The sequence below is a fragment of the Cygnus atratus genome, chromosome 10 (genome assembly GCF_013377495.2).
Source record: "Cygnus atratus isolate AKBS03 ecotype Queensland, Australia chromosome 10, CAtr_DNAZoo_HiC_assembly, whole genome shotgun sequence".
NCBI classification, from domain to species: Eukaryota; Metazoa; Chordata; class Aves; order Anseriformes; family Anatidae; genus Cygnus; species Cygnus atratus.
Window position 1 is genome coordinate 17,808,586 of NC_066371.1, and position 52,284 is coordinate 17,860,869.

General features: G+C 38.1%; 1 protein-coding gene across 5 annotated transcripts; it reads right to left on the minus strand.

Annotated features, from left to right (window-relative positions):
• Window positions 1-1,650: 1,650 nt before the first annotated feature.
• On the minus strand, window positions 1,651-25,780 carry TAMM41 (TAM41 mitochondrial translocator assembly and maintenance homolog). 5 transcript variants are annotated; one of them, XM_035558374.2, is made up of 8 exons: window positions 25,544-25,780; window positions 24,232-24,411; window positions 21,914-22,006; window positions 16,399-16,549; window positions 14,218-14,363; window positions 11,840-12,005; window positions 9,839-9,909; window positions 1,651-1,776 (listed from the first exon to the last, which is right to left on the minus strand). In XM_035558374.2, exons 1-8 carry the CDS (start codon window positions 25,679-25,681, stop codon window positions 1,699-1,701), a joined length of 1,023 nt encoding a protein of 340 aa, XP_035414267.1. In that variant the 5' UTR covers window positions 25,682-25,780; the 3' UTR covers window positions 1,651-1,698. The 5 variants fall into 5 exon arrangements, with proteins under 5 accessions (XP_035414267.1, XP_050568690.1, XP_050568692.1 ...); XM_050712733.1 differs by lacking the exons at window positions 14,218-14,363; window positions 16,399-16,549 and adding an exon at window positions 23,125-23,187 and having other exon boundaries at window positions 9,847-9,909; XM_050712734.1 differs by lacking the exons at window positions 1,651-1,776; window positions 14,218-14,363; window positions 16,399-16,549 and adding exons at window positions 6,388-7,650; window positions 23,125-23,187 and having other exon boundaries at window positions 9,847-9,909.
• Window positions 25,781-52,284: the final 26,504 nt, after the last annotated feature.

Below are 52,284 nucleotides of genomic sequence, written 5' to 3' on the forward strand. Positions count from 1 at the left end.
TTTAAGTCACTTCTGGAGAACAGAGCACCATCAGGACAGTCAGACTCCTAATATCAGAAAATGGACATGTGAGGGGATTTGTCTAACAAATTCTAGATCCACCATCAGCTAACAAGCAGTGAAATGTTACAAATCGGTCTATGACTTTAGAAAGTTACTATTTAACATCAGTATTCTTTTCCAAGAAAGTAAAATCAGACAAATTTATTTCCTGACTATATTCAACTTTTGCCATTTGAAAATAATCGATATTTAAAAGTTCCCCTGTGATTGAAGTAAGCCTTAGTGAGTCACATTAAATAAAATATTGTATTTTTTTTTTCTATCTTCTTTCTTAAAATTATGCTTTGAACTGATCCCTGGAAACTGCAGCCAATTTCATTCCAATAATGTTTTTTAAAGTGAGATCATTAAATCAAAGTGTAGCTTGAGAAATGGCCCTACGGACCACATGATACACAAGAAAAAGCACATGCTAGTCAGGAAAGATATATTTCCATTTTTAACCCCTTTTTTGTTTTGTTTTGTTTTTGTTTTTTAAATTGTTGATACTTTCACAAGTGAAATGAAATGTTCTCTCAAGTTCCATTAAGCAAAACATCTAAAATCAGCAAATCCACCTGAGCCAGTGCCAAAAGCATTCTACTTTCAACAGATGCTCCAATTTATTTCATCACAAATGAATACTGTCATAAATTTCCATTCTTTAATGGCATCATGTAACACATTATGGGATAGTCCAACTTCTTTAGCATAGCTTATTTAATTAAGCAAGGGTGAACGAGTTTTATCTTTATAGACATTATTTTCAGGAAAAAAATATCAATGAATCAAACGTTTTTGTTTCTAAAATTCCAGTTCTTAAAGCACTTGGATAAAACCTTCTGCCTAACAATCCATTTCATAAATCTGTACAAGTAAATGCTGAACATCAATGACAGTATGACTTTCCTTACAACCATGACACCTTGGACAACACTTAGCTATGACTTAGGCAGTTATCATTTGAGTCTCACGAAAGGAACATAAAAATTTTACAAAATGAACTGATACCTGACAAGTTTCTCATTTCAAACACACTTTCCCAGACTGAAAATCACTGTCAATTTTTTTTTTGATTCAGAATGTCTCAGATTTGAGAAAAATTTACTTGTCATGAAGTCTAACCTGCAGATGCACCCACTTAGCATCTTCAGAAGAATTCTAAGGATGAACTTGCCAGTGGAGAAATAAATAATGTATTTCAAGAGAACAGTTTAATATTCAATTAAAATTCTATGGACTCTCCAGTTCTGTAAGTCTCTAAGAAAACTAAAATTGCGGAAGAGAATATTTAGAAAGAGCCTTGGGGGTATTTTCAAAAATAAAGCTAGCATTACATAGAAAATAAGTGACTTTGGTCTTTAATTCATACGTACAATAGATCCTTTAAATTCAAGGTTTCTGAAAATTCTTTGAAAATCTGATTTACACGTACAGAAAAACTCATTTCAGTATTTACATAGTAATTCCTTTGCCCTACTTCCATCAAACCTTCCCCAGTAACAAAAATTTCTATGGCAGTAGTAAAAATGGACACGGAATTATTAGAACTGACTTCTTAAATGCACTTTCACCTTCTTAAGTAGGCAAAGCAACACCAGAAAAATATTTGGAGAAAAAGTACCATTTATTTACCCACACACAGTGTGTCAAGACTCAAGATGTCTTCTTTAACCATCCCTTTGTCATTTTATACAATTTCTTCACACTGTAAGTTACAGATTTTTTTTGCCCCTAGAAGAAAAAAAAAACACAATTACCAGAAGTCGTCAAAATTTTGGAAGACCAACTCAAATAACAGATTGCTTCTCCATGAAGTAAAATGTTTTCCTGGAAGAATGACAATAACCTAATATGTCATGTAGACATGCAATAACCTTGTCACGGTCATAACACAGTAAATAATGACACAAAACCACTTTAAATAGCATCAAAGCGAGCAAAAGAGAATAGGATAATTCTGAAGACCTGACAACACTGCACACAAACACCTACAGAGAACAGCAAATATATAGCATCTGTAGGAATGCATGATGCAACTCCTAACTATTACAGATGGAAACTTGTAACATACATCACTGTTCTTAAAACGCTACATATACAAAACCTTTTACACCACCTGTGTCTGCTGTAGATGCTCACCAAACCAACACAATGTCCTTTTCAAGCCCTTCCTAATCTACTACTGGCATGCCCAGCTGCATAGGAACATATTCTGGCCTGGCAATGGACCCCAGCAACCTGGTAGCCTGTATTATGCAGCAGGGGACACAACCAGAACTCTTTAGAGGACTCCAGGCTGTTATGCATTCAGGTTAATGAGCAGGCCACATCTGTATGACAAATTTAGTCACTGAAGCAAGTCCGCTCCAGAGGCTGAAGCCCACCAGATCGTGCAGATTACCCAAACCTGCGCAGCCAAAGTTTTACTGGAGGGACAATGGGAAAGAAGAGAAAGAGAGGTAGACCGGAATATAGCCAGGACAAAAGAAGAGTTTGCTCAAGCAAGACAAGCAAACTATACACAACTTGTAGACAACAAGTTTTATGCTTCCAAATCCCAACTTCTTCTAAGCAGATTTTAGTTAGCCTTGCCTGATGCTGTGCTCCAAGCTTAAGAGGCACTTGGTTGCCTTGTTGTAAAGTTGTGAAGTGTAACTGCACTGTAGGAATTTTGAAGCATCACAGTGATGCCCATTTTGATTTAACGTAATCTAACACTGCACACTACCAGAAGTTTCCCCAAGGCAGTTTCAACCCCTAAGGAGAAACAGACCCACAGCATTGCTATTGAAAAGCTTGCAAATTAGAAGTGAAAAAGAGTATCAGTTTTTCATAGGAAACGTGCCGCTGACTCTTAGGGTAGAAATCTATTTTGGTTTCAACAGGTTGTAAAGTACATTATAACCTCCTTGAGTATTTTGTTATTGCCTCATCCTAACTAATGGCAGCTACCATTTCATAACTGAGGGAACAAGTGCGTCTGCAAGAGATCAAAACTTCTCAACTTGCACAACGAGATGACATCTGTGCCCTTAGGTAAAAAGAAGTAACACTGAAATGATGATGGGTATGGAAAACCAGGTTAATAAGGCATGTACCGTACCCAGGTAAACTGAAGTCTGGTAAAATGAAAGAAGCAAAAATAACACTGAGATGATGACAGATGGCCACGATTTGGCAACACTGCCAGTGTCAGAAGTACACTATAGACACCAGTATGAATACCTTCTCACGGGGATGTTATCTGGAATAATTTTGCTTCAGAGTTACCTGCCTAGTGCTGGCTTATAATAACCTCATGTTAAGCTGGAGTAGCTGTGATATTCTGGCATCATCCCGCAGCAGCCCACAAGTAGAGCACTGTGGTAAATACCCTGCCATCACCATTACACCAGGCCTACAATGCAGGCAGGCATTTCTCCATTTTCACAGAGATACAGAAGGATTTTGCAGCAGCCATTGCCTCCAAGCTTTTACAAGTTTTAGACAGAAGGGATTGAGGATGACTCCCACACAATTTGTAAAGCACATCCTTAGTTAGACAGTTCCTGAATTTCTATCAGATACGAGCCTTCTCCTACAGACCTACTGTAAACAAAAAAAAAAAAAGACAACATTTTGCTAGGTTTAGTCATCTGGTATTTGGAAACTTAAGATATTGTTCATCTTGGCATTTCAGCAGGGTTCTGAGATCCTAGCCAGTGGAGTTACTTATCTTCCCTCCTTCCAGATTTTGCCATCCTTTTTTAAATTTAAAAATACCCTCCAAAAACCCCCACCACCATACAGTGACTTTCCAGATTACAACCAAGTGTAATCACACCCTTAAAAATTCAAAACTGAAAATGGAAGTTTTTAATGCTGCACTTTGGCCTTGATGCTTATATGCACAGATGGAAAGCCCATTCCCAGTACACTCTACTTACTAGTTTTTCTTACATTTATTAAGCAGCACACTGGTTACCTGAAAAGATTAACTAAAGCCCACAGAAGTAGCGTAGCAAAAATCCCACAGTATGACACACCAGAACACAAGGAAAGATCTTCTGGAACAAATTAGACTCAGGTTTAGCTATCGCATTGCACTGTTGATGGAATAATTGATATGACAATGTTTGAATTTAAAGAGACCTTAGAAAGTAAACCAAATAAAGATAAACAATCTTAAGTGAAAGATGCTTTCATTATTAGTAGTCTAGAGTCACAAAAATCAAATAAGCATGCAGTAATGTGGAAAAGCACATGCTATACTTATGAACAACTGTTTAAAAAACCTTTCATAACAAATCATAACATATATGTTGTATTTAATCATTTGTACTTGTGTATCTAGTTGCAATTTAAATAAACTCAACTTTAGCTTTTGCAGGGCATCCTTCATAGATATATTTTCAACTTACACGATCATGTGCATCCCATATGTAAGGTTAAACTTTCCTATATTTAATAGTTTGTTTTTTTTTTTTTTTTTTTTACTAAAAACAAGCACACTAATGAAGTCACGATGTTATCCTTTTGCAGCATCTCAAATAACAAGTAAATAATCGTGTAAGTTCCAGAGCACCTCTCACATCTGCATTCAAATTACATGCAGTATACAAATTCCAGCCGCAGAACAAGGCCAGACCGAGCTTAGGCATAGCACATAAATGAAGTAAATGGTTCCCATCTCAAAAGTTTAAACTATGTAACTGCATAGCTTTGACAGTTACTGTCCAATCTCCTAGGTACTGTACTTCTAGGATACAGCCCCTCGAATACTGCAGTTGCAGTGCCAGAATCAATGTTCTGCCATTCCAATGAAGTCAGTGTACTTGTGGAAGCACAATATATATAGCATGTGGCAAAGCAACAGTAACACAGCTGCTACAGCCCTGCAGGACTGTAATTAACTGCGCTGGCACTGCAGCCTGCGAGTCAGCTTGTTCTATCAGCTTGCCAACCTACTCTGCCTCTTGCAGCAGCTCAACATTAAGAGATTTTTCTCCATATTTTCCCCCTGCAGGGAGAACTCTGTCGAACTCCACCCACTACAGCCTTGAACCTAGCATCTTATGTAATAAGATGCTTACATTTCTGCCCCAGCACATCATGCTACAAAGCAAAATACAGGTTTATACATACAGCTGGTTTCTTAAAGCAGCCCTCAGGGTGATGAGTCACATCTGTAGTAAAAGTTAATGGTTGTAATTATGGCTCAGTCTCAGAATCCGAAGCAGTTGGACCACATGAAAATGTCTTTCTACTTTAGCTATGAATCTATGGCTTGGTGGTTCCAACTCCCCTTTAGATTTTTCCACTATATGATAGAGAACAAAGACCCAATGCACATGGAATCAAGACCACAAAACTTCAGTGTAAACATCAGTTGTATCTGTTTTTGCTTAAAAGTCCCATGTTCCTTTCATTGGAAGTGTTAGTAATTTGGCTATAATATAACACTATCTTCCAGGTCCCCCAAAGTTTCCCCCTAGATATATCTGGATGCAGTATTCTTTATTTCCTTTACTGCTGAAGAGCTGTCATGCTATACAGTGGATGCAAATATTCATATATTGTTAGTATATAATGCACAGACGTGCAAATGCTTTACACATTTACAGTGAATTACAGTTTAATGCAGTATTTGTTTTGTTCAGGCAGCTGAAGAAGATAGAAATTACTACAAATCTATGGAGTATTTTATATAAGACTGCTCCTTACAATTTAAAGAAAATACTTCCATGAAGACACAGTATACTAACATCCCAACTGTAAGGAAACAAATGTTATTCAGAGCAGCTAAAAGCATTTGTATTAATTTAAAAGATGAACAATTACTTCAACTGATGACACATTCCTAATATTTTGTTTTTCAGACACTTTCAAGGCTTACAATGTTCCTCTAGTAAGATATAAGAAATTTAAGCTAAAGTATCAACATCTCCTTCAGAGCAAAACAGAAGAACTTCAGAGTCGGTTCCCAAAGACCGTGCAGACTCTGGGTATGTGGGAAAATAAATCAAACGATTGTGCCATCTCTAATAGGAAACAGAGAGGCATGCTTACCACAGACTCAAAAAAGAAATATACAGGCACACTTTCAAAAACTAAATAGGGCATTTAACAACAAACAAAAACACAGAGCTTGAGCTCAACTTTAAAACCAAATTGGCAGAGAAAGATGAAAAAAGTTCTCCTAAATGGATTGAAATTCTTTATTTTGCCTGTGCTCTTTGCCAACAACATTAATACACAGCATGCCATCTCAGCAACAACTATTCCCAATTTAACATTTAATTTAGGCACATGCTTTACATTGGACTACTATGTTACAGACCAGGAAGTAGGCATTTCACATTTTTTGCTGTTTTTAAGATAAAAGAATCAGTTAAGGAGATAATTTTGTGTCCCTCTAAACATTTCAAAAAAAAAAATGGCCACAGATTGAAAATTAGTTCTTTCACATGCATACATAGGACAAAAGTACTTATATAGTTACCAGGAACAGAAAGAAAAAAATAGGCAGAGCTTATTTAATGGAAGCACTGATTTCACGATCCTTTCATAATTCTCTTGCATCTTAGCTAGTATTCTTAACATAAGCATTACAAAAGAACAGAGCAGATGAATAAAAAAATGAAGAACCACATTACTTCTCATGAAGTCTCTACGAGGCAGTGTAAAAATAGTTCTCAGGGGAACAGAACATTAGACAAGATTTGGTTAAAGAATGAAGAAAGAAATGCAGCATCCCTAGAGATTAAATGTAATAGCTGAACACCTTCCTATGATACACACTTCTTCCATGAGTCAAAGAAATACTTTCTACATAGAAGCCACACTGTTTTGTCTGTGTACAGTGTGTACCTACATGAGTGGTAGCTGATAGAAGCCCCAACAAAGGGCGAAGCAACGTGAACAGCATTAACGCCTGCCCCCTAGCGACAAGTGTTTTAAATTAAGAAACCGCGACTGAGAGATCTTCATTTGAAGATACAGCAAGACTTCAGACAGACTCAATCATGAAAGTCTGGAGAGAAATATTAAAAAAACAAAACAAAACACCCCAAAGCAAAAGGCTTCCACCTCTAGGCTAACTAAGCCCAAACAAATGGAAACCTGAATTCCTGGGAAAAATCACTGAAGATGATAAAAACCTTCAGTATGAAAAAATGACATCACAAACTTGGTCAGTTACATTTTATTTCTTCATTAACATGCACTAAAATTTAGAGTTTTATTTACATAACTACTACTTCTGTGATTCTGTCCATCTTCAGTATATGAAACTGATGAGGTTCTGGTAAGGCCGCCCTGCAGGCTGCTCGGGAAAGTAGCAGAAAGGAAGAAATACCCGTTTCGGGTGCAGCTGCACCCATTACAGACGCTTCTGATTGATGCTAACCAGGGGAGCAGGACACCCCTTCTCCAGCCAGGGTGGTCTGCACAGCAGTGCTCAGGAAGGCTACCTCTACATTCATTAAACAACGTTCAGGAGCTAGGAAATGCCAGATTTGAAGAAGGACCAGTTTTAACTCGTCTCCCTCAGCATATAGTCTTCGAGTAACCTGAAGAGATTAATCCTGAATTCAGTTCCTCAGTTTCAGCCAGGTTCTGGCAGAACTGCATAAATACAGTTAAAACAAACAAAATCATGCTAAGAGTAATAAAATAAAGCTCCACCAAACCTCTTTCAAATTTGTCTTGTGTTCAAAGCAAAGGATCAAGCTTTGCTTGACCTGAATCAAACTGCAAAGATGCATTTTAAGCAATAAAAGCACTGGCAGAAAACACATGTTTTTTATTTACATTTATTCTATGTAACTAGCTGGTTAGAAGACAACTAAATTTTATTCTGAAGCGAAAAAAAAAACACGCCACTACATAAAGCAAAAAGCAGTTAAGACAAAAGTGAAGAGGAAGCGTTTCAGGTGCACAAAACAGAAAATATGGTAAAAAAATGACAAACCCTCTTAAAAACATACATTAGGACCTCCCAGAAGTCCTAGTAACAATAAAGGCTGCAAGTGATTTACTGAATGACACACAAAAGGAGCTAACAGTTCCCAGAGGTGATTTTCTGTCTATCAAGATTTACACAGATGAAGAGCATAAACAATTTGACAAATCTTAACCACTTGTATTCACGTTCTTGCAGTTACATATGAACAGCTCTGCTCCATGACTCAGCCAGGCTGCTGGCTTTCACAAGCACTGAATTCACACATGGTGACACCATCTTTCATGCCCCTCCCCTCCAATTATTTTGCTCTACAAAATCTAATCTCCATGGATTCAGAAACAGACTGGTTACAAGCTGATATTTCTAAAAGTGGCATGTTGCAACACAAGTCTTAACCATTAGCAGGTAATTTTGACAACAAATCCTAAAAATAATGCTTCACTTATTTGGTTGGAAAACTTGCATTAAAGTCGTACATGCTGTATGTCTAGCTCATACAACAAAAGTTTGCTTTTGCAAATGGAGTTATGTCCTTCTGCTCCTCCAACTACTAAACAAAGCTGGGCAATAATTTTGTTATACTTCTTTTCTGTAATAGAACTGGACTATTAACAGATGCATATAAGAAGTACAACTGTTCCTGCTTACTTTACTCAGCAAACCACTAATGGTCCTGAACACTGCAACCTGTGTTTTCTTACAAGGAGATATCGAGTGCAACCAACTTTGGAAGTGAACAGCAGCTGTAGAAATCTGGATAAAGATCACTTAGTAGGAATGTATAAAAGATGCTTTTAAAACTAGTAATGACATTGCTTGTATATAATTGCTTTGTGGAAAATATAGGACAGGTATGAATGAGTTCAGACTAGGATATGAGCAACTTCATGCAAGCAACAAGATTTTTTCATTTTGCAGGAATTAAAAGGAGATCATGAGTTTGTCTGTTTTTAAGGTAATGAAGACTCAGGTCCTAAGTCTTTTCTTTTAAATTGAGGTGCAGTTCATTCAGCTTCTTAAATGTAAAAAACAGAGCATCTTAAAACTGGATTTATTCCAGAACTCAGAAAGACAGGATGAAGCTTCAGCTATGTAATTGGCAGTAACTTTTGTTCAGTTAGGAGGATTTTCGTAGCTGAAAAACATCCCTCATTTTCCCATGCTTCTACAAAGCAAGTCCTTTTTTGCCTTCTACATCTTCTCTCACACTGACTTTTAACACTCAACTCTCCTTCTAAAGTAATTCATTCTGAACTATGAGAGTTACAGTAATATCCAATACTCACGAAGTATATATGTTTAGTTTGGAATACAGAAGGTATCTGAACACGCACATCTTCTGAGCTCGGACAGAAGCTTCAGATTCTGTCAAAGTTTTCTCACTGTAAACTCATCCCCTCCTTTATTTTATAATGAGCTAACCTGATAGTCTACATAACATCAGTACAATGTATTGATCATTTAGGGATCCAACCACATGTAGAAAGCCAGAGGGAATTATGAAATCTTTTTTTTTTTTTTTTTAAATACAAGTAGAGCAGAAGCAGTGCACATCAGCTAAATATAAAAGGAAAATGAAGTCAAAGGTTTTTGTTGTTTTGGTTTGTGCTTTTTTAATTATTTTTTATTGTCGTTGAAGTCATGTAGACTCCAATTCCTTTTGACATTTTACAATTTCTCAGTAGTTATATAAAGTAGAAATATCTATTTCTTATTTCCATAAACTTCCAATATTGTCATTAGACACCCAAAAAGTTTATGCTTTAAACTCTCTAGCAAGGTAATCTTGGGGCCCTAAAAATTTTAGTTTGTAAAATCAGAAAGCCTACATGGACAGAAGTCACACACATACTTACCGGCTGTTAGTATGGTTTTAGCACTTTGCACTATACTGGAAGATCTCACAATTCCTGAAATGCCTGCAGATAGAAGAGCATACAGATGTTATCCATCTTAGAAGTTCTGTGTATGATGCAATTCATTCATCTACCATTCACACTATTTCTCTAAAATGATCAGTCACAAAGGATTCATAATTACGTTCCAGAATTATGTTCCATCTAAGCACTGTCTGGATCAGAACAAATTACACTCATTGTTTACGTCAGTATGAAATTGTCAAGTAGATATGTTTATATTGTACAGCATCTGACTAGCTTTTTAAATGATTGACTTTTGTAGCCGACACTCGTTTGCCACTTCACACTGCAGCACATTCTGTTTCCATTGTCCAGAGGTCTTTAGGTGTAAATGGAATAGTGCATAAAATGATACTTGCAAAAAAATAAACAAAAGCTTTAAGAATTTATATTTGCACTAATGCATAAAAGCCTACTGATATGTGCAGAACAAAAGTACTGTATATTACTAAACACTTAACAATGAAGGAAGTTAGCAGTCCCAAAGTTAGTCTTCCAAACTGAAAGTTATTTTTCTGCATTAACCAGACCATAGAACGCAATATTATTTCTAAAACCTTCTTTCAAATGCACTTCTGTAAAAAGCAAAACCTAGGGATACCCATGAACAGGTAAGAGGAATACAATATTCCACATGCATAAATTTTATTTATTTATTTTTGGGACGGGGGAACAAGTCATGCTGAGCTAGTAAAACATCTAGGGAAAACGTAATTCAACTTGAGTACTCAGCTTAGTCTTGTAGGATTACCAAATGGTTTTCTCTGCTCTTTATCCAAATTCCTGAATGAGAAAATTCCTTTGGCAACAAAACTGAAAGAGAGGTTTTGATTTGTCCTTCTGAGAGTATAAACTGCTTGGCTTGAGAAGACTAGATCTATCTAATGTTTTGACATCGAAGTGCTGCATTCCTCTCCACAAACCACAGTATCAGCCATGCCTGTAATATCCTACATAAGTACAACTAGCAGAGTAAGTAGCTCAGGGTGGACAACAGTTGTAAAACTCACAACCAGCTCCCAGATTCAGCTATTATCACACTACTGTTGCAGTACGTCCACAGTAGCACAAAAGCTGAGAGACTGACATAAAAGAAGCTGGACATCCTAGATGGCCAGGTGCAATGCATCCTAGACTGTCAATGGAGAAGAGAGCTGAGAGTCTTTCACCTCTCCCTCCCATCGCCCCCCGCCCCCCCCAAAAGAGAAATCAGTGCAAGAGCTCCCTCTGCAGTTAGCTCCTGTCTTCTGGCTCTCAGGCATCTACGCATCTTTTGCTATGCTCAAAGAGCTTGCAAAATCGCTGCCTGGGTCTAAGATGTATCAAAGTACGAAGGACTGTTCAAGTACTAAACATTTTCATTTATCTGCAGAATAACAGAACAGCGATGTCTGCAGCATAAGCTTTAACTTGCTTGTACAACAACCTTGTCTCAGAGAAGCTACCTGTGATGATGAGAAGCACCTCAATCTTTTTCCTCAAAGCTTCAGTTCTCTGCCAGAGCACCATATATCTGGATGAACTATGATAACTGGAAAGGGTAATGCCAGCAAGCTAGAAAATACAGCACCACATTGTATGACTGGGAGAATATACAGCTTAATATTTAAATGAAGCTATGCCAGCCAATGAAATCCTGAAGCATCCCACATAGTTAGATTATCTAAGGAGGTCAGAGACTATTTCTTTCAAGACCCAAAATAAAACTCTTAGCATTTCTACCGACATAGAAAGATATTTTCCATTATTTCAGGGACCTTGCTTGCAATCAAACAGTAGAACACGCTTTTATAAACTTATTACAAGATTAACCTCTTGTTGTCTTATTCCTTCTCACTAAAACATCCTTCTGAACTAGAAGAACATATACCATAAATCTTTATATTTATCATGTCTTAAAGGGGATTACAGACAGCGATCTAAGGCCTACCTTGATGCACCACTAATCCACAATCAGGGTCATGGGCAACTTGCAGTAAAATTTCTTCCACGTCTCTGTTTTTTCCAGGAGGGTCTACCAGAGAAGTTATCTTTTGTTGCAGATTCTTTGGCAAAGCCATGAGTTGTGTGAATTGACCTTCCGGGCTTTTATCAATCTGAATGTTATTAAAAAATAAGACAGTAAAAACAAAAATTCAGCATTACCAAAGCAATTTCTATTCAAAGAAGTCATGAAAGTCTTCTGGCTATCTTTGGCCTGTGATAAATACCTCAGAGAACTCTATGAATTTCACATGTAAAAGTTATTGACAATGCTAATGAAAACTCTCCATGTGCTGGCAAACGCAGTGTCCCAGTTCTAAACCTGAAGAATAACTCAATGGAAAGATGTTAACTTCTATCCAAGGGAAGCCTAAAGTATAAACAGAATCTTACTGCCCCGCAAGGAACTTCTCATTGAAACTGTACCATTTCTGCTCTATCCAATTTCCTCTGGAACACAAGAACATGAAAATGAGAGAAAATGTTCCCAAAAGACCACTTAGCTCTGTTTCTTCTGCTGAATATAATCAAACCAAACACACACACAGTTTACTTTGAAAAACATTTTCTCTTCTTTAAACACAAACCACATCTGGTTTGAATAATTTGAAGGAAACATTCATTTCACATTTTCCAATCTAAATCAGAAATTCAATGACCCTTTTTTTGAATACAATGATACCAACATGCAGGCCTGTACACATTGATACAAAACGTAAGCACAAATATTGAAAAATGTTTAACAGAAAAGGGCTCTCCAAAATGGGGGGAAAACATAAGAATCTGAGTACTCCCACACATCTTTTTACACATTTCTTGGAGGCATTGGTCAGGAGTTTAGTTGTCCTGTACTCCCTCTAGTCAATGGGAAGAAAATGATATCCAGATGAATCACCCACTGACCACAGAGGGAGTCAACAATGCACAGGCTTTTAACATTATGTGGGAGGAATCCATGCCTGAAACAGAACTATAAGAACTAGTGTCTGACTTCAATTGTTTCTAAAGAATCTTTCAAAAAAGATTTTTCTCTGTAATTCTGAAGATGTGTCCTTGGAGAGGGTGGTTTCTATTTTCTGTTAAGCAGCATTCCAGATAGAAGTTATCCATTTCAGTATGAGGAATAATGGCAAATAACCACCACAAAACATGAAGAATCAAGTATTAATCTCAATACAACAGTACAAGGATGATGCGTTTAATCCACAGCCTCAATGACTAGTATGGAATTCCAAGCAGATTTATTATCTAACAATATATTTCTAGTATGATACCAGATTTTGTTCCAAGCTAATGTAACAGGGAATAGTATTCTAACTAGCCATTTTCTTGGAGGAAGCAGCATTGGTTCTTTTCAAAATTCATTTAAATATTTCTGTTAAAGCGTTCAGAAGTACATTGTTAAGAAAACATGGAGACAGCTGCAGCATAATATGGATTTGCCTCTGCAGTACTCCAAAGAGCTGCAGTAAAAATGTTTACTGTACTCAAACTTGCTTGTATCTCTAACAGCTTCCTTCAGTTTCTAACAGACACATCCTAAAAGGAGGCACTAGTGAGATACTTACCAAGGTGACCCTGACGACAGAGAACTCATGTCCATGAGACAAGTCATGCTATTTGTAAATTAATGTTGAAGTGTATACCACAGTTGAATAGTAGCACAGAGATGTGCATACTACGTGAGAAAAACTGCTAACAGCCCCCCCAGCTGTGGCATCCCACCCCTAATTGCCATGTTTCACTTATACCTTAAGCCACAAGGATGGAATTCAAGACAGTGGTCATTCTGGATGCCTGTTTTCTGACTATTAGGAAGAGATTTTTTTGAGTATGGGTATTTAAAGATAATGCCAGAATTTCAGTTCGTTTTATTCAACTGATATTCATAACTAGCACAAGAGGGGTTTTTTTGTTTGTTTGTTTTTTTAAATACACTTTTTGACTGCAGAAAGTTGCACCTCTAAGTTACGGTCTGATCTTTTTAACACAAACCATATGTTTATTCATCACTTCCTAGACTGCTGTCTCCATATGGTAATCATTAGACTACACATTTTCAACTGCTCTTCTCTTGTTCCCTTGCTAGTGCTTTAGTCCTGTGGCTATGCTCAGAGAAAATGAACAGTAGTTACTACATATGCAGAGACTAGTATTTACAAGTTTCCCGACTGCAGAATTAACTCAACAATAGAAACATAATAGCAGGTATAGTGACTACAACTGCCTGCCTTAGTGTGGCATAATTCTTGCCTTCTGTCAATGTGATAAAGCATTTCCCGTTGTTTGTTTGTTTTTTAAAATGTTTTTAAGAAAACCACTTGCCTCTAGCCTTCCCAGATGGTGCTTATACACCACTTGAGGGCAGTCCTGCAATATGTTACTGTACAGCTTCTGAAAATAGGGAACATTAGGTTTCACAATGTTCTGCACTTTCGACCTGTCCTCTCCTATGATCATTCTGAAGTCACCTAGTCAAGAAAAGAAAAACATTAATTAGGGCAAAACTGAAAACCCAAATAAGGAAAATACAACAGAAACGAACACAGTACAAAGCTGTCATCTAAAACTCTTTATTCTTCAGTCCTACCAGTGCCTACCTAATCCATAAGGTTCATCTTCTAACAGCCAAAAAATACTATCCAAATAACTTCAAGCACAGAGAAGAAGCTTCAGAACTGTGATGTGGCCTCTGATATGCTATAACATCATCAACCCACGCGTCCACATTTGCACTTACATAACAAAAAATTCCAACTTCCAAGTTTAGCCTCAAAAGCAGCAGAAACACAATTACATCCTTTCCAATCATTCATCAATTTTAATGGGTTACTAAATGGTATTAGAGTAACCAGCCCCAACACTTGGTATCCAAAACCAAATAACCTTCATTTTTCCAATTCTGAAAGAAAATAATCTGCATTACCTCTGCATTTCAAGGGCAACACTTGAAATACAGCTAGTAGCAGTCATGGTCAGATTACAACGTCCCTTTTTCTCTTAACCAACTGCTTTGTTAGCAGATTGGAAAAGCAACTCCTTTCAACACCACTGCTACTCTACTCACCTTTACACTTCCTTTTAAGATATACTTTGTGACACTTTCTAATAAGAAGTTCCAATGTCAGTGAAAAGACAACCTGTATGAGTGTTTACCTACCTCTGCTATGTATTATACCCTGGTAGCTTCTAAAATTACAAACTAGGAGTTAGAAGCTCAGTGCTGTCCAAATCAACAAACAAAATCATGAATCAATTCATTTTCACACTTCCCACAGTTAGGAGATAAATGCTGTTGCAAGGTGGCAACTTGCTAGCATGACTTAATTTCAATTTATGCCAACCAGCAAAACTAACAAAAACTTCCCAGAGTACTTCTAGGCACTGTCTCACCGCTTTCAAAATGCACAAAAAAAAATATTTCCCAAATTAAAGCACAAACAACTCTTTTCAGCAGTTATGTACTGCAAGGAGACTGATTAGAGTGACTCAAAAATCAGTGTTGTCTACTAGAATCCCGCCTGAGAAGTTTAAGACTTACCAAAATGGCAGCAGAATAAAATATCTATAAACATGTCATTGACAGCTCTTTTCTTGAGCATACCTGCCTGGCAGTGTTACTGCTTTAGCTGTATTCACCCAGCAGAATCAATTTCAACATCTCATAGCATGCTAACCGATCTCCCAATTTTCTGGTTAATAGCATTGTTTCAAAGGATATCCATAAAATATCATGGTCACTGGTGCCCACTAAGAACCTAATGACATTCCTGGACAGGTTTCAGGTGAGGCAGGTAGCAAACTCCTGGGGTGAGCAACCCTTCACTGTCACTCAAACAGACAATGCTTCAGAAAAAAATGCTATGGAAAATCTGAGCAAATTGCAATCTAAACCAACAAGGGAAATACTATGTAAAGAATAGTAACACTCCTCAGTGGAACTAACCTGCAGTTTGTAAATGCAATGCATGTTTTTGGTTGGTTGGTTGGTTGAAAAAAAGGAATGCAAGGCCAAGCTTGCATTTCTATATGAGCAAAAAAAGTGCTGTGTAAAATACAGTTCCAAGCAAACTTGTTCATAATGATTTCAATAAAGATGTCAATATTTAAAGAGTAATACTTAATTTTCAGTTTTATTTTAATGATAATTTTCATACAATTAATTGTGGTATTGAAGACTCATTTGGAACAAGGGTTTTGGTTTGTTTTTTATATATCACTTCATTTCACCATAACCAATCATCCATACCTAGGTGCTTGTAAATCAAGAACAGTTTTGCTTACGTACCTCTACCTACTCCTCAATGAATACGCACAGCCTTTCCAAACTGTTATGTACCCAGCAGTAAAATATAGCTATTGGAGCATGCAAAAGTGTAGGTCCAAAGCAAACGAACATCTGACTTACTACATATTAGACCCACTACTACTTGCACACGGTACATGTGGTACAACAGCTCCAACTACAGCTTTTCTCCTCAGAGACTTTAGACACCATATACTAACCAGAATAGGAGAGTCCTGCAATCTGCATATAGAGGTCTTCTTCAGAGAAACTTTCTGGTAACATGAGAAAGGCTGCTGTGACTGCACTCTTCAGATTGCTAACAAGAGCAGCTTGCAGCTTGCCATTCTCATTCTGTGTCAGTATTTTCACCTGAAAAAATCAGAGTAATTGGAAGCAAGACTTCAGGAAAGTGCTACTGAAGACGGAGCTAGAAATGTTACTCAATCCAACATGAAAAATAATAAATTTGAATTAGATCCTATTATTATTGTATAGAAAAGATCTATCATCTGTGTCAGACTGTGTCATCTTCTGTTTACACAGCGGGACAGAGGATCTTTCTAACAGCCTGCTACAAAAGGCTGTTTTTACAAACACTTTAAGAACTGTTATAAGCAACAGCCATCAACTATTCTCTGAAGAGCTATTCACCTTTTTCATACTCATGAATTTAGGATTAATCAAAACTGTAAGTGTAAATGAATCAAAAATATTTCACATCGTATTATGCAATAGGAAAAAAGACCAGTCACACTGAAAGGGAATGGTATACCAGAAAAACAGCAAAGTTTTCCTATTCACCTTCCCTATACCTTTTTTTCCAATAGAGGACTCCTTGCTGGTGCTCTACCATATGGTTGAAGCAGCTTCTTAGACATTAGCTCTCCTCCTAGGAGACGTAGGGTTTTATTTTGCACTTTGTATGAGGAGAACGTCAATGCAATGGGAACTTCACATACATGTGAAAGGATCACTGAAGTTGCTTGATTCCAAGTGCCACAAAGACATGTTTATCTTTAGGAAACATTCAAACTGTTCAAGACCAACTACAGAATCCAGTAATCTAAGATATGGAAATATACTGTAATAAGAAGCAGATCTTCAGTCAGAAGTCAGCTTAGAAAAATATTACTATAGAACATTAGACATATAAAGTCAGCCCAGTTTATAAGGTGACTGACTGTGCCCTTTGAAAAATGACTCCCCCAAGAATATCTTCCTGTTGTAAGTTTCTGTCATTTTTAAGGGTTCTGGTTGGGCAATACTGTCTTTCTTATAAAGGGCAGCTTATTAATATTTGTTTACTCTAGAATATATGAAAATGCAAATCCACTGGCAGTTATGAACAAATGTACCCAACTCGTTTTTTCTCCTCCAGAAGCCCACATGCAAATGATTTGCAGTAATCCTTGAAATTCTGCCCACAAAATATAACCTGAAAAGGCTAAGGTATCATTTCAAGTAAATATTTTCCTTTGGAAGTGTAAATATTAACAGATTTAAAAAAAAAAATGAATCCAGATTCAATAAGAAAAAAGAAAAAAAGTAGGAATCTGATACAGCTGCCACACAAAATTCTTCTTATTGAATGGACATCAACAAAGCAACGCCTGGGATGGCTGGTAGTATGTTCAGAACTTTATTTCTCCCTATGGCAAAGTCTTTGAAAGTGTAAAACTAGAACAGTATCTCACTTCGCTATGGTGGTGAATTCAACAGTATAGAGGTTGCTCATCTCAACCTTTCTGAACTAATGCATGGTTTTGCCTAACATTAAGTCTATACAGTAGTCTGGAATTGGTCCGGGGTGATTTTTAAAAGATAAGTGTTTTCTCTTCTTTGGTTTTCATTTAAAGACTTCATTGTACAAACAAACATTTAAGAATTCCTCCTAATTGCCTTGTATTTCCTAGCATTAAAATGAAGGACAATGATAAAACACATTAAACTACTGTAAATTCATCTCCTAGGGAGCCTTGAATAAATTTGATTTCCTTGAGAAACAGGGAAGTTTACTGAATGCATACTGACTTTTTCAGATACGATCCAATAAACAATTGGATCTGGTCATGAGATTGGCTGGTCACAAGGACAAACTAATATTTAAAATCTCCAACTAATTCACTTATATCCACTTTCACAGATCATTGCTACAACAAAGCAATAAAGACAAGCAGAAAAGGGAAGCCTGTGGTGCTAGTCCTCCTTGTGGAAGACCACAGGCTGGCTTTAGTGAAAAGAGTAATCTCCTTCGCTAAAAATACTCCTTAACATATATCAGATATTTTTTTTTTCCTACGGGAAACAATATGCAAGGCTTCGATATTTAAATGCATAAAGCACTGCCATAGCAATACTATTTAGGAACAAATTTCAAACAGACCAGAGAGCTAGAAAACACCCAGGAAAATACAGTGCAATTATCAGCCAGAATGGATGATGATTCTTGGGGGTAAATTTCTAAGAACCCCAAAGTTAAGGAAAACTGTTTCACAATACAGAGAAATTAAGATCAGAACTATTCACGCCACATGAGAGGGAAAGAGCCCCATTTATTCTGGTTTTACACTACACATGAAATTCACTTACCTAACACTACAATTAAGACTTTTAAATTATTAAATATTTTCAGTGAGGGATATATTCAATTTGATAGATAAGCATTATCCCCACTTCACCAACACAACAGCTTTAAGAAAGAAGTGTTCTATTTTCACTGCTAGGAAATTCATACCTAAGAAACTGTGAGCATTTGCACAGAAAGATACATACAAACAAAATACAAAAAGAAAATCTCATCATAGAATGAAAGGTTTCAAAAGTACTATTCCAATTTGCCATTTAGCCACACCTACACTCTGCTAAACATCACAGTAAGAGGATTTTTTCAATTGTTTTTTGAAGAATGTTTTAAAGTATTTGAACAATGGGGAAATTCTGCAAACAACTGCTCTGTTACTCCTTTGTGGGAATTTTTGCAACACAAAAAACTTAAAATCTCCCAACACCCCTCTAAGTAGTACAAAATACTTCTATATACTATCCATACTCTGCCCTCACCTCACTTCAATTTATTAAACACTTCTCTTAATAGCTTCAGAAGGATAACAGTAAAATACAACTGCTTAATCACTATGTTTAACAAAAATTCAGTAACACTTCAGGTGCTTTTAAAAATCTTCCTCTGAAAACACAGTTATGTTTCACTTGTGCTTGTTTGTTTTACTTTTTAGTTACATCAGCATTTTTTTCAGGAAACCTGTCAGTTATGAAGAAATTACAACCAAGTTTATTCAAATTTTCAATACAGTTAAATGGGAATTTAGTATATCAGTGTCATAAATTTAATTTAGCACGAAAAGCCAACAAACTTTTAACACAAACAAAGAAGCTGGGGAAGAAAAGTTAGCATTTCTAAATGGCAACTCCAAACTCCATCTATTCAGCCAAACATTCTGCAAAGACCACTTGGTCAAGGCAATCAGTCTACAACAGAAACAAAACCTCCAGTAAAAATGACACCAAGATTTCTAAGACAGAGAAAATGTTTTATCTCATGTGGTAGAACAGCTTGGCTAGCTTTTACTCACAGAGCGACAGATTTGTAATGGAACACCAGAAAGGCACTGAGCTCTTTCTCGTCTACATGACTGAGAAGAAAATTCCCAAACTGTTAAACAAAATTAATCTGGCCTCAGTCAAGTGTGTCCAGAACTAGCACAAATGGCATGTAAGAGATTATAGCATACACAAAAACAAACCCAACCCTATCTCCTCTCCAGAAGAGGCTTATTGTACATTTTTAAGGAGGAAGAAAAGCTTTCTACCACTATCACTTACAACATGTTTATCAAAACGATCAAATCAGATGCAAAAACAGAAAGATCAGACATTTGAAACCTGTAAAACAGATTTAAATAATTTTTTTGGGAATGTCTGCAAACACACTATAACATTGTAAAATCCTATTTAGTGATATTACAGATCCTACAGGAAGAGACGGTTTAAACACCCACCATGTAATCTTTCAATCAAATTCTATTTTAAATCCTACAGCCTTTATTCAGTGCAAATTCCTATGAGCTTTATGAAAATAACTTGCACCAATTTCTTATTTTATCTATTAAACACATATGCATGAAGATATATCTGTCTCTTGTTAGCAACCAAGCAAAATACCAAATTATACTTATTGTGCAAGTATGTACTCCTACTGAATTTAATCAGAAGATATAAAGCCCATTTTATATGTACTAAGATGAGAAACCCCAAAATAAATCAAAGCAGCAGCAAGTGTAGTTACGCTGAAAATAAACAATCAGTATTCATAGTTGAAGTGAAACTCCTTCAGTTATTTTTCCTCAATGTGTTTAATTTTATTCTTTATAAATGTAACAGCTGTTCAACGTATTTAGTTTTATTCCATATAAAGATAACAGCTGTTCTAATCTGCACAATGCCACAATAAGTCACTGGAGATGAGGAAAAGTCAGTTGCGCTCTGACAACCTATTTAAAGTTGCATCCTAAGTTATTCATTAAGAGCATAATTAACTTCTGCTCTATGACTTGCACAGAGTCGTGTCATCCCCCATTTCCCATCCCTCTCCCCCCCCAAGAAAATTTAACTTTGCACTGCTGCCATCTGCTGAAAGCACACTGAATCAGACACCCTCGGCAAAGACAACAATGTTCTTTACATGTTTCGGTTAACTATAGATATTTAACAAGAGAATGATCTAGATGGTAGCTGCACAGCAAAGCAGCTTTCACCTTTAAATACTTCTATTATTTAACTCAACTCTAAGTTTCCAGATGACGCTAACCTGGGAGGAGCTCCTGACTACATCAAGGATAGTGATGCCTTGCAGAGAGACCTTGACTAATTAGAGAGCTGGGCAATCACTCTTGGGGCACCACAGTATAAGAAAGGGAATGAAAGTATTATTCGGTGTCCAAAGGAGGGCAGCAAAGATGGTGAAGGCTCTAGAGGGAGTCTTCTCATGAGCGGAGCAAAGCAGGCCAAGGGGAGGCCTCATGGCGGCCTGCAGCCCCCTCACGAGGGGAGAGGAGGGGCAGGCGCTGAGCTCTGCTCTCTGGGGACAGTGACAGGACCCGAGGGAACGGCCTGGGGCTGGGACAGGGGAGGGTCAGGCTGGGTGACAGGGAAAGGTTCTGCACCCAGAGGGTGGTCAGGCACTAGCACAGGCTCCGCAGGGCAGCAGTCGTGGCCTCAAGCCTGCTGGAGTTCAAGCAGTGTTTGGACAACGCTCTCAGACACATGGTCCAATTTTGGGGTGGTCCTGTGCAGAGCCAGGAGTTGGACTCAATGATCCTTGTGGTCCCTTCCAAATCAGGATATTCTATGATCCTATGAACTGCATTAAATTTTGGTGTCTCCTGTTATTTTTTTATTATTGTTAAATGTAGTATTTAAATTTTTAAGGGACTCTGAGTTAGCATAGTCCAGTTCCTCAAGATTTACTACAGGCAGAAAACTATTGTTAATATATCTAACTTCATTTTTTTCCTTGTAACACAGAGTATTAGTAAGGTCTATATTTCACTTCCTTTCTGAGAGATTATCCATCTAGTATGACTAGACCCCTAAATCAGGGCAGACAATTTCTTCAGTATTGACTCATAGATCACGAACAGTTAAAGTTAAAACTACAACTGATAATTTTGCATCCCTGTAATTTCCTGCATTTCAAGAGAGATAACTAATAGTTACCGGCTTTTGTAGGCGTCCAGCAACATAGAGGGTTCTCCAGTGAAGTAAATCATCAATCAGGGCATCGGTGCTAATTACACCATATTTTATCATCTGGAAAAAAAAAAAAAAAAAGGCAAAATAAAGGTTTTTGAACAATCATATAGCTGTACTGTTTTCATTACAGGAAACTTACTATTTTCTATAACTGTCATTAATTCTAAGGAACATACAACTCCAATAAAATATTGCACGCATAAAATTAAAAACATTTTACTGTCTACATCTTGTTTCTTAGTCAGCTTTTGCTCCCAAGTATTTGCAAATTTTTCTCTAATACACATTTACCATAAAAGCATCTCTTTGATAAAAACTTAGAGAACTGCTCTTAGATAATAGCATCATACAAAGAAGAGCCACTTAAGTGGCATAGCTCCACAGTAAGCTTGGTTTGGGACTTTTTTTGTATTTTTTTGCTTAAAAAAAAAAAAAAAAAAAGGAAAGGATAATTGGAAGAAAGCAAGAACACAATACAAGAAGGAGGAGCAATGCAACTACTTACTAGGAAAAAAAAAAGTCAAATAGCAACACTGATAGCAGTATTGCCTAAAACAAGAAAGATAAAGGAGTTCCAAAAGCAAACTAGAATTTTTAAGTAAAATAAGTTTTAAAGAAAATCCACACATGGACATCTACCAAAACACAGGCAGTAAAAAAAAAAAAGTCACATTTGCATGCAGTCTTCTGGAAAAAAAAAAGTGTAATGGAAGACACACAGGGCCCTCTAAAATCCTGTCTGGAAAGGAAGTTACAATAAAATCATTCCCGGATCAATCCCTGAAGGAAAATGTTCTTCAAATCCCACAGTAACCTAGTCTAGATAGAGATCGACCTGAAGAAATTTGAACATTAAAATGCATCTGTTCTTTAAAAGATTTTTTTTGAAGTTACAATTAGTTTTGCACCAGCAAAATGATGCAGTAGTTAGAATACTCCACAGTATTTTTCAAGACACATAATGAAGAAAAAAAAAAAAGAATTTGTCAGCGATTTGAAATAAATTATAAAAACATTTATGGATACCGTTATTGGGTGAAGAGGAGAAGTATCAGGAAGCTTTTATTATTATTATTATTATTTTTTTTTTTTTAGAAACTCTTTGATGCTAGAAAACAATTTGTGATTTTTTAGTTTACATTACGGAAGAAGAAAGATGAACTCTTAACAGTTACCAGTTTGCACATCCTGAGTTTCCAAAGATTATCATCAAAGCAAGGCAGCCAACTCCAGAAATTCTGGATAACAAAGGACCACAGACTGTGATATAACTAGTCATTACAACATTAGACAGGCATATAAAGAGCCAGAAAGGACCAAATTTCATCACAAAGGTAACTGATCCCTAAAATAAAATCCAAAACCCCTTTTAACATAAAGAGAACAAAGTTTAAACTCCAAATTCTTGCCTCATCCAGATACCTTTAAACAAAATAGCAAGTATACAGTAATTTTTTTAAACTAGCTCCCCAGCCTCATATGAAGAGTTCTGACACATACCCAGTGTTACTGCTATTTTGTGCTCTGAGAAACTTCAGTTTGTACAAACAGCATTTTTCCCACAACTGTTCTTCATGTAATTTCCAATTTTCTTAACAGAACTTGCTTCTGTTATGTCCAGTTTATTACCACATGGCAAAAATTACTCTAAATCAGCACCAATAAACACAGATACACACTTCCTTCCCCTGCCTCCTATCTGCACTCCTCCTTCCAAATACAGTCTACACATAATTGTGGTGTAGGACTTGCTGGACAAGTACTACTTGTCTAGAATTATTAATTATACCCAAACACCACAGGTAAAGATGTTTGCCATTAAACAACACAGATGTCAATTACAACTTGCTATGTTAAACATCTGCGGTTTTTTGTTTTATGTCAAACAAACAGAAAGGCTCTAGTTTGCTATTACTAGGTGGTCAACTGCTGAATTGAAGTCTGTGTCCCCACCCCACCCCCCAACACAGAACAGTGATGTACTACTATATGGCCACTGGCGAAACTGCAAGTGATAAGGAATGTAAATTCAATGTTCTGAAGTGCTTTAGTTGTGAATTTCAAACATTACCCATGTTTGTCAAGTGCTACAACAGCTGCTCTGCTTGCTTTTTAATTAGTATGATATTCGTGAAACAGTTTGAGACCTAAATATTGAAAATACCACCAGTTAAGCATCAGTTGCAATCTATCAGATGCGCTTACTGCACGGAAATCTGCTTTAAGCTAATCATTTCAATATTTCACACACAAACATTTAACTTATTAAAACTCATACTTACCCTACCATTACATGGCACTAAAGTATTGTAGTAAATCCCTGCTCCATAGCTCTGTATATTACTTATCTGTTTTGGCCCAAAAACTTTTAGGAAGGAATAATGACTCTTGTTCTTTAATAAGTTCATCATATGCCAGGTCACAGAATCATCAACTGCAAATACGAAGTCCAGCATATTGTTCTATGGATACAGAGAAAAGTACTGGTTTTCATATCACGAAGCAAACAATGTTAATCACATTAATCCAATACCTGCATAATAAGCTAGCTACCAACTAATAATTGGTCACATAATTAAAAACAAGATTGAACGCACAAGGCTTAACGTTGGATACAACTTGAAGGTTACAATGGAGCTGTATGTTTTTCAGGTCACTCTACCAGTGATGGTCCAAAATTTTCCTTGCCCTCCCAGTTGTACCGCCTTCCGTAACACAGGGGAACGCATGACAAGGTCTCGGTAGCCCTAGTTCCCAGCTTGGCCTAATAGCTTAAACTGCTAATGAAGAGAATTTTTGCTAATACACAAGGCCACAAACTGGGAGATGAGGGCAGACAGAAGTCAAGAAACTGCACTTCTACTATACTCACTTGCTTTTATCAGCAAAGCAATCCACACGCTAAAGACTTGTAACATTCAGCGCTGCGCTGTTCTTCCAAAGAAAACAGTCCACACATCCCCTTTGCACGGAGGAGTTGCAAAATTACAACTCATCCCTACCATAAACTAATATTTGGAGTAACAGTGCTTCAAATTCCTCAGGCTTACTGCTCTGGAAGTAAGAAACACTTAAAGCCACAATTGTGGAGCATGCTTAACAGGCCAGTGTGAATGCACAATGCAGCCCATGAACCACTTTAAGAAGTCAAATGCAGGCACGAGGAGATCCCAAGCTGTTCCCAAGTGGCTTGAGCCCCCAACGTGGGGGCACTCAGAAATTCTGGGTAACAACAGGCTTTGCCTCAGGTACCTGCATACTGCGGACAGCGTGAACAAGCCTGGGCACTTTCATAAAACCAAAATATAAAAGCTAAAAAAATGCAAAGCTAAATTGTGAAGCGTGGTTCCTATGTGCACGATAAAAGGGCAGCTGAACACTACCTAACTGCACACGAGGACTCTCAGCCAGAGGCCCACGGCTACCTGCGGACCCTGACGCCCCCCCTTGGCTCCGCCACCTGCCCGCCAACTCCCGATGGGTGCGGGCCGGCTCCGCTCCCCCGCCTCTCCCCGTGCCCGAGCCGCAGCGGCCCTAGCAGCCCCCGGCCACCCCCGGGGGCGCTACGAGCGGCAGGGCGGCCGCCGCGCTCACCTCGCTGTGCCCGGCCGAGGGCCCCGCCTGCCGAAAGACGCCAGAGCCGTAGGCGAAGCCCAGGCTGAGCTCCTGGGGGAAGTGCGCCAGGACCCGCCGGAATTTCACCCCCGAGCTCGACAGCACCGGCAGCGCCATGGCGATCGCCTCGGCCGCCTTCCTGCGCCCGCCGGCTGCGGCGGCGGCTGTGGCGCAGGGAGGAGAGGCCGCGCCGGGAAGGGGCAGCGACACCGTCACACAGCGCCCTCTGCCGCCTGGCGCCGCCGCCGTCCCGCCCAAGCTTGGTTTAGTGCCTCAGAGCCCCGGGACGGCACCCACGGACGTGTCAGGGATCCCCACAGCGGCCTCCGGTGCTTTGGGGCTGAGCTCCCCTCAGCGCCGCGCCGCCCCGGCCCTGCCTGCGGGCGGGAAGGGAGCGAGCGGCACCTGGGTGCCTGTCCCGCCGCTGGCAGGGGGGTCGCAGCACCCACACGATGGGCTTAACTTTCGACTCCTTTTAGTTTCTTTTCCCCCCTTTTGTTTCAACTGCTGTTTTTTCTTTATTTATTTTTGGTTGGTTTTGTTCAGTAATCGCAATTCTGCGCCCCTTCTTTGGTTGTTTTCCTTTTCCCCTTGTTCTTTTTTTTCATGTTTCCTGCTGATTCGAGGCTTCCCTTAGGAATTCTTGTCAGCTTTATGCTCCTTCACACTTCTCCCATGCTGTGAAAACAGAAAGCCCACAACGTTTAATCATCACATTTGTGCTCACGACCGTCTCACACTCTCCTCGTGTATGAAGTACTTTGCTGAGCCTGTCGGCTTTAATTTTCAAGGCCTATATAATAAATGTAGCTCAGTATTAAATATATAAAAATCATTTATGAGATGGAAGCCTATCTTGTTTCCTCAACGTTTTATTCTTTCTTCCATCTGTCTTCTTTAGGATCACGTTATCTTCCTTGTTTTTATGGCTTTCAAATCATCCCATTTAGGCTGTATGCTGTTCTGAGAAAAGGGGGGCATTAAACATCCAGTCTGAGGCATTGGCAAGCAAAATTTCATCCTTCTGATAAGCTTCAAACACGTGATTAGATCTTTACACGACTGGAATTATACATCTGCTTAAAAGCAATGTTATATATGAGACCATCTGTAATTATTACAGAAAATACACTATCACAGAATCACAGGATGTTAGGGATTGGAAGGGACCTTGAAAGATCATCTAGTTCAATCCCCCTGCTGGAGCAGGAACACCTAGACCAGGTCACACAGGAACACATCCAGGCAGGTTTTGAATGTCTCCAGAGAAGAAGATTCCACAACTCCTCTGGGCAGCCTGTTCCAGTGTTCTGTCACCGTCACCATGAAGAAGCTTCTTCTCATGTTTAAGTGGAACCTCGTATGTTCCAGCCTGCAGCCACTGCCCCTTGTCTTATCATTAGATGTCACTGAGAACAGCCTGGCTCCGTCCTCCTGACGCTTGCCCTTTACACATTTATAAACATTAATGAGGTCACCCCTCAGTCTCCTCCAAGCTAAAGAGACACAGCTCCCTCAGCCTCTCCTCATAAGGGAGATGCTCCACTCCCTTAATCATCCTCATGGCTCTGTGCTGGACTCTCTCTAGCAGTTCCCTGTCCTTCTTGAACTGAGGGGCCCAGAACTGGACGCAATATTCCAGATGCGGTGTCACCAGGGCAGAGTAGAGGGGGAGGACAACCTCTGCCGACCTACTAACCACACCCCTTCTGATACACCCCAGGATGCCATTGGCCTTCTTGGTCACAGGAGCACAGTGCTGCCTCGTGGTCATCCCGCCACCCACCAGGACCCCCAGGTCCCTTTTTCCTACACTGCTCTCCAACAGGTCAGTCCCCAACTTTTACTGGTGCCTGGAGCAAACTTGCTGACAGTGTACTCTATTCCCTCATCCAAGTCATTGATGAATGTATTGAACAATACTGGTCCCAGTAATGATCCTTAAGGGACTCCACTAGATACAGGTCTCCAACTCAACTCCATCCCATTGACCACAGCCCTCTGGCTTCTTCCCTTCAGGCAGTTCACAGTTCACCTCACTACCTGATTGTCCAGACCACACTTCCTCAGTTTACTTGTGAGGATGCTGTGGGAATGCTATGTGTGTATGTTATACGTATTTAAGTCCCTGTCAATACAATTGTGATGATAAATTAGCATGTGTGTGAAGTTGGCCACTAGGACCATTGGAAGGGAGCACTTCAGGCAAGAGAGGAACCCCTGTGGCTGGGGTTTGAATACTTTTCTTTTCAACTAAGAAATTCAAAAAAGAAAAACTAATACTTTTCTTTTCAACTAAGATTCCAATTCAGTGCCCATTATTGTCTTTGCATTTAACTCGTCGTAAGTCAGATCATAGATCTTGTTCTTTCCTTAGGAAAAGTCTTAACAGTATCAGCTAATATTTATTTATGACTGAAATACTTCATAGCACACACTATAAAGAATATTAGTTTTTGTTGAGCTCTCATTCAAAAGTCTTTCGTACTACTTCAATTAGCAAAAGATGTTGCATTACTTTTGAAAGGAGGACCTAACTTTGGCTAACCATTAAGATTACTTGGAGGAGAGCATAAGGAACGAGAAGGTAAAAAATGTTTAATTGCGGTAAGGTGTTAGGAATGAAAATTATTAGATAATAAGGAAGACCCCCCACACACACACATCCAAAGCAGTCTTTAGATTGCATTCGGGAACTTAACTAAAGTTGAAGCAGCTCAAAAACAAGGGAAGGGATGTTATCATGGAGTCACAGAATCATAGAATATCCTGTGTTGGAAGGGACCCATAAGGATCATCAAGTCCAACTCCTGGCACTGCACAGGTCTACCCAAAAGTTTAGACAATGTGACAAAGTGCACAGTCCAATCTCTTCTTAAATTCAGACAGGCTTGGTGCAGTGACTACTTCACTGGGGAGCCTGTTCCAGTGTGCAACCACCCTCTCGGTGAAGAACCTCTTCCTGATGTCCAGCCTAAACTTCCCCTGCCTCAGCTTCACACCATTCCCGCGGTGTTATGTTTCCATCTAGTTGCTACACTGAGTTTATGATACCTTTTTGTTTGCAAATCTCTAGTCCCTAGCTCTGAAAGATAGGTAGCTTTTATTTTATCTTCCTTGGGTAAGTCTAACTTTATGAAATCAAAATAAAAGTAGAAGATCTTGAAATATATTTTTATGTAGGGTGTGGGTGGATGGATAGTAATGACCCAGAATGACCTTATTCTAATAAATAATAAAAAATGAAAAACTGGTTTGCAAGTGAACAAACTAGTAACATTTCAAAGGGCAATTATTAAGGTGTTTACTAATATTTAAAACTAAGTTAACAAAGCAGTCTCTAGAAGGAAAAAGACCTTTGAAATATTTTTGTTTGAGTAGTTGTGTTTTTAAAGAAAGTGTGGGCAATGATGTTGTCAAAGTATTCTAGAATTTTCTATGCAAATTTTGATTTTACCAGCTCAGAATTTCTATTTGAGACACCCAACGTGGATTTTTATTTATTTTTTATTTTTTATATATAACTTAAAGATCTTGATTTATAGCTTTCCTGGCACTGTATTCTTCTGTGTATTTCCTTAACTGGCTTTTATGTATTTTAGATTAAATCTGAGATATGTTTCTTGCGTACATTACTAACTTCTAAATTTGTTTTGTTTCCATTAGCACAAGTAGCTTTGAGACTAATAGTTTGTGACTTGAAGCCTATGAAGAGTCTATATGAAGTTTATGAAGTTATTTTATGTCTTATACCAACTTTGAACTTGGCCTCTAATCTGTTCTTCAGTTTAACTTTTACTTTGCTAACTTTGGTAAGAAAATCTGCAAACACCAGAAGGTCTTAAGTCTCATTTACACTGTCAGCCAGCACTGCTGTTGCAGGGAGCAGTTTTCTTCTACCCATTTTTACCAGTGTAGGTGTTTGCGTGGCTGCATATCGCAACAGATTGGAGAATTGCTGTGGGTTAAAACCAACTTTTTTTTTTTTTAAACAGTCTAGTTTTAACCAGGTCACCAATGTGCTTTACCACACGTTTGTGCTGGTGGAAGCAAGAGAGACAGTAAGATTTCTTCATTTATTGACAGTGCTACTTTGAAAGATGCAAGTACTTTTCCCCCCTCCACCCCCCCCGCCTAAAATTTCTCCCTTTAAATCTTGCTGTGATTGATTCCATGTATTAAAGCTGTGTAGTAAAAGTACAATATTCTGTATGTCACAGTCTTCTTTTGCTTTTATTCTTTCTTTTTCAGTCAAACAAATTCTATTACTGTAGCATATTTCTCATGAGAGAGCATGACAGAAGTCTAAACTTGAGCCTTTTTTTTTTCATTCTTTGCCACAGGCAATAAAATGCATGTAGCCTTTCACATAACTAGAAAGCTTATTTGTATGTGTCATTTCTGTTTCTACCCTCCATGGTGTTCTCTAGTTCCTCAGAGTCGAGGAATCTCCCAGATGTTGACTGTTCAATGTCTGAATTCCAAGTGGTTGGTAGATGCTGCTCAACACATAAGCTAAGCTCCATGCTATAGAAGGTTTCAGCGTCAGATCTTCACAGAGTTATCTTAATACCAAAATCTTCATTTCTAGTTCAGAAATAACTGTTCTCATGAACTCAATGCAGAATTCTTAATACATACAGTCTGTCAATACACGAGTTGATCTGATAGTTTGGAACTGGGCTCAGATTTCTGAGATACCTGGTCAGCAGTTGGTCTCCACAGTGTAAGCAGTGCTGCATTTTAGGTGGTGTAAGTACCTCAGCTGTGGTGGTGCTGCTTCCTAAGAAAAAGCTCTTTCTGTTTTTCCTCTGGTTTCGTCTCCATGGATATCCCTCCAATGAAACTGACAATTTTGTGTTCTTTATAGTAGTGGGGAATCTGTCCTGCTTTTCCATAGCACATGTCTGCTGGAGATGGCAGCCTCCTATGAGCACAGTTAGTACTTGTGTCTGTAACCATTATAATGTATAAAGAGTAATTTTTTATAGTAGTGGCAGCATCTGGAACCAGAAACTCATATCATATTGTTTGTTTTAAAACTGTTTCTGTATTAATTTTAGATTTTCCCTCAGTTAAAACTATATATTTTGTCTAAAAGCATGCATTATATATATTAACTCTTGTTGGTGCAGCTGCACATAGGTGTGAATTGGCTTGCTGTTTGTATACGGTAACACCAAATGCCACCAGATGTCCTCTGTTTCTGTCTCACACCTGAGTTACCTCCTGGTAATTACCTCCTGGGGATTTTAACTGAAAATATCGATTTTAAACAAGAGAGTGGGGGAGGTCAAAATCTTTTTCCTTAGGTTTGAAGAGGTTAAGGTACAAGGCCCCTTAGAAGTGTTTAGGGAACTCTCGTGGCTTGTTCCATTTTGTTAGTAAAGCTTTCCCTTTACCCCCCACAAGCTTATTTGTGACCTTGTGACTCAGTATCCAAGGGACTACCTTCTGACAAGAACAGAGAAATAGCTGGGTACTTCCAGGTGCCTCTTCCAGACCTGTTGCTGTAAGCAGCTCCATTACCACCATACAAAGAATTACTCTTCTCTTGCTGAGAGTTCGTTACCAGTTGCAATAAACAAGTCGATTATTACCTAACAATGATTATAGTAAACATAATGAAATAAAAAAAATGTGGTTAGTACCAAAACCAGTTTAGTATTGAAAATCTGGCTCTCCCCCCGGCTCTGGTTCTGTCTGCTTCCTGGTTCTAGGCAGGAAGGGATTTCTGTGGCAGGCTGGCATTGCATGGAAAACTCAATTTTACACATGAACACTAACACTTGTGGGATGCACTGAAACACTGAGAGACAAACTGCTGTTTTCTTGCAGGTGCTGTATTGCTATTTTACTCCAGGTCAATTCATTACTTTAATTCCAGCAATATTTAAGCTGTGGGGAACTGACCTCCACATAAGCCCAAACATCACATATTGCCAGCTGAAATCCTGGGGGAGCTGGGAGCCCCTGTTATTCCAAAATGATCAGTAGCACTGTCACTTTTCTTACCAAATGCTTTAAACCAGCATCCCACCAGAAATCTTTTAGGGAAGTTGCACTTTATTTGCTGTATTTGGATAACAATGACAAGGAAAACGTCAACAAGCACATTTCACTTTTTATATTTTTTCCTCTTCTGTGGTGATATCAGACAGCAGCAAGTCAAGGTGTTCCCTCGTGCCACTAGCAGATGGAACAAATAGGAGCCATAGGTTATCCTGTGTTCACTGCTTCCAATCTTAAAACTCTTGAATTATTAACAACCCCGGCTCTAGAAAGGTAACGGAACTCTAGCTGTATTTGTAGTGTCAATAACCTAGAGCAATACCAGATGCTGACTTGTACTCATGGAAGTAGTAAAGTAAGTGATGAAACACCTCCTGAAGGTGACAGCAGTAACAAATAAAAGTGGTAATGCTTCCAGGGACATTGGCTGTAATAGGATGTTTCCCTACATCTTCATTTTTAATCTTTCATCAGTAATTCTAACTGAAACAGTACGTTGCGTAATTAACCATAACGCTTATTAAGGACTTGTTTTTCCTATGACGTGTGTAGATGGCTAGTGTATTAGTCTGAGGGTGTAACAATTTGAAGTTTCGAATGCCTACTGTGTATTCTGCAATGGTTCCTTGATATTTCTCTGAATTTGGGTTGATCAGGAGTTGACTAGCATAGATGCATTTCCTTACATAACAGTTTGTGAAAGAGTAAGATTTTGTAGTTTGCTGTTGTACAGTAAAGTTCCTCCGACACACTTTGTACCAATTTGAATTCAAGTGTATTTAACTAACTTATTATTACTAGTATACTAATATTTTGAATCTGTTCATAAGCAAGGCCGTTCTAGCTTCAATACAGTAGATTATTTATTAGCCTAATAACTGTAGCCGGTCCAAGTTGCACATTCTCATAATCATCTATTGCTAAAGCAGCATTGAAATTCTGTGCACTAGAAAAAATTGAAAGGATCATTAAGCTGAATAAACAGCAAGTGACACTGAAAAATACATTACAGTGATATTTTAAGCTAATGCTTGTGTGGGCTGCGTGAAAGCACAACGAGCTCATCTCCCACAATCCTTTTTTGCAATTCCACCACTAAACAAGTAGTTTACTGCTGCTTTCCTTTACCTGGCCAGGCAAGTTAAGACCGTTTATGTCCTGTAGCAATGAGGGAAGAAAGAAAGCAAAGTGCCAGATGTGCAAAATGGGATAAAGATGAGTGAAAGTGTAGACCTAGACAATGACTGCCACACAATTAATGATTTTCAAAATGTCATTTTAAAGCAACTTATTTCATTTTTTACAAATAGTTTTGCCTTAATCAGGAGGATTCTTTTGTCCTTCATAATCTTGATTACAGCACTTTTTCCTTTCTGGGTTCTAATCCAAATGAGACTCTAGGTTTTAGTTCCTTGTTTCTGAGAACACTCACTTGTATTATAGAATCATAACATAGTTTGGGTTGGACAGGACCTAAAGCCCCCGAAGAGAAATTTAATTTACTTTTAGTTCTTAAACCTCCATTCCGTATTGCTAAAATACTGTGCTCTGAGGGCTGACAACTACATGATGAAAGGTAGTAAAAAAGCAGTGAATTGTGGATAAGTGATTAATTTCAAATGCTAAATAAAAGGTTATTCTTAAATTTTTTTCTTAGCTTTTGAGCTTGATCATTTGAATTTGAGAACCCTTTGCATTTGGACATGCTGACCTACTTGCCCTAGTGCTTAGGATTAGCAGGAGACTATATTTCTACTTGTCATCAAAGGATCAAAAATTGAAAACTACCTGTGGAGGGTCAGGATGCATATCACTCAGCTCTATTTAGATGCAAAGAAAACCACTTTCTAATATTTTTAATAACCCTGTGTATAAGTAAGTATTACAGAAAAAGTTACATTTTTTAAAAAGAATAGAGAGGATTACCTAGGCTTTTTTATGTCCTAAATATACTGGGTTATACTTTGTTTGTACTCTGTTTTTCTTCTGATTGTGATGACTGTTGTTAGCTGACAAATAATAATTTAGAAGCAAATTGTTCCCAAGACTTTTAGGCACTTTTTCCTACTGAAGAGGTACCTTGCTTCATTTTACAAGTTACTGGGAAAAAATATTTAATTCTCTACTTCTAATGGATCTCTGTTTTAACTACATATCTGAGTATCTGAAAACTATTCAGCAAGTTGGTATGTTCTTCTCATTCCCTTCTTTTATTCACTGATAAAAAATGTACAAAAAGTATGATACTATTCTACCAATCTCACTTCTTTTCAGCAATGAGAAAGGATAGCTTACTTGTAATATATTCAGATTCCTCCAAAATTTTCTTCTTGTTGGAGATTTTTAGCTGTTGCCTAAGAGTGTAGGTAGATGTAAAACAAGAGAAATCGGAAGAGTAACTTAATACGGGCATATGAATCTTGTGTCCAGTAAAAACCTTGTAAATGTTGAGATCATATTTCAGCTTAATCTGAAGTAACAACAATATTGAAGTGTTGTATGATGCAAAGACCAAAAAGTTCTGTTCTTTCTGACTTAGTAGTGTTCCTGAAAATTTCTGTACCTTTTAGATTTACTTCTTGAACTATTGTTTTTCATTTCCTGTTTTGTCAAAGCTGAAGGAAAGTCTTTCACCAGAAGCCTGAAAAAAACAGGAAAGATTTTGATTAAATAAATAAAAATCCTTTGCATTGATAAACCTTGAATACAGATCAGAATAATTGTTTCCCAGCTACTAAAAATTACTGATTTCTGGGTATATTAACTTTTGGACACTTGGTCTGTTCACTGAATTCTTGAATGACCTCAGCAATTATTTGTTTTCAGGAGAGGAAATTTTTTTAACTCAGTTATCCATCTTATTTTGGAAAAAATAGTTCTTGTACGTGACTGTTCATGGCAAAGCACACATTGAAAGCACTTGTGTTAGTCACTGCTTCTAAGTTAGCACAGAAGGTTCTGAAGTTGGATCAGGAAGATGTCAGCGGCATGTCTGGGTATTTTTAGTGCCTTTCTTAGGTTCTAATTAGCAGCATCTTAAAACACAGTTAAAATTCAGCTGATTCCTGGACTAGCTGTTTATCTTATGTCTTCATAGTAAATGAGAATAACAAATGTTTCTAAGTAGAAAAATTCAAGCATTTCATTTCCATAGTAGACTTTTGTAAAGCTAAAAAGGTTTGTGGAGGCAGCTCTTGAAAGGGTCACTCTGTGCACTAATAATGTCAGGATTTAGATGTGTATTGATTGTTGAGGAAACCGAGGCTTAGGCAGGGTTGTACAGCTCTGCTAACTCTTTACCTAGGAAATCAGTTGTATGGGGCTTCATTATTCTATGGATACATGGGCCAGAAATCTTTGATATGTTGTTCTGAGATCTTCCTACAGGAAGTTGCTGTTAACCCTTTTTCAGTGTAAGTGATGATATAGGCCGTGTAAGCCCAAATTTGATGTCTTACTATGACAGTCTTGAATTTTGGAGAGTATTTTTTTAAAGATTTGGGCAGCACTATATTCATTTGTATATATTTATATATTTTAGGGTTTTTATGGGGTAAGTACTCTAAGGTTTCCATTTCAATATGCTGCTAACAGGTCAAAAGTGACTACCTACAGGCAGACTTAGTTATGTATTACTAAGGAGAAAAATATTCCTGTATCAAGTATCGATCCATCTTATAACTAGGTTTTAGTGTGTGTGTGTGTGTGTGTCTGTATGTGTGTGTATATATATATATATTATATATATATATCCACAGAAATGGCATTCCTATAAAATGTGTACATTTTTACTGTTAAGGGCAGTCTGAATAGTTAACTGTCTGATAACAAAGCATCTTATGAGGAGTTTTTCAAGGTAAATGTTCGCTGGCAGAAGTACAGAAGCAGTACAGCTCCTTCGTGCGTTCTGCTGCTGGTCTCTGGCCATGTAGGAGGATCACTTCTCAGATCTATCTTTCTGCTGTCTTCCAAGAGAATTGAAATGCCAGCACACAAAATTCATGTTTTCAGAACAAAATGCACAGTCTCCCAAAATACTGTATTGACTGAGTAGTTCACCCACTTTAAGCCAAATTTGTGAAGAATTCAGGCCAATTAAGCTAGCTTAGATCTCGCTTCTTTAGGACTGCTCCATTCCAGAGCTAGAATCAATGTCAAGTGTTTCTATTGACATCCTGGGAACTATATTTAAAAAAAAAAAAACTTCCTTCACTAGTGGCATAGCACGATATTTATGAATATCTTCGGGTTGGACTTTAAAACCGTCTATAACTTGCAGACATAATTTTCAGGTTTAAAAAACAGGTATGTAGTTTAAGTAATCAAATAACAAAAGTCAGTGGCAATGTGGGATACTCCGCAGCTTGGCACCGAGTGCATTTTTTTACATGGTGACATGTGCAAAGATCTCAAACAAAAATGAATCATGAAGCACATGTTTTTTTGTTTTTTTTTTCATTTACAAAGAGCACTGGGGGAAAAAAAAAGAGCTGCAAAATACCAAAAGATATTTTCCACAGAACAAACAGAGGAAAATATATTGGAGTCATCTTCAGCAGCAGACTCTTACTGTGTTATGAAACTTTCTGCCGGCCTACAGCACAGCTTCTTCTGAGGTCTAATCCGAGCAGATGCATGCCATCAGTTCCATGAATTTGTTTTGCCTGTAGTAACACCTGCTGTGGAGCAGAGTGTAAGAATTGGTGTTTATGTGGCCTCTGGCTATGCAAAACAACCCATTTTTTTCTGCTGGCTACAGTAATACTGTGAGCAAAGGCTCCTTCTCAACATAGTCATATCCTTAATGCAGCTCTAGGATGAAGAATATTAAAATAAAGTGTAAGAAAGAATAATTGTGTTATCCTGAAGTGAAGGTGAGTTAGTGAAAATGCCACAGAAGATCCTGAGTTTCTGCAGCATAGCCATAATTTAAAATGCAGTCACAGACTCACTTTCTATTCAGGCATCGAAAATTCAGGTCTTGTGTATTCTGCAGGTAGCAAAAACTGATTTGAGATTCAGACAGGCATAAACACCGCTCCCATCTAAAATTTACCCACAGAGGAATGTCCATCTTTAATTCAATCAAATGTCCAAAATTGTTCATATATATATCTTTCTTGGGGGTACTTTTCATTCTGTAAGTTTGCCAGCATTTATTTCATCACTTTACTTTACATTTTTCCCCCTTTCTTTCTCATCCACTTCCTTCAGTGTACGCTCACCCACCCCCCTTCATTTCTCCAACTCATTGCATGCTTCTGTTTTCCCCTTCAGAATATAACAGCCCATATTAATATATTTTTTTTCCATTTTCTCCAAGTTCTGATAAATCCAGCCTGACCTCCAGCTCCCACATCTTGCACTGTAGATTTTGGCAATGTTCACCTTGAGCTGCTCCAGTTGCCCGGGGGTCTTGTGCACCACAGAAGGTGACCCAGAGATTCCATGGAGAATGTGGACGGGTGAGTCTGGCTTTCCCCAGGAAGAAGCATCACTGCTCTGTCTGTCAACCCCATGCTTTCTTGGTCCTGTCTTCACTCATCAGTTTGTTAATGCAGAAGGGAAGGCCTGTGTTATGTTATAGAAACATAGCTTTCTTATTTGTGGGTGTTGTTTTTTCTTCAGTAACAGGTTTTAGTCTTGATTTTGTAGGTCTTGTACATGAAACAATGTCTATAATCTTTAGTATCACAAAACTTCAGAAGGTGATTTGCTTGTGGACTGTGAAGTCTTCCATCGAATTCCAAATTGCTGTAATTTTCTGGCCATGGAATAATGAGTGTTTTTTATTATACTTGAACAATAACAGAAAATTTGTGGTGATCAAACATATTGAGCATTAAAAAACTGTAAGAAATGAACATTCGATTGGCCTATATTTATAAAAGTCTTAGCCTTTTTTTTTAAAAAAAAAAAAAAACTGTTCAAATTCAGAATCTGATGTTTTTCTCAATCTTTTTTTTTATTATTATTTATTCAGAAGCAAATTGTATAACTTCATTAAAATTTTCTTTCCCTGCCTCTGAATATATTCTCCATTGATATTTGTAACCTGTATTGAAGTGGCTTTATGGGTTCAGTGTGAGTTAATGATGGAATCTGTGGTGCTGTGCCTACACTGCAAGACATCCTCGTGACTTAAATACATACATTCATTTTACTCTAGCTTGGCTGACAGGAAAATGGGCTATTTCTTTTCCTGCTTATGTATTGTATATTACTGAAATATTGTGACTTTTTCTTCAAGTGCAAAACAGAACCTTGCCCTGTAAGGCTCTTTTCTAGTGAGAAATCACTTCAAAAATGGTAGTATACTGATTAACAGGGAGATTTCAATAGCCAGTGAATGTGTTACATAGTTTATTTAAAGATATTATTTCAGATGCCCATTGAATTTGTACTCAGACAGCTGCCAAATGTCTGGCTGATTCATTTCTCTTAAAACTTGGTCTGCTCAAAAATGAACTTGAAAAGAGTAATCAGTTTTGCAGTTGTTGATTTGTGCATTTACTCAATTTCTCTGTTTGAGAGAGCTGTGTAAGTGAAATAAGCTGTTCCTATAGCAACATATACAGTCTAGAAGAGTTTTCATGGTGTACAGATTGTTGTATCCTTAAAATCAAACAGAACAAATTAAAAACAAGAACACCCCCCCCACACACACACAAAACTTACCTCTTTGTTTTTTTTTTTTAAGTGATGTGAAGACAGACAGCTCATGTATAAGTGATAAGAGGATGCATCTCCTTGTTAGGTGTTAGTGCCCTTGCTTGATTTTCTTGGCAAAAGTCCGGAATTGCAGAACCTGCCTCACCTCGCTGCAGAGTTTGCCAAGCAGCCGAGGTTATGGCAGTGTGTCTGACTCAGCAAGGCTGCGGGATGGACCACGTACCTAAATACGTCCTCCTGCCAGCACCTTGTTACAGAGAATTAGAAAAAGACTACTTTTCTTCCAATAGGTCAGATTTGGCCTTTCCATTTGTTTGCTGGAGACTGAGCCTTGAAGTCCAAAGGAAGAGTAAGGTGGTTGTTTTTAGATTTCTGTTTATACTCTGCTTTTTTTTTTCTTTTTTTTTTTTTTTAATGAGAGAGAAAACTAGTCCTTGTTGAAAGATGAACTCTAGCATGCTTACTAGAGTAGTAAGTAGTAGACTTTTCTGGCAAACAGAAAAAAAGTTTCGTGTCTGACAGTGTTCAAACCATGGAAGGAAAATCTTGGTTCTTTCTCATGTGCAATGTGGTAGAACAGCAACAATGGAGAATGAACCTGATGGAGCCAAAAGGCAAAGGGTTGAAAGGGCTCTTATTTGAAAAGAGCACAAAGTCAGAACTTCAAATACAAATAAGAAAATTAGAAAAGCAGACATTTGAGATAAAAACAAACAAAATCTTTCTTCATTTATACTGCTTCTAAATTTTAATGTAAATGCTGCAGTACAGTTGAGAGTTACTGGAATCATTAGCTTGTGTTGAAAGTCTGTATTAAGGACTTCAGAAGTACAGAACGTCTAAGATGGGAAACATAATGTGTGGCTAACTCTTCAACAACTGGGAACAGACAAGACTTTTAGCATTTTTTAATCTCCATTTTGATACATATGATATATATTAAATGATATGAGTTTCAACAGTTTGTAAGTGGAAAAAGTAGAACTTTAATATTACACAAGGTTGTAACTTCATGGACTTGCACTAGATTGACAGTTCTTCTGGTACTGAAGGAGGAAGGTCTCGCACTTTGCTCATTCCCGTTCGTTCCTCCCCATGATCCCGAGCCTCCCTTCGTCCTCTCTGGACAGAAGGCGCTGGCCGTTGCCTGCAGGCAAGGTAGGTTGAGGTGGTTCAATCACCTGGCAAACACTGTGATCTGAATTCAGCTGAATTCAGCTGTCAAGGCTGCCATCAGCAGACAAGCACCAGATGGGCCTCAGGCAAGCAATGGTTGAATGTGTTTGGGAGTTAGAGAAGCAACAGAGATCAAAGAGAAAATCAAGGTCCTTCTCTCTTTCACAGCAGCAAGCAGTTTTTTGGCTTGCTCTAGAAGAGAATTTCAGCTCAGTCTGGCATTTCATTTATGTCTGTAACAATCTTGATTTTAACAAGATGCTGATGGGTGGTTTATAAATAAATGTATAGATAACTTATTTATAACTTTGACAAGGAAATGTATAAATTAGTATAACTAGGTAAAAATGTGCTATTTTTTTTGTTGAGCTCTTGCATGGTTGTGTAATAGTCTTAAGTCTTTAACTTGCCATATAGAAACTCAGAATTTCTGGTACGTGTTCCTGACTGCTTTTGACATGGTCTTGACAGTTAAAATCTTTGCTTGTAATATACAATTTTATAAGGGCCATAATTTAAGACTGCCTGCAGTAGCTGAATAACTGGTTAATGCTAACATTGACTTTATTTTGACTCTCCTTATCATTTATGAGTGTTGAGGGTAAAGTGCTTTAGTACGATAGAAGTACAAAATCCTATTTGTTATAGTACCTCTTATTCTTGTTTCAAATTTTCTCCGTTACCCTGTACATCTTGCTTACCTGTGCAGAGAGATTGAATATTTCTATGTGAAATAGCTGGAACTTTTTTATGTGCAAAATGTCTTGTACTTGACTGCATGCGTGTGCATTTCACTGTTGAGGAATTAAAGCATGTTGTAGAGCTCCTGAGGAAAACTTGTAATTAAACAGTTTAATTTTAAAACACAGTGTGCTGGGCATAGTAACTAGCACTCATTTTTTCTGTATGTTTAAAAATATAAGACAAAGCTAAGTATTTTGAATGTTTCTTTTAGTATTGAATCACCTGATTTGGAGAACTGAAGAAGTATTGGCTTTTACCTGTATGACGGATCTGTGCTAGAGACATGGCTTTAAGCATTTGCAGTCCTGTTGCTATGTCCTGTAGCAACACACAGCATGCTGCGGAACAGCCAAACTAGCGCTCTCTTCTAAGAGCTCTTCATTGAAGGAGATTCAAAAGAAATTAGTGTATCTTTATGCCCAAGTGATGGACGTAACCAGGTCAAGAAGTAGAGGAAGAGGCAATCAATATGATCATAAATAGTTATGCTTTTTTTTGCTACACTTTCCAAAGAAAATGAGGTAGGAGTAATGCTACGAGTTATTTGACTGGGCTACAAATAGAAGTACTAAATAACATAATAAATAAATAAATAAATAAATAAATAAATCTTGGTCTAGATATTTAAGATCAATTTATCAGAAAAGTAGTGGTGGAGGGCTGGCTGGACTGCTTGTCTATCCTTGCCTGACCAGCATATTCTGTAGGTTAGTACCCAAACCTCAGCACTCATTCAATGAACAGTAAACATGAGCTTCATTTGCTCTTAGTAGATCCCTTCCTGTACAAATCTCTTTTGCTTACTTACAGGGCTATTCAGGGACACTATTAACATGGAGCCAGTGAGAAGCATCTGATTCAGTAGATATGACCCAAATATCCCTGTGTTTTCAGAGACAGCCCTAATACCTGACTGCGTGCTACTATTTTTTTTTTTTTTTTTTGCTTCAGGACATAAATTGATTACTGCTGAAATCAGAAAGGAGTGTTCTCTTCTGAATCTCTGCCCACTGCTGTGCGGAAATGAGCTGGACAGATATAATATGGCAGACGAATTCTCTATTCTAATTTTGCTGTTAATGTAAAGTTTGTTCTGAATGTAATTACAAATTGACAAGTACACATTCATTCTAATTGCATTTTATGAGACTACTTAATCTTCATAAAGACACTAAGTCTGCACAATGTCTTTGTGTCATAAGCAGTGACTCATCAGAAGGAGCAAAATACAGAACTCTGGGTCTTTCTAGTGCTCTGTGAAAAAGTAAATGGGTCTAACGGTGTTGGATCTTTGATTTTACACTCGGTCACATTTGGAGGGTACTTTAAAACCATGCTGCTTCATTCTGACATTAGATTTGGAAATAATTAATGATAACATATATCAAAATATATGGAAAGCTTTTGTTGTTTGATAGCTGAACATCACTTTTATTTCCAGCAGTCCTACAGTACTTGCTTGCTTTTCCTACAACTAAATATATTTTAGAGAGAAGAGGATGTGTGTGTAAGGGGGAAGAATAAAGGATTTAGTGCAGCTAACATAGCAGGGTTTATAACAAAGCAGTTTTTACTGTTTTATTGTTACTTCTGAAGGGGTTTCTTTTCACTAAGATGCTACAACAGAAATTTCATTCTGATTAAAAATGATCTTCTGAGATTCATGGATCAATCATGTATTAGCTCTGATAAGATAAAAGGATTTGAAACCATATTGTAGATTCTAAGAAAGAAAATGCAGCTGTGTGAGGTGGATAACTTGCTAAAGCTCTGTTGTAGGCAGTAATACCAGGGATGGCAAAAAGAGGCGATGTGCAGTGCTAAGCCAGCATTCTCATGGCTGCTTCCCAGGAAGTTGTTTGCATTCTGTAGGTATCCTGCCTGGGGGCAACTAGTCCAGTCACCTCAGGGAGTAGCATAATGAATAGCAGCAAGAAAGCTGAGAAAACTGTAAAAAACTATAAAAAAAAATGCTTCCAAACAAGCTTGTAACTGGTTCCGTTGGGTCTGCTTGTTATGTGAACTTGCTACCAGCCTTTTTATTCTTCTGGACCTGATTTTTAAGGGTGTGCTTATCGGCTGCTAGCACCTGGAGCAGGAACAGTGAAAGGTGCACACTCGCATGCTGAACCAGAGGAAGTATACTCCTTTTCAGCAAAAGTATATGGGCCCTTTAGATGAAAAACAATTTGATCCGCTCTATGATGAATTAATGCAGCATTTTTCCTAAGCCTTAGTCCACAAGCTGATGTTTTCCAACCAAGAATGAGGAAAACAAGCTTGCTTTACAAGAGGGACTCTCTTTAAAAAAGGCAATTCCTAAAATGTTCTTCCCTGCTCGGGGATGTATCTTAGAATGATTGAGGGGCGCTGCTGCCTGGCCAGATGGTAATCAGAGGCTTTAAGGAATATATTTAATTGAGCTAACTCACACTGGCCCAACCTTCCCACACAAAGCCTAAGAAATATTCCCCCAGTAGCTGTGGTACCCCCTCTGGATTGGCAGAAGGCAAGGCTGTTGTTCACCTGAGTTTAGAAAAGCTTGCTGTCTTGGGCTTGGCCCGATGCAAAGCACAATTTCACAGCTTCTGCCAACTTGAGTGCAGACAGAGGTCACCACCTAGCCATAATGCTAAGATATTTGGGCAAAAGATTAAACTGGAGTCAGAAAGGCAGGCTTTCCTACTCCACAATGCCCATGAGTAGCGCAGGAACGACAAAGTGGTGTGTTAAGTCACAGCTCTTCTCCAAATCTGTAACAGTGAAAAAATCTGAAGTGTTCCCATAGGGTGCTTCTGGAAAGTGCTGGATAAATACAGTGAATCACAAGGCTGCGTGACATTTTCCAGAAATCCTTATCACAGCAGTTAAAATCAGAGCAGTTAAATTTAAAAATTCCTTTTAAATATTGAAATTCTACAATGGAAGTGCTAACACTAATTCATTAGGCATAACTGTTTTTTTTTTTTTTTCTGTAACTCCACTTAAAAAAAACAAACAAAAAACCTTGGGTTTGTAAATTGTAACCCTACTTCTTGATGACTTATTTCTGAAATTAGGAAGATTCTTACTTGGAACCTGAGTCACTAGCCTGACTTCACCAAGGTAATGATTTGTCTGAAATATATGGAAGATTCTGTTCACAGTATATATTCAGCGCTCATCTGTTCTGTGATCTGAATAATCTTCTATCCATCAATCATCTGCAGTACTTGCACAGTTTAGTTCCAATTTACAGACGCAAGAAGTAACTATTTTTTTTCCTGAACTGTTCTATTAAGGAATACGACAGAAAGCTAAATGGCAGCCTTTTGCAATGGACTGGATGAGACGGGATAGAAACAATATTCTCACCTTCATCTGACAGCCGTGTGATGGACAGTTCCAAAAGTCGACTCTGAAGACCAAGCCAATACTGTATGTGGGACTGAGATGTTTGCACAAGTTTTGCAGAATTGTTCACAACTGTTAAACCTTAGAAGACAAATCCCTGTTGGTTTTGATTTGAGGGAATCATCCATGCTCCTGAAAGAAGTATTACAAATTTTTTTGCCAAGTTCTGATGTAGATGTACTGACTTTCTGCAAAGTTTGTAGGCATACAGAGAAATCATGTATTTGGATTCAAAGGTATTTAAGACACTAGAATCAAGCAAACTTTTCAACTGCTGGATATAATCAAATTAAATGATATCAAAATTTCAAGCAAAACAAACTAGCGTGGCATAAGCAGCTATGACTCTGTATGCCATGTTTTGAAATGTGCTTGGAGACGGGGCTGTGATAAAATGCAGAAGGAGTATTTTGCTTGCAAAGTGCTACAATTTTTTTTCCTTTGTGTATTTCCTTTCCAATTAGAATGTCAGCACATGGTTCTGCTCTTTGAACACAGAAAGCAGCACTTAACACTGGGGATTTAAGATCTTAATTCAGCTCCCTGTTGTGTATACGCGGGAATGCAGTCTGCAGTGATCACGTTTGCTTTCCCTTGCGCTCACGCTCTTCCCCTTTCCTCCTCCTCCTCCTTTCACCAGGATGCCTCCACCTCACTGGCAGCACAGACAGCTTGGGCAGGATGAGTCAGAGCTGTTCAGTAAACAAACAGAGACTATTCAATTCCCCCTTCCTATGCTTAAAAAAAAAAAAAAAGTAGGTAAAGAAAGAAAATAAAAATGGTAGCACCTATGTCCAAGCGGACATCTTTTGGAATTTGTGAAAATGGTTTTCAAGAGGATCTTTAGCCTGTTATATTAGACCAGTTACTGGAAAATGCTGAGAGCTTACAAAAATGACTGCCCGGAGAGCCTGATTAAAAACATTAGTAAAATGGTGAGTCATACAGGCAATTAATTAAAAAAAAAGTAAGAAAGATGAGAATACTAAGACACAATTGTCTTTGGATAGAAAAAAAAGTCAGGCTAAAATTAGTTTAAAATGTAGTGACTGAAGTGAACAGTGACAGGGAGAAAAACACCTTTTTAAGATCATAGGTGTTTCAATTTAAAATGGGATGAAAATATTTTTTTAGCTTAATCTAAACACGTATATGACACGTTTATCTTTAAAATGCTTGAGTCTTTTTGGCATGCCTTTATGGCGGCATATGGAGTGATAAATGTGCCACAGTTTCTCAATTCTGCCCTTTACTTTCTAATTAAAGGAGAAGAAACCCACTTATCTGACTGTTTTCCAGAAGGAGGGATGATGAAGTTTGTGATGGTTTGTGAGTTGGAGCCTTCTCCCACTTCCCCTGCACAAGACCTCAGAGAACAGAATCTATTTCATAACTATCTGGTAGGGATAGGAATCTTTACATGAGATTACTTGACAGAAAAACATCACAGTTTACTTCTTATCCTAAGGCAGGGCAAACAATGACAGATCTTGTACGTTCTCTAGGAATGGTAAGACATTTTGGAGGAGCAAAAACCAGAATTTTTCTCACATTGGGCTCATTTGACACCTGGATAGTCATTCTAATTGAAATGAAGTTAACTGTCCAGTTTTGTTAAAGATTTCTATATGTAAGTAAAATATTTTAGAGCAAAATACTCCCAAAAGAATTTCTTTACATATCCCTTCAGTTTATCATAGTCACAGCATCTCAGAGTGGAAGGGACCTCTTGGTGTTTCCATTATAATGCTTTTGCTATCTAGTAACTGTAATTTGTGAGATTAAATGTCTGCAGCCTCCATTCTAAGTGGTGGTTTTTTTTATGAACTTTGGGTAAATACAAAAACTTTAGGCACAGCAGAGTGTACAGATCCCTAAACTAGCGTTAAATAAAATATAGTACCAGAATTAAAAGCAGTGTGGTGGCTCTCAACCTTCTCCCTAGAGAAGGGAACTGACACGAGGAATTTCAAACCAAACTTAATTTGATGAAAGGTAGATAGATTTTGATTTCATTATTATTACACCCCTCCCCAACCCCCCCGGTTAAAAAAGAACATGAGAACACTCACCAAATCTTTTCAAAAATGCTCTGTTTCAGAAAATGACCTGGTCTTTGCCTGACCAGCTACAGCAGGAAAAGGATATTTCTAGAGTGAGTCTTCCCCAAACTGTTGGTTGGAAGGGTTTTCTGAAGATCACCCATCAGTGCAAAGCATGAGCATTGCTGGTAATATTGTGCAGCTGTAATATTGCTGGTAATATTGTGCAGCTGAACCAGGGGTGGAGACCCCAGAGAGCCTGTCACCTTTCTGGGTGCCTGTTCCACTGCTGCACTAGTGAAAGAATTTCTGTTGACATTCAACATAGAGGTCCCAAGCCTGAAGTTGTGGGTACTGCCCCTTGTTTTATTTCCTTCCAGGTTTTGGCCCTTTGTGGTTTTCGTGGCTCAACAGGTAGTTGTAAGCCTGTATCAGATGCCACCTTAGCCTGCCACTTGCCAGGCAAATCAGTGTGTTCCAGTGGCTTAACTTCTATTAAGGCATCTAATTAAAAACAACAAAAAAAGATTTTAAACTCTATCTTCCACAACAAGTAGTTCCTTTTTGGTTTTGAATATAACTTTTTTTCTTGCTTTATGAAAGTCTTTAAAACTTCCCATCCCTCATCACTGCTGGTCCTGGCTGAAGAATCTCTGCCTTCTCAGTATGACCCACACAAGTTTTCTGTATTCCCCTTTTTTGCCGTTCCCTTTATCATTTCCAGTCCAGTTTGTGGTGAGACAGTGGGAAGTTGCAGTTCCACAAAGTACTCATGATGTGCTGTGCTATAATATCTTCACAGTTTCTTCCCTGTTCTTTCTGTAATACTTCCACACATTTGCATTGCCTTTTCATGTTGACCTTGCATTCTTAGAGAACTATCAGAATATCTTCCATGTGTTACCTGAGAGGTAACACCTAATTTTAAAGATGCAATTGGGTCAGGAAAGTCTTTTTTCCTGGGCATGTATTGCTTTGCACTTGTTGACATTGTCTTCCATTTCCTTCTCCAGCCACACAAGGAGATTCTTGAGGTCTGCTTGAGACTTTAGTACACTGAAAAATTTGTAGTGATTTCAATCCTATCCCAGAATGTTTCTGCAAGCATTGAACAGTACTAGTCCCACAAAGCATACTTGGTGAACTCATTACTAATATTTCTTCTTTATGAAAAATGTCTGCCAACCCTTAACTTTTTATTTATTTATTGTGTTAGTTCATTAGAAGACTTCTTTTTGTTGATTTTTTTCTTAATGCACCTAGGTGAGGCATGACAGGTTTGAAAAATCCCATTGATTTCTGTATATAAGTAAAAATATTTTAAAGTAAAATATTCCCAAGAGAAACTCTCTCCATATCACTTTGTAATATAAAGGCTTTGTTAATTTTCTTTAAGAAAGGTGATGATCAATTTCTTTAAAGAACTCTAGAAAATTTTACTTCGCTTTTCTCCAATGACTGCATCTTCCCTGAGTAAATAAAAGGAGTGTGAGAATATTTAAATTTACCAATTGTGTTAATACTTGTGTAAGTACCCCAGCTATTTCTTTGCATCCTGAACAACTGTATTACTCAGGAGCATTCTGCTTTAACTTAGTAATGTGTTCCAGAGAGCTTTGTGCTCTCCTTAGGTGTGTGTCCTGACCTGTTTTTTGCTTGCTTTGGGTCTTGTGTACCTACTGGTGTGGCTTAGATTATACGAATAAAATAGGGAATGCACAGGATGAGCAAAATGGTTGAAATGTAAGACCTGTAACTGTAGTTTTTGAAGAAAAATCAATTAAAAATTTAAGCTCCCCAAACAGTTCTTAAATTAATACAGAAAGTGAAGTGCTGGTGAAAGGAACAGAAAGTCTGTTTTAGGTCTAACACAGAATAGAATCAGTAAGTTCTCTGGATGCATCAATACACTGTACATATGTAATCTTACATACGTGGTAGTGATTTTTCCTAGTTGCATCTGTTCTCTTGTAGCTGCTTGCTATTACTCAGATTGAGTTTTAACTGTTGGAAGACATTGTTACATAATCAAGTTTGTCACTGGAAGGATGGGGTTTTTGTGCAAGGGCAATGAAAGGGCAGTCACTGTGCAGAATGTTCCCATCTTGTTTCAAGTGCATTGCGTTCTCAGCCAGCTGTCCCAAAGGTATTGCCTGTATTGCCTTGCCATTTGTCGGAGGGACAATCGTGACTGCAGGTTTGCAGCCGGAGCTGTGAAAATGAAAATATATCTCTTTAGTGGCTGCCAGGAGGAAAGACCTGAACCCCTGAGTTGAGGGGAAACACAAATACCTGTATATGAAGGAGAGTGGAAACTACAAAATGAAGGACATTATTTCAAGTTTTAACCTCCTAGTTTTTTCCCAAAACCAGAGAGATGAGGACCAGGTTTCCCATGACAAATCCAGCATTTGCCTGACCATTTTAAATCACCACAGCCATGGAGGTAGGCATTTCTGCTAAGCATTGACTTTTACTTATGAACAATTACAATTCTCAAAACACTGACCAATACAGAAAAATATCATTGCTGTCCAATTTCACATATAAAATCCCTGATTTTGTTTTTTTTTTTTTCTCCAAAAACTTTAAATACTGTGCAGTAGAAATGTGTATTACAAGGGGAAATGTAATAAACGGTGGATATGAAGGGCAAGAGAGAACTCACGCTGGTAAGCCAGGCACATAGGGAGGCAAGCTGTTGTTCTGCGCAGCAGATGTTTGTTTCCAGCAGTAATGCAGGACTGTACATCCCAGTCAGTGTAGTGTTTTTAAAACCGAAGAAAAACCTCCTCACTAAACATAGGTGCTGTAATTGTGACTGGACATAATCACTTTTTTTTAAATTTTATTTTCAAATACATATTTTTAAATAAAAGATTTGGATAAACAGTCTCTAAATTAGCAATCCCTGATGGATTTAACAGATGTAGGCAGCAGAAATCTGACTTATAAATAGGTGGCACTTCTAATGCATAATCTCTCTAAATAAAAGGTTCCTAAATATTGTTTTTACTAGGCTTTGTTCTTACAAATCACCATCTCTTCAAGTGGCATGCAGTGTGGGAGGGAAGCTAGCAGTGTAATGTGAATCAGAATGTGACTGATGGCAAAATATTCCAAAAACATTAATATCAGTGGAGTCCTATAGATTTCGGATTTTTGCCGTGATGGTTCTCAGCTTTTGCAGTAGAGCTACATGCTATTCTTTAAGTTACTAAAAAAAAAAAAAAAAGAAAAAAAAAGAAATGAAAACACTGTTAACTAAGGAACTAAGGCTGTCTTCATGGCAACAGGTTACTTTTTGAAAAATAGACAGTATGTATAAAGTAATGAGTTGATGCATTACACTGGAACATGTGGAGCTTTTAATCTTAAAATATAACTAAACCTGCTAATATAAGATAACCTGCTTTTTCCACAGATTGAAGTAAGTGTCCCTTTTACCCTACCTGTAAATCCTCTCCCCAGTTATTTATACCTTAGCCAAAGTGACTCATCATTTACATTGCTAGCATGGTATAGCCATTGATCTCTTAATTGTTTTAAAATTCAGGGTCTGTTCCTTTCTTTGAATACCAGCAATCCCATAGAATTCAATTCCAGCTTATAGTTCCATGAAGATGTAGGGCTTGCTGATGCTGTACCAGAGGTTAAAAAGTCAGTCTTCCAACACCTGAAAAGCTCTCTGCAAAATGATGTGCTGTACCAGTTTTCAGTCTCTGCCCTGGAGGGTATTTGTATGTATTTGGCAGATATGTGAAAAGAGCCCTTGTTCTAGGAGGAATTTCAGAATCTGACTTTGTCTCATCTTTGCTAGGCTGAATGAACTCAGCTTCTCAGCCAGCCCTTGTCCAGGTACCCTGGGTCCCCAGCCTGTTGGTTGCCCTGCACCAACCTCTCAACATCCTCTTACTTGAGAGGACTCTCAAGTAAGGTACAGAGCTCGTGGTAGTCTCACTGTGTCCTCAGCAGTGCTGAGTATTGGCAATAATAATTTCTCTTAATCTGCTGGACCCACTTCTCCTAAGGAACGCTAGCACGCTCTTGCTCAGGTAACAAAATGGCTTCCGTTCCACTGTACTTGTTCCTGTTTGGTTTTAGTCACAAGAGAGTATAGGTATGTTCTGTGGATTCTTTTTTTTTTTTTTTTTTCTTTTTCTTTTTAGTGTGTTATTTTCCTGTAGAATCAGCATGAAAATTTAACTGTCTACAAGGTTGGCTCTGTCTCCCATTAATAACTATGCAATACTGTTATGTAGGTGCTCTACATGACAGAAGTTATGTACAAGGCATGGACATACTGGAAAGAGGCCAATGGACAGCCATGAAGATGATCAAAGGGCTGGAGCACGTTTCCTCTGGAAAGGAGGGGAGGCTGAGAGCTGGGACTGTTCAGCCTGGGGAAGAGGAGGCTCTAGGGGGTCTCACTAGTGTCTATAAGTACCTGAAGTGAGGGCAAAGAGGATGGAGCCAGGCTCTCGTCAGTGGGGCCCAGTGCCAGGGCAAGAGGCAGTGGGCACAAACTGGAGGTTCCATTGAAACGTCAGGAAGCACTTCTTCACTCCATTGGCAACAGAGCACTGGCACAAGTTGTCCAGAGGTGGTGGAGTCTCCCTCGTTGGAGATGCTCAGAAGCTGCCTGGACATGGGCCTGGGCAGGCAGTTCCGGGTGGCCCTGTTTGAGCAAGGGGTCGGGGCAGGTAACCCCCGGAGGTCTCTTCCTACCTCAGCCATTCCGTGATTCTATGAAATTGGTTTGCAGGTTGGTATATAATTTCTATTAGGAAGGTTTAAGAGGAGTTTAGGTTTGACTTTAAAAAAAAAAAGGCAAGAAAATATCCCAAACCAAAATTAATAGAGTCATAGATATAGATACAGCCATAGAAAATTCAGAACTTGTCACTAGAATAAATCTGAAAATGATAGAATAGAGTATTGATTTTGGTTGAACGCCATTTTTTTCAAACCAAGACTCCTCTTAAAAGACTGAGCAGTTTCCCCTAAATATAAAGAACATAAAGTATATTTTCAGCTGTCTTTTTGCCCATGCTCCCGCTGATGTCCTCCTGCCACCCTTCTGTTCCACAACTCTTCCACTGGTTCCTCCTCCTGTTGGAGGTGCTGTGACTGGGCCCACCTGAGGCCTCAATTTTTTAGTGCAAACCCTTGTTTTACAGGCAAAATGAGGTAGTTCACGGGTTTTATTAGTGACAGTCCTTCACACAGACAGGTGATAATGTGAGCCCAGTCAGGTCACAACATCCCGGAAATATTGGCTTTTCTCTGTGCAGTGCATCTTGTCAGAAAATGTCCCACTTTTTTTTTTTTTTTCCATGCTGTATTGGGTTTATTGTTGCTGTAATGGTGTATTGGGTCTGCAGATCCCTGTACCTTTCTGGTCAGCAAATTGCAAAAGGAGATGTGTTGGCCCTTGCCATGTGAATTGTCTCTTGTTATGGCTCTTTAATATTATAAATATTGTCCTTCAGATCTTGTTGTGAATGTTTTTATGTTTTTGTCTGAGGAATTGAATAGAGTGTTTAAACAAAAGCACAGGTTGCTGCCTTTCCTTACCTAGCCAGGAAAGTTAAAAATACTTTTTTTTAAAGTCAGATCCAGGCCAAAATACAAAATTGCATCTTGAGATTCATATGTAGAATAGCACAGATGTTTTTGTTGCTGTGTTTGTGCATTGTAAAGAGGAAGCAGGATGCGAAAGACAACAAATCCCAGTAGTCTAAAATTACCCAGACACTGCTTGCATGATCTGGCTTCTGTACCTCAGGTTACAGACAAAACACAGAGCAGCTGAAACACCTGCTGATCTCTTCCATGTTTACCATCTCTGAAATGAGCCTAACTGAAGAATAAGTGTTTCCATAGAATTTAGCTAAATATTGGGTTTCTCTTGGCTAGCATTTCTGTGTATGTGGTACTGAAATAGCTCTAACTCTGTAAAATAAGTAGCGGTAGCTCCATGATGCTTTAATAAGAACTGAATCAGTATCCAAGTTTTGTTGTATCTTGCTGTGTGCCTAATTTCAGTAAGATGACAGTGTATCAGGAAAAAGTTGGGAAGAAAGAACATATTTCTCCTTTTAAAAAAAAAAAAAAAAGGAAGCACTCTTCATTTTTAATGTGATCTATTTTCTTTTGCATCAAAAGTAAACTACTTTGTTCAAAACTGTTTTTGTTTGAAAATGCTTTAGGTACTAAGTTTTTTTTTTGTGTGTCTTCAGTGACCTTGTGTCAGAGAAGGTGGAAAAGAAATTGGCAGGTCTGGCCTTTTCCAAATCAAGCTGTCTTGCAGTTAAGGTTTTGCTGGGGAAGAAACTGTTCTACACACACTCCTGGTATTGGCATCAATTTACAAGATCTCATTGAGTAGATGCTACATTAATTTGGCTAATATGCAGTTTGGCATCTAGATGGCAGTCTGCAATTATGGTGGTTAAATAAACAAGAAAATGTGCCATCTAGCTAATGATATGTAAGCAGAAGACCATGAAGAGAATTCGAGGAATGGTTGGTACAAGTAGGCATGGTTGGTACAGTCTCCTTTGCTATGTGGCTTACATGTAAGTAAGTACATGTGAAATGTCCCTGGGCATGTGGAGCATATGAATATCTGATGGGGCTTCTCTTTTATTTAATTTTATTTTATTTTTTGTTTTGTTT

Bases quoted from the DNA above. Each gene is read 5' to 3' on its own strand.
- TAMM41 (XM_035558374.2), bottom strand. From the start codon at position 25,681: ATGGCGCTGCCGGTGCTGTCGAGCTCGGGGGTGAAATTCCGGCGGGTC. The intron at 12,006-14,217 runs GCAAGTGGTTTT...AATAACATTCAG, and splicing joins ACCATCTGGGAAGGCTAGAG to ATTGATAAAAGCCCGGAAGG. The intron at 1,777-9,838 runs GTGTGTGACTTC...TTTTTCTTCTAG, and splicing joins TACTAACAGCCGGTAAGTAT to GGGCAAAAAAAATCTGTAAC.